General features: G+C 42.5%; 1 protein-coding gene across 2 annotated transcripts; it reads left to right on the top strand.

Moving 5' to 3' along the window:
* Nucleotides 1-3,870: 3,870 nt before the first annotated feature.
* On the top strand, nt 3,871-56,505 carry LOC118965951 (uncharacterized). Of its 2 annotated transcripts, XM_090183250.1 has the most exons (14): nt 3,871-4,171; nt 10,365-10,721; nt 26,311-26,595; nt 26,777-26,884; nt 29,057-29,083; nt 37,665-37,904; nt 38,709-38,744; nt 40,489-40,521; nt 41,282-41,302; nt 41,388-41,408; nt 41,489-41,521; nt 55,019-55,039; nt 55,122-55,196; nt 55,318-56,491. In XM_090183250.1, the coding sequence occupies exons 1-14, from the start codon at nt 4,099-4,101 to the stop codon at nt 56,181-56,183; spliced, it is 2,196 nt and encodes a 731-aa protein (XP_090039376.1). In that variant the 5' UTR covers nt 3,871-4,098; the 3' UTR covers nt 56,184-56,491. The 2 variants fall into 2 exon arrangements, with proteins under 2 accessions (XP_090039376.1, XP_090039377.1); XM_090183251.1 differs by lacking the exons at nt 3,871-4,171; nt 10,365-10,721 and adding an exon at nt 26,140-26,262 and having other exon boundaries at nt 55,318-56,505.
* The last annotated feature ends 1,289 nt before the right edge of the window (nt 56,506-57,794 follow it).

Below are 57,794 nucleotides of genomic sequence, written 5' to 3'. Positions count from 1 at the left end.
AATATCTCTCCAGCATCATGTTGAGGGGTGGGTATAATTTGAGGAACGTAAATATCTCTCCAGCATCATGTTGAGGGGTGGGTATAATTTGAGGAACGTAAATATCTCTCCAGCATCATCTTGATGGATGGGTATAATTTGAGGAACGTAAATATCTCTCCAGCATCATGTTGAGGGGTGGGTATAATTTGAGGAACGTAAATATCTCTCCAGCATCATGTTGAGGGGTGGGTATAATTTGAGGAACGTAAATATCTCTCCAGCATCATGTTGATGGATGGGTATAATTTGAGGAACGTAAATATCTCTCCAGCATCATGTTGAGGGGTGGGTATAATTTGAGGAACGTAAATATCTCTCCAGCATCATGTTGAGGGGTGGGTATAATTTGAGGAACGTAAATATCTCTCCAGCATCATGTTGAGGGGTGGGTTTAAGTTGAGGAACGTTCCAACAGGAATCCAGTCTCCAAATTGACTCTGTACCGGTACCCCCTGTATATAGCCTCCACATTGACTCTGTACCGGTACCCCCTGTATATAGCCTCCACATTGACTCTGTACCGGTACCCCCTGTAAATAGTCTCCACATTGACTCTGTACCGGTACCCCCTGTATATAGCCTCCACATTGACTCTGTACCGTAATACCCTGTATATAGCCTCCACATTGACTCTGTACAGGTACCCCATGTATATAGCCTCCACATTGACTCTGTACAGGTACCCCCTGTATATAGCCTCCACATTGACTCTGTACCTGTACCCCCTGTATATAGCCTCCACATTGACTCTGTACCGGTACCCCCTGTATATAGCCTCCACATTGACTCTGTACCGGTACCCCCTGTAAATAGTCTCCACATTGACTCTGTACCGGTACCCCCTGTATATAGCCTCCACATTGACTCTGTACCGTAATACCCTGTATATAGCCTCCACATTGACTCTGTACAGGTACCCCATGTATATAGCCTCCACATTGACTCTGTACAGGTACCCCCTGTATATAGCCTCCACATTGACTCTGTACCTGTACCCCCTGTATATAGCCTCCACATTGACTCTGTACCGGTACCCCCTGTATATAGCCTCCACATTGACTCTGTACAGGTACCCCATGTATGTAGCCTCCACATTGACTCTGTACCGTAATACCCTGTATATAGCCTCCACATTGACTCTGTACCGTAATACCCTGTATATAGCCTTCACACTAACTCTGTACCATACTACCCCTGTATATAGCCTCCACATTGACTCTGTACCGTAATAACCTGTATATAGCCTCCACATTGACTCTGTACCGTAATAACCTGTATATAGCCTCCACATTGACTTTGTACCGTAACACCCTGTATATAGCCTCCACATTGACTCTGTACCGGTATCCCCTGTATATAGCCTCCACATTGACTTTGTACCGTAACACCCTGTATATAGCCTCCACATTGACTCTGTACCGGTACCCCGTGTATATAGCCTCCACATTGACTGTACCGTAATAACCTGTATATAGCCTCCACATTGTCTCTGTACTGGTACCCCCTGTATATAGCCTCCACATTGACTCTGTACCGTAATAACCTGTATATAGCCTCCACATTGACTCTGTACCGGTACCCCCTGTATATAGCCTCCACATTGACTCTGTACCGTAATAACCTGTATATAGCCTCCACATTGACTCTGTACCGGTACCCCCTGTATATAGCCTCCACATTGACTCTGTACCGGTACCCCCTGTAAATAGTCTCCACATTGACTCTGTACCGGTACCCCCTGTATATAGCCTCCACATTGACTCTGTACCGTAATACCCTGTATATAGCCTCCACATTGACTCTGTACCGGTACCCCATGTATATAGCCTCCACATTGACTCTGTACAGGTACCCCCTGTATATAGCCTCCACATTGACTCTGTACCTGTACCCCCTGTATATAGCCTCCACATTGACTCTGTACCGGTACCCCCTGTATATAGCCTCCACATTGACTCTGTACAGGTACCCCATGTATGTAGCCTCCACATTGACTCTGTACCGTAATACCCTGTATATAGCCTCCACATTGACTCTGTACCGTAATACCCTGTATATAGCCTTCACACTAACTCTGTACCATACTACCCCTGTATATAGCCTCCACATTGACTCTGTACCGTAATAACCTGTATATAGCCTCCACATTGACTCTGTACCGTAATAACCTGTATATAGCCTCCACATTGACTTTGTACCGTAACACCCTGTATATAGCCTCCACATTGACTCTGTACCGGTATCCCCTGTATATAGCCTCCACATTGACTTTGTACCGTAACACCCTGTATATAGCCTCCACATTGACTCTGTACCGGTACCCCGTGTATATAGCCTCCACATTGACTGTACCGTAATAACCTGTATATAGCCTCCACATTGTCTCTGTACTGGTACCCCCTGTATATAGCCTCCACATTGACTCTGTACCGTAATAACCTGTATATAGCCTCCACATTGACTCTGTACCGGTACCCCCTGTATATAGCCTCCACATTGACTCTGTACCGTAATAACCTGTATATAGCCTCCACATTGACTCTGTACCGTAATAACCTGTATATAGCCTCCACATTGACTTTGTACCGTAATAACCTGTATATAGCCTCCACATTGACTCTGTACTGGTACCCCCTGTATATAGCCTCCACATTGACTTTGTACCGTAATAACCTGTATATAGCCTCCACATTGACTCTGTACTGGTACCCCCTGTATATAGCCTCCACATTGACTCTGTACCGTAATAACCTATATATAGCCTCCACATTGACTCTGTACCGTAATACCCTGTATATAGCCTCCACATTGACTTTGTACCGTAATACCCTGTATATAGCCTCCACATTGACTCTGTACCGTAATAACCTGTATATAGCCTCCACATTGACTTTGTACCGTAATACCCTGTATATAGTCTTTTATTTCTTATTATTTTTAGTAATTTATTTAAATGCAGTGAGGTCTCCACCTGTTGGTTAAGGGCTGGTCAATCAGCATTTCACTGTGAGGTCTCCACCTGTTGGTTAAGGGCTGGTCAGTCAGCATTTCACTGTGAGGTCTACACCTGTTGGTTAAGGGCTGGTCAGTCAGCATTTCACTGTGAGGTCTACACCTGTTGGTTAAGGGCTGGTCAGTCAGCATTTCCCTGTGAGGTCTACACCTGTTGGTTAAGGGATGACAACACTACATAAAGAGAGACCTAAGACAACAACATAGCAAGGCAGCATCACATTACAACACAGCATGGTAGCAACACAACATGACAACATCTCTGATAAAAATTAGTGTATTTTCTGCCATATTGCTCACACCAGCTAGACTAGAACTGACAGGGAAAGTCACATTTTAATGATCAACGTTCATGGGAAAATTTCACATCGTAAGTTGTTACTAATTTAAATATGCTCTACAGCCTACTTGTTGTCACATTTATTTCACCATTCCTATTTGTGCACATATCTGTTTTTAGGACATTTGACAAAGTTAATGTCCGTATCAGGGCTCCCTATTAGTCACTATTGTTCCAATATGATGTTCCAATATGTCCCGAGAGGCGCAGCGGTCTAAGGCAGTGCTTGAGGCGTCACTACAGACACAGCCTGGAATCAAACCAGGGTATCACAGCCTGCCGTGATTGGGAGTCCCATAGGGCTGCCTACAATTGGCGTCGTCCGGGTTTGGCCGGAGTAGGTCATCTTAATTGTTATTAACTGACTTGCCTAGTTGAAATAAAGGTTACATTAAAAAAAAAATCTGAACAGAAGACGGAGATGGATATCGCGAGATGACATGAAGTTAATGTCCATATCAGAACACTAGATGGAGCTAGATATCGCGAGATGATATTCAACTAGAAGTACTTCATGTGAAAGTAAAGTGTGAAACTCCACCACCCTTTTTCTCCGTTATTTCTGGAACAGACGCAGTGTTACATTATGTTCGTTGCCAAATTAGTCTTTCAACTGTTTTGGTTTATTTTTCTAAACTCCTAATAGTTTTATTCACCAGTTACAAACAGCTTTACCTTGGAGTCAGACTGGTTTTGTTCGTGAAATGAAGACCTTTCCGACCTCTGCGGTCTGGTGTTTTGGGATTCTGTTCATCAGTGTTTCATTGATAACGACAGGTAGGACACAACATTATTCCTTCATTATTTAGACTGTAGGCTATTTTATTATCTGAACATAATATTAACAAGAAAGAAACGGGGAGAATTCAAGTGCAAGATCAAAACCGAGTGCAGGAATTGTAGATGTCTTTTCGTCTAATCAGACAGGACAGTTTGGGTGTGGTGCTGTAGGGTGGTGGTGCTGTAGGGTAGAAACACTGTTTTCACGATACTTCGATACAACAGTGACTTTTTCGAAGCAGGTTAGGAGAATTTACGATGTAGGTTAGGAGAATTAGTTAAGTTTAGGTAAAGTGTTCGTTACGAAAATCGTAACTTTATATCGAAGTGGCTCATGAAGTAGAGGGTGTTAAATTGTTATACTAAAGGAAGTGTAGCCATGTTTATGACTAAAAAGAGGAGACGTTTTACACCGAAGATGGAGAGAACACATTACACCGGTTTTAACGTCTCTGTACCGGTTGCCAACAGAAGTAAAGACGGATTCAGGTTGGATATTCGCCTGTAGTTTTCCTTCCTCCACCAACAGCAGTTAGGGACCGTCAACATAGTGACAAATCACATTTTTCTAATTTCAACAGCTCTTTAACCATTACTCCTAAAACTTTCAATACTGGTTCTAGCTAACGCGATGGCATAGACACACAATGTAAACACTTTTTGTCGATTTACATATCGCACATTTAAGTTATTTACATTTTTGAATTTCAATAGTTCCTTGTTTGTGACCTACTGACTTCAAACAAGGTTCAGAATGTCCACTCAGTGGGCCTACACATTGCACACCCTTTAGTTTGTCCATTTTCATCTACACAATTTCACATTTTCAATGTTTTTCAAAGTTTCTAAATTCAATAGCACCTTGGTAATGTGACCTACTGACCTCAAACAAGGTTCAGAATGTCTACTGACTACCCTTCTATATTGCACACCCTATATTGCCACCCAGGAGGCCCATAATCACCCCTTTCAATCATTTGCTTGCCCTTGTTTGAAGTCAGTAGGTCACATGACCAAGGAGCTATTGAAATTTCAAAGTATGTCAAAAGTGTGTAAAATCATGTGAGATGAAAATCTGCATCGCAGTGCTAGCTGTGCCACCAGAGATTCTGGGTTCGAGCCCAGGCTCTGTCGCAGCCGGCCGTGACCGCGAGGCTCATTGGGCGGTGCACAATTGGGCCAGTGTCGTCCATGTTAGGATTTTGTCCAATGGGACAAATGAAATTGGGGAGAAAAAAAGGGGTAAAAAAAAAAGAAAAAAGAAAGGGGTTATTATTTTCTGTTGTTGTTCGGACACCCGGTTGATACTACGATTTTTGGTTCTCAAACCTATAAATATTGTGCACTTGATGGTGTAAAAACCAGTTAAAGTCCACTAAAGGTTAGCAGTCTGTAAGACAGAAAAGCCTCTGATGCCACCGGGCGTGACTCAGGGGTTGGGGGCAGCAGGCTGTGGAGGGTTGGGGACTTAGTCTCTGAGCGGATAAAAGCGGGCGGGTTACCAGGTGCACAAGGAGGCCTCCATCAGGCGCCCACTAAGGGCACATTGTTTGAGGTCAGTAGGTCACATGAACAAGGAGCTATTGAAATTAAAATGTAAAAAAAAAAGTTTGTAATTTGTTTTAGGCTCCCTAACTAATTCAACCATGAATACAAAATGCTGCTCACATTTCCACGTTTATTAGCTTTGCAAAGTGAATGTCCAAATCGTGAAAATAAGACCTGTGCAATGTTGTGTGCAATTTTTCCAACAGCATGACACTTATTTTGGAGTCTGTGGCTCAAGTGGTTTAAAAGCGCGAATATCCATCGAAAATCCAACCTGAAACTGATTTTTACCTTGGTGCGTTTTACGATTTGCCTTGAAGAGAGACAAATAATTCAGATGGCAAAATGTTTTCTCTTTGGTCATAAATATGGCTGAATCTAAGGAAGAGTTGACTCACCAGGTTGAAATAATGAAGGTTAGATTTGGGAACAAAGGGTTATGTTATGGTTAATTATAATTTAGTGAGTGTATAGATTAGGGTAATGACTATAGAGATAGGTCTTTATACCAGTATCATTATAGATTAGGGTAATGACTATAGAGGTAGAGGATTCATCTTCATATCAGTACCATTATAGATTAGGGTATTGACTATAGAGATACGTCTTTATACCAGTACCATTATAGATTAGGGTAATGACTATAGAGGTAGAGGATTCATCTTCATATCAGTACCATTATAGATTAGGGTAATGACTATAGAGATAGGTCTTTATATCAGTACCATTATAGATTAGGGTAATGACCAGAGAGATAGGTCTTTATATCAGTACCATTATAGATTAGGGTAATGCCTATAGAGATAGGTCTTTATATCAGTACCATTATAGATGAGGGTAATGACTATAGAGGTAGGTCTTGATATCAGTACCATTATAGATTAGGGTAATGACTATAGAGATAGGTCTTTATATCAGTACCATTATAGATTAGGGTAATGCCTATAGAGATAGGTCTTTATATCAGTACCATTATAGATTAGGGTAATGACTATAGAGGTAGGTCTTTATATCAGTACCATTATAGATTAGGGTAATGACTATAGAGGTAGGTCTTTATATCAGTACCATTATAGATTAGGGTAATGACTATAGAGGTAGGTCTTTATATAAGTACCATTATAGATAGGTCTTTATATCAGTACCATTATAGATTAGGGTAATGACTATAGAGATAGGTCTTTATATCAGTACCATTATAGATTAGGGTAATGACTATAGAGATAGGTCTTTATATCAGTACCATTATAGATTAGGGTAATGACTACAGAGATAGGTCTTTATATCAGTACCATTATAGATTAGGGTAATGACTATAGAGATAGGTCTTTATATCAGTACCATTATAGATTAGGGTAATGACTACAGAGATAGGTCTTTATACATGTGGTGCTGTAGGGTGGTGGTGCTGTAGGGTGGTGGTGCTGTAGGGTGGTGGTGCTGTAGGGTGGTGGTGCTGTAGGGTGGTGGTGCTGTAGGGTGGTGGTGCTGTAGGGTGGTGGTGCTGTAGGGTGGTGGTGCTGTAGGGTGGTGGTGCTGTAGGGTGGTGGTGCTGTAGGGTGGTGGTGCTGTAGGGTGGTGGTGCTGTAGGGTGGTGGTGCTGTAGGGTGGTGGTGTCCGTGAGAGAACAACACTGTTTTCACGATACTTCGATACAACAGTGACTTTTTCGTAGCATGTTAAGAGAATTTACGATGTAGGTGAGGAGAATTAGTTAAGTTTAGGTAAAGTGTTAGCGAAAATGCTCTCCTAACTTGTTACGAAAATCGTAGCTGTATTGACGTGGCGCACAAAGTAGAGGGTGTTAAATTGTTGGGCTGAAGGAAGTGTAGCCATGTTTATGACTAAAAAGAGGAGACGTTTTACACCGAAGATGGAGAGAACACATTACACCGGTTTTAACGTCTCTGTACCGGTTGCCAACAGAAGTAAAGACGGATTCAGGTTGGATATTCGCCTGTAGTTTTCCTTCCTCCACCAACAGCAGTTAGGGACCGTCAACATAGTGACAAATCACATTTTTCTAATTTCAATAGTTAAAGGACACCAGAGGACAAAAATCAGTTAACCACCTAACTGAGGAACTCAATTTAACCTTGCGCAATACTCTAGATGCAGTTGCACCCCTAAAAACTAAAAACATTTCTCATAAGAAACTAGCTCCCTGGTACACAGAAAATACCCGAGCTCTGAAGCAAGCTTCCAGAAAATTGGAACGGATATGGCGCCACACCAAACTGGAAGTCTTCCGACTAGCTTGGAAAGACAGTACCGTGCAGTACCGAAGAGCCCTTACTGCTGCTCGATCATCCTATTTTTCTAGCTTAATTGAGGAAAATAAGAACAATCCGAAATTCCTTTTTGATACTGTCGCAAAGCTAACTAAAAAGCAGCATTCCCCAAGAGAGGATGGCTTTCACTTCAGCAGTGATAAATTCATGAACTTCTTGGAGGAAAAGATCATGATTATTAGAAAGCAAATGACGGACTCCTCTTTAAATCTGCGTATTCCTTCAAAGCTCAGTTGTCCTGAGTATGCACAACTCTGCCAGGACCTAGGATCAAGAGAGACGCTCAAGTGTTTTAGTACTATATCTCTTGACACAATGATGAAAATAATCATGGCCTCTAAACCTTCAAGCTGCATACTGGACCCTATTCCAACTAAACTACTGAAAGAGCTGCTTCCTGTGCTTGGCCCTCCTATGTTGAACACAATAAACGGCTCCCTATCCACCGGATGTGTACCAAACTCACTAAAAGTGGCAGTAATAAAGCCTCTCTTGAAAAAGCCAAACCTTGACCCAGTAAATATAAAAAACTATCGGCCTATATCGAATCTTCCATTCCGCTCAAATTTTTTAGAAAAGGCTGTTGCGAAGCAACTCACTGCCTTCTTGAAGACAAACAATGTATACGAAATGCTTCAGTCTGGTTTTAGACCCCATCATAGCACTGAGATGATATGATACAGCACACTAACTGGCTCTTTCTGGGTCTGAGACAATGTACTGTCTGGGATGAGGGGTCTGGGACAATGTACTGTCTGGGATGAGGTGTCTGAGGCAATTGCTGTCTGGGAGGAGAGGTGTGGGACAATGTGCTGTCTGGGAGGAGAGGTGTGGGACAATGTGCTGTCTGGGAGGAGAGGTGTGGGACAATGTGCTGTCTGGGATGAGGGGTCTGGGACAATGTGCTGTCTGGGATGAGGTGTCTGAGGCAATTGCTGTCTGGGATGAGGAGTCTGGGACAATGTACTGTCTGGTATGAGGGGTCTGGGATGAGGTGTCTGGGATGAGGAGTCTGGGACAATGTACTGTCTGGGATGAGGTGTCTGGGATGAGGAGTCTGGGACAATGTACTCTCTGGGATGAGGAGTCTGGGATGAGGAGTCTGGGATGAGGAGTCTGGGACAATGTACTGTCTGGGATGAGGAGTCTGGGACAATGTACTGTCTGGTATGAGGGGTCTGGGATGAGGAGTCTGGGATGAGGAGTCTGGGACAATGTACTGTCTGGGATGAGGGGTCTGGGACAATGTGCTGTCTGGGATGAGGAGTCTGGGACAATGTACTGTCTGGTATGAGGGGTCTGGTATGAGGGCTCTGGGATGAGGGGTCTGGGATGAGGAGTCTGGGATGAGGAGTCTGGGACAATGTACTGTTTGGGATGAGGAGTCTGGGATGAGGAGTCTGGGATTAGGAGTCTGGGATGAGGGGGCTAGGATGAGGAGTCTGGGATGAGGAGTCTGGGATTAGGAGTCTGGGATGAGGGGTCTGGGATTAGGAGTCTGGGATGAGGGGTCTAGGATGAGGAGTCTGGGATGAGGAGTCTGGGATGAGGAATAATACAGGATAATAAAACAAACACAAAAATAAATGTTATAAAAACAATCACATTCAACTTCATTCCTCAATCAATCATCTAACTGGCATCGGCACATCTTATCTGTTATCCTGAGAATGGGGGGTTGGTAATTTATGATTATTTTCTTAATGAATGAAGTTACATATCGAGGGAGTTTCTGTCATATTGATTTGTAAATAAATAAGAGAATGCATCTCTCTTCTTTCAGACAGAGAGGTCCATCCCACATTAAGTACAGACTACAGTGATGAGTCCTAACATTGTCCCCTGTGATAAAACATATTGGTAGACAGTGGCCAAGGGTTTTTAAACAGAGGTTGCAACAATAAGGGATCATATCTTTCACCTGGATTCACCTGGTCCGTCTGTCATGGAAAGAGCAGGTGTTCATAATGTTTTGTATACTCAGTGTATAGTTGCTGACAGCCTGCAGTACCCCGGTTGGCCTTCCACTTGAGTTCCTTAATGAGAGGGGGGCAGCACTGAGCTAGCCTGCATGTTATGTCTAATGGCAGCCTGCAGTACCCCTGTTGGCCTTCCACTTGAGTTACTTAATGAGAGGGGGCAGCACTGAGCTAGCCTGCAACGTCACTTCCTGGAGTAGCTCAAACTGTCTACATAAATCTCCCACATGAGACGCCATCTTAACCGCCTTCATTTGGCTTCAATGCTGTTGAGTCTTCACATAGGAATGAATGGTGTTGTGATTGGTGGCTTTGTTCATTCATATGGCCAAAGTCCAGTTATCTCTGACTGTGTCGTTTGTTTTTCTCCAGGGTCGTCTGAGGTTCAGGTTGTTGGATCTGCTGACCGAGTCGTTGCCTTAGCTGGTGATGACATCATTCTACCATGTTCCCTGAAACCCAGTGCCAGTGCTGAGGACATGACAGTGCAGTGGACAAGATTGAACCTGAAAGCAGAAAATGTCCACCTTTACAATGAAAGTCGAGACTCCTATGTGGACCAGTTTCCATCCTACAAGGGAAGGACATCAATGTTTCATGAAGAACTGAAGAACGGCAACGTCTCCTTAAAGCTGACCAACGTTACTCTCTCTGATGCTGGAAGCTACAGGTGCTTCATTCCAACACTGACCAGCCAGGTGAAGAACACCACTGTTCAACTCTTTGTTGGTGAGTCATGAATACTGGAGATGTGATCAGAGGTTATATTGGTAAATCTGGCTAAATGATTGGCTGCTAAAATATCAACATGTCTTCCTCCCTCATCATTCCTTCCTCTGTTATAGATCATGTATTCAGCTGGTCTTCCTCCCTCATCATTCCTTCCTCTGTTATAGATCATGTATTCAGCTGGTCTTCCTCCCTCATCATGTATTCAGCTGGTCTTCCTCCCTCATCATGTATTCAGCTGGTCTTCCTCCCTCATCATGTATTCAGCTGGTCTTCCTCCCTCATCATGTATTCAGCTGGTCTTCCTCCCTCATCATGTATTCAGCTGGTCTTCCTCCCTCATCAGTCCTTCCTCTGTTATAGATCATGTATTCAGCTGGTCTTCCTCCCTCATCATTCCTTCCTCTGTTAGAGATCATGTATTCAGCTGGTCTTTGTTAAGGTAATTTTTGTCAATAATGACTAATTATGTATACATTTCAATCAGGACTGACTAATCAGAATACTATTATGTTACTGTATATGTATGAATTTTCTTTTTAATCCTAGTACTGAATATAATGTGTGTAAATATAATCAAGAATTAGAACAATGACTGCCTGTTCCTTGGTAGAAATGAATGAACTATATCGCCAGACTGGGTAGAATGCTAATCTACACTGGCTGACCTTGGCTCTAGGTGAGGAGGGAAGGCTTGAGAGCTATAGAGCCTTTCCACCAGTGTCAAGAAGAGATGTCAGCGTTTTCTAAATGTTCCGTCATTTTCAGTTTATAACCTGTGGTAAAATGTGGAAGGAGCAGTACTCTCGTGAATAAAAGCTGCTGTTTGACTTTAAGACTGGGCTCTGTCCATTTTTATAAAATAAGGGTCATACAAATGCTTATGAATTGACAGAGTGTTTAATTTTAATTGGGTGTTAAAACATAGAGGAATATAATTCCTGCAACAATTGGTCCTTCGAACCGGGATCTAAATATCCGTCCCTGCCATCTGGAGGTCCGCCGAAAAAATCGTGCACAAGCGTGTCTGGTCCCGTCATTTAAGACCTGGCCTCTGAATTGAGGGAAAAGACCAGGCCGATGTACACCCCAGACCGACAGGGACGGTGACTAGATCCAACGAACAGTGCTTTTCCCAGTCGGTGTCAAGGTCAGTAGCCGTTATTCTCAAATTTGGGAGGAATTATTTAGGATATTTTTGATTGAATGTTCTAAAGGAGTTTGGATTTAATCAATGATAGGTGCTTGAACATTCTGAACAAATACAATGGGTTTCTACTTTGTGTTTTAACCAAAATCGATAGGAAGGAAACAGGTCTGAAATTGACCTGTGGTAAGGTGCACTACCATAAATAAACTAGAGCTTAATACATCCTGGTTTTGCAAGCCGGAAGGTTATTAAGGAGAGATATAGTACGTATTGTGTGATAGGACGGTCGTTCTGTACAAATAGGATAGCCATGAATTCAAAAGACAAACCTAAATAAAGTTTTAACCTGAGTAGTCTTATCTGTATATGGGAAGTAGTCTGACTATGAAGAAGTAGCAGATAGATATATTAAAACAGGTGAGGATAAATTAGGCTTGGTGAGAAGGCAGGGTAATTCTAGGCAAACAGAAAAATTGAACCTGTACAATGCTGAAAGAAATTAATATCTAAAGAAGAGGAGAGGGAAACTTAGTCTAGAGTAGTGAGATATGAGATATTAACGTTGAAAGTCCCAAGGAGAATATCCTACGGGTGAAATGTAATGTCTGATCAAAAGTCATCTATAGATGAGGTTTCCAGGAAGGAGAAATACATACTGATTATCATTAAAGAGACACACACATAGTCAGACAGAAAAGCAACTAAGTAACGGCAGATTCATAGAAATACACGCACATAGGTCAAATTAAATATAGAAAGGCATAGATAAGTGATTAAATACCATAGCTACTAGTAACGGTAAGGATTAATCATGGGTGGCAAATCCTCCAAGGAGGTCCCGGAATGGACGGGAGATTACCGTTATATGGAGCAGAAAGACCGAAGGAATATTGATTTCTGTTTAAAATGGGAAAAAAGGTATGGTTTTGATGGGCATCTAGATGTTGAAAAGTTAGAAGTTCTTATAAAACAGATGCATAAGGAATGTGGCTGGGATGGAGGGCAACGAACCCACTGTTCGGGTCTATCGACCCTGGACACAGAGGGACATAGAACAGGCAGTAGAAGGAATCCCACACCCTAAAACAGGAATGGCAGGGTTTGAGAGAGATCTAAACGGACTAGTGTCCAGTTTCAGCCTAAACACAGGGGAGGGGGAAAGAGCAGTTAGAACCATAGTGGGAAAGGATTGGTTTGCTGTGCGCGGAGCCTGGGTGCCAACGGGGAATGATGGGGACATTATACAGTGGAGCCCGGGACCTGGGTGCCAACGGGGAATGATGGGGACATTATACAGTGGAGCCCGGGACCTGGGTGCCAACGGGGAATAATGGGTACATTATACAGTGGAGCCCGGGACCTGGGTGCCAACGGGGAATGATGGGGACATTAAACAGTGGAGCGCGGGACTTGGGGAGCCATTTAGAGCAAAAATGACAGAACTCTGCGCTAACCTAACTGAACATTACCACCGACACGCCGACTTCTCTAAGGTAACTGAATGTAGACAGGGAGAAAATGAGACAGTCAGTCAGTACCTAGAACGTTTAAAATATGTATTTAATGCCAACAGTGGTACGCCAGAACCAGCCCCCGGGGGGGGGTCAAAATACCCCTTATCATCAGCAACTAAAAATAGCCTTATTAACTGGAATGCGCGTTGAAAACAGTAGGGAGGTGAAAAATAACTTAGTGGGGTGGGGGTTGGCAACTCTCGCAGAGGTAAAAAGAACTTAGTGGGGTGGGGGTTGGCAACTCTCGCAGAGGTAAAAATAACTTAGTGGGGTGGGGGTTGGCAACTCTCGCAGAGGTAAAAAGAACTTAGTGGGGTGGGGGTTGGCAACTCTCGCAGAGGTAAAAATAACTTAGTGGGGTGGGGGTTGGCAACTCTCACAGAGGTAAAAAGATATGCGGTCCACCACGAACAGACAGAAGGAAAAAAGAGAATAGGAAAGATGAGTTTTTAATGGCAGTACTAGAAGATAAAGCAACGGGAGGTAAGAACAGAGAGAGCAGGACGGGAGGTAAGAACAGAGAGAGCAGGACGGGAGGTAAGAACAGAGAGAGCAGAACGGGAGGTAACAACAGAGAGAGCAGGACGGGAGGTAAGAACAGAGAGAGCAGGACGGGAGGTAAGAACAGAGAGAGCAGAACGGGAGGTAACAACAGAGAGAGCAGGACGGGAGGTAAGAACAGAGAGAGCAGGACGGGAGGTAAGAACAGAGAGAGCAGGACGGGAGGTAAGAACAGAGAGAGCAGGACGGGAGGTAAGAACAGAGAGAGCAGGACGGGAGGTAAGAACAGAGAGAGCAGGACGGGAGGTAAGAACAGAGAGAGCAGGACGGGAGGTAAGAACAGAGAGAGCAGGACGGGAGGTAAGAACAGAGAGAGCAGGACGGGAGGTAAGAACAGAGAGAGCAGGACGGGAGGTAAGAACAGAGAGAGCAGGACGGGAGGTAAGAACAGAGAGAGCAGGACGGGAGGTAAGAACAGAGAGAGCAGGACGGGAGGTAAGAACAGAGAGAGCAGGACGGGGGCAGATAGAAAGGGAAGGTCAGGTAAAGGGGGAAAAGGGGAGCTAAAATGTTATAATTATAATCAAAACGGACATTTCGCCAGGGAATGCGAGGCTCCATGTGGATATTGTAAAAAAAAAAGGACATCAGAGCTGCTATTGTAAACAAAAACCACAGAGACAGGGGGGCAAAAAGGAAAAGGGAGAGAGACGCCCAAAAACCTGACTCAGATAGCGACGAGGACAAATCCTGACTAGAGACTGATACTGCTAAAATAGTCAGGAAAGAAGTAGTGGACTGGTACGACGAAAAGGACGGCGACTGTAGTAATGGCACTTCAGACCTTAACAATTTAGACGAGATTGACGCAGAGACTGAGGTATTTGAATTGGCAACAGTAGACCTTGCACTTGCTCAGGAAGATAAACCTTTCATGACACTTGCAGTTATGGGAAAGAGAATTACATTTCTGTGTGATACGGGGGCATGCAGGACAGCCATATGCAGTGAGGATGCGCCACAAGGGATTCATCCCTCAGGGGATAAGATAATTGTTCGTTCTGCATCTGGCCACCATTGTGTAGAGACTCTCGACTCCCATCACTCTCAGACATGAAATGACTGAGGGGGAGACGACGGTCCCAGTACTCATATCAAAGTTGTGTCCTGTGAATCTTTTGGGGAGAGACGTCATGAAACTCTTGAATATTACCATAACACCTACAGACAGAGGTATGAAAGCCCAGGTTGTTAAGAATAACATGGTAATCTGTGGGGAAGGAGATCCGCATTATTGGTATAGTCAAGATCTATTGAGGGGAGGTTTAACAGACATACCCAAAGCATTGATGGAACTAACAGATTATGTAATATCAGGACCCACTAAAATGTCTCCAGATGACTTGCACTGTACACTGTGGACAGACACCCTGGCCCCGACCTGGTATATGAGAGGGCACTTCTGAGAACCACTGAGCGAACCATTGGTCTGAAATGGCTTTACTATGATTCAACTCATGCAGCTGTGGAACTGCCTACTCATATCCAGGCCCTGTACAGAGAAAAATGGAGCCCCCATGTGGCCCTAGCTAAAGAAGGATATGGGATATTGGGCGACAAAGTGGCCCTAGGTAAAGAACCCACTGGGCAGTGGAAGGATATGGGATATTGGGTGACAAAGTGGCCCTAGCTAAAGAACCCTCTGTGCAGTGGAAGGATATGGGATATTAGGTGACAGTGGCCCTAGCTAAAGAACCCTCTGGGCAGTGGAAGGATATGGGATATTGGGTGACAAAGTGGCCCTAGCTAAAGAACCCTCTGGGCAGTGGAAGGATATGGGATATTGGGCGACAAAGTGGCCCTAGCTAAAGAACCCTCTGGGCAGTGGAAGGATATGGGATATTGGGCGACAAAGTGGCCCTAGCTAAAGAACCCTCTGGGCAGTGGAAGGATATGGGATATTGGGTGACAAAGTGGCCCTAGCTAAAGAACCCTCTGGGCAGTGGAAGGATATGGGATATTGGGTGACAAAGTGGCCCTAGCTAAAGAACCCTCTGGGCAGTGGAAGGATATGGGATATTGGGTGACAAAGTGGCCCTAGCTAAAGAACCCTCTGGGCAGTGGAAGGATATGGGATATTGGGTGACAAAGTGGCCCTAGCTAAAGAACCCTCTGGGCAGTGGAAGGATATGGGATATTGGGCGACAAAGTGGCCCTAGCTAAAGAACCCTCTGGGCAGTGGAAGGATATGGGATATTGGGTGACAAAGGGGAAAAGTCTAACAGACTGGGTAACGGGAGGGATATGGACAGCGTTAGCATTGAGGCACATGCTAAGGGCATGGATAGCATTAGCATTGAGGCACATACTAAGGGCATGGACAGCGTTAGCATTGAGGCACATACCCCTGGCATGGATAGCATTAGCATTGAGGCACATACTAAGGGCATGGATAGCGTCAGTATTGGGAATAGACGGGCAGATGAGGAAGCGAAGAGAGCGGGGGGGAAACCACACTCACACAGACTCACACTTAAAGGAGGAAGTTTATATCAACACCGAAATACTGAGGGGAAGTCAGCTTGGAGCCCCCATTAAGGACGTTATTAGATGGGTCAAAATGGGAGCCGTAGATAGAGGAGGTATCTGGCACAAAGGGAATCTACAATTTGACCAAAGTCACTGTTTAAATATGCTGCTATATTGTTACATGGGCAAAGCCATGTATCAACAGGGGGTGTGGTAGGGTTATTTAAACAACACTTTGTAGCATATGGAATAACTAACTATTTTTAAAACTTTTGCTCACGGTGCACTATATGCGCACAAAGTAACCACCAAGGTAAAGTGAGGGCACCATCCGGCGGCTAAGTATCCATTCCAACAATTGGAAATTGAATTATTATTATTATTGAATTAACTAAAAGTGAAAATAAGAAATGGTGTTTAACAATTATTGACAAATATACTAAATGGATAGAGGCGTTTCCTACATCTTCAGCAGACGCAGAAACAGTGGCTAGAGCATTATGTCAAGAGATTATCCCGCGATTTGGACTGCCAGAAACTATTTATAGCGACAATGGTTCCCATTTTTCTAATCAAGTAATTGATAATATAGGTCAGAAATTGAATATAAATATGAAGAAACATTGTTCTTATCACCCCCAGAGCGCTGGCCTTATCGAGCGCATGAATCAATCGGTAAAAGGTCGATTAAGGAAAACACACCCAAGCACCGGAATGAACTGGGTAAAATGCCTGCCCATAGTGTTAATGACTATTAGAATAACCCCTGATAGGGAGGGGCTATCTCCATTTGAGAAGGTTTTTGGTAGACCCTATAGAATGCCCCAATTAGGACGATTGGAGGAAGCAGATATAGAAATAGAAAGCAGTATGGTGGAACACATGAGGAGGTTGTTCGTATGTCAAAAGTTTTATGCCCAACAGGAGAACTACAGAAGGAGGTGGCACACGAGATTCAACCAGGAGACTGGGTCTGGAGAGAAGAAACTGGAAGCAGCCACGGTGGGAGGGGCCATTCCAAGTACTCCTGGTGACTGCCTTCGCGGTGAGATTAGCCGAAAGAGCTACCTGGGTGCATATCACACATTGTAAGAGGGTAAGACACCCTGACACTGTCGAACAATCACAGGAGTAGGAGAGGAACCGTGACCCATATGGAACGGGGGTCAAACTCCTTCTGAAGATTCCCTATACCCGACCTTTCCCCAGCTGGGAGCGTTCATAGAAGTGAAGTGATGGCTTGGCCTCTGGCTGTTGATATGTTCTCGGGGAGAGGGTGGGGCTTCACATGTGCGCTGACCGTCCTGAGCTGTTTTATTGTGGGGGCCATATTCCTGATCCACCATGACCCCCCCGGAGAATGCCAAAGAGAGTAACTTGACTCATGTGCTAGATGAGGGAACTTTGATGTTACCAAAGCATCTCAAAAGGTCACTGAAACAAAACAGTAAGGAAGTGAGAGTGGAATTGGGTAAGGATATCTCAGTCGAATTCTATGTAGACCAAATGGGGTCATTCACTCCTTGGTGGTCAAGGACCATGGGTCTCTATGGGAAGTATTTGTGTAAATCACAGTGTAATTCATGGAGCCAGGTCATAGCTCACACTGAAAGGGATGGCTACGTAAACCCATACACCCAATTTGGGACCAGATGGAGTATAGTAAGGGTTGGTGTTTTGGACTGTGTTCCCGAGCAGAGGAAGTATTGTACAAAGGTGCGAATTAACATTAAAGCGGTCAAGACCCAGGATCTCTGGTTATGGTATGTAGGCTTCGACCAGTTTTCAACTGATACTATGGTACCGTTCCAGGTGGCAGAGGTTAGAGTTGATAAGGAGAATGTGATCGGCCGGAGTTCAACCAATCTCTCTAACACAACGGATATTCCTAGTGTAATCATCCAGGGTAAAGGACCAGTACGAATAGTTCAGACCAAAGACCTTAAAGAAGTTATAGAGGTGGAGACTGGGTTTGGGGATTCCAATTTATGGTTGGAATGGATTCAATATACGGACAGATCAGTAGCTAAAGAAGAATGTTATGCCTGTGCCACAGCTAAACCTCAGTTGACAACTATCCCTTTTCCACTTAACAGAGTTAATTCCCCTAAGGGAATGGCCTGTATGGTAAAGCTGTTCATGAAAGCAGGAATGCCAGATAATGACAGTTGTATTGATTTGCACTATTTATATCCCCAGGTTCCCCTTAAATCAAGACTTCCTCCCTTTACAGTGACAAGAGGAGAATATTACTGTTTGGCCCGGTACAGTACACATGGGAAAAATGTGGGGGAAGTTAGTACCTGCAATAGGACAGAGAATATTACCACTGACGGGACCATGTCTGATTTGACAGGCTGGTTGAACTCTGGGGATTTCAATAAGGTAAAGTGGGCCAGGGCTGACATCTGGAGGTTGTGTGGGGGAATGATGTTATGGCCAGTATTACCGGCAGATTGGACAGGATTATGTGCCCTTGTACATTTGGGAATGCCTTTCACACTCATTCAACACCAAGACATGAAGTTAGCCAAACGGGAGAAAAGAGGTACTCCATCTGGGTCTTTTGATGACAGAGTATATATTGATAACATTGGGGTTCCACGGGAGGTGCCAGATGAGTTCAAAGCAAGAAATCCGATCCTAGCAGGATTAGAGTCAAGCATTTTCTGGTGGTCTACTCTCAATAAGAACGTGGACTGGATTAATTATATTTATTATAATCAACAGCGCTTTATCAATTATATCAGAGATGCTATTAAAAGTTTGGCAGAACAGACTGAAGCAACCAGCCTAATGGCTTGGCAGAATAGAATTGCATTAGATATGTTATTGGCTGAAAAGGGAGGAGTATGCGTGACCTTCGGGAACATGTGTTGTACTTTCATCCCAAATAACACAGCTCCGGACAGATCAGTGACCAAAGCCTCAGCTGGTTTGACCACCCTGGCTCACGGTTTGGCAGAAAACTCTGGGGTGGATATCTCTTTGACTAACTGGTTTGATAGTATGTTTGGAAAATGGAAAAATGTTATGATCACTGTGTTATGGGCTACATTAACCTGTGTGACTGTTTTAGTTTTATGTGGCTGTTGTCTAATTTCCTGTGTACGAGACCTTATTTCCAGGACTCTGGAGAAATCGATGACACAACAGATGGTGAGGTACGGGCCGATTCCAGGTTCTGACCCGTAGAGTGCTGAATACTGAACAAGTGGACAAATCTGGATCCTTCATTTGCGGGGAATTTATATTTGATTTAGGGAGGTTAGGTTGTATCTTGTTTCAATACTGTTTTTTTATGAAGATTGTAACGAAAATCCTGATAAGAAGAGTTATGATTCTGATGTAGGCCTAAGAAACAGTCAGTGCGAATGCAAGTAGTGGGTTATGTTTAGGTGATGTTTTGATGACAAGAAATATCTCTAATAAAAATAGAAATAGGCTTTTTAATATTACAATATAACTACATGTGTGATTGGATGTATAATATTTAATCAAATGGTGGATATGTTAAGGGGATTTTTATCAATAATGACTAATTATGTATACATTTCAATCAGGACTGACTAATCAGAATACTATTATGTTACTGTATATGTACTAATCAGAATACTATTATGTTACTGTATATGTACTAATCAGAATACTATTATGTTACTGTATATGTACTAATCAGAATACTATTATGTTACTGTATATGAACTAATCAGAATACTATTATGTTACTGTATATGTACTAATCATAATCATATTATGTTACTGTATATGTACTAATCAGAATACTATTATGTTACTGTATATGTACTAATCAGAATACTATTATGTTACTGTATATGCACTAATCAGAATACTATTATGTTACTGTATATGTACTAATCAGAATACTATTATGTTACTGTATATGCACTAATCAGAATACTATTATGTTACTGTATATGTACTAATCAGAATACTATTATGTTACTGTATATGTACTAATCAGAATACTATTATGTTACTGTATATGTACTAATCAGAATACTATTATGTTACTGTATATGCACTAAGAATACTATTATGTTACTGTATATGCACTAATCAGAATACTATTATGTTACTGTATATGCACTAATCAGAATACTATTATGTTACTGTATATGTACTAATCAGAATACTATTATGTTACTGTATATGTACTAATCAGAATACTATTATGTTACTGTATATGTACTAATCAGAATACTATTATGTTACTGTATATGCACTAATCAGAATACTATTATGTTACTGTATATGTACTAATCAGAATACTATTATGTTACTGTATATGCACTAATCAGAATACTATTATGTTACTGTATATGCACTAATCAGAATACTATTATGTTACTGTATATGTACTAATCAGAATACTATTATGTTACTGTATATGCACTAATCAGAATACTATTATGTTACTGTATATGTACTAATCAGAATACTATTATGTTACTGTATATGTACTAATCAGAATACTATTATGTTACTGTATATGTACTAATCAGAATACTATTATGTTACTGTATATGTACTAATCAGAATACTATTATGTTACTGTATATGTACTAATCAGAATACTATTATGTTACTGTATATGTACTAATCAGAATACTATTATGTTACTGTATATGTATGAATTTTATTTTTAATCCTAGTACTGAATATAATGTGTGTAAATATATTCAAGAATTAGAACTATGACTGTCTGTTCCTTGGTAGAAATGAATGAACTATATCGCCAGACTGCCTAGAATGCTAATCTACACTGGCTGACCTTGGCTCTAGGCGAGGAGGGAAGGCTTGAGAACTATAGAGCCTTTCTACCAGTGTCAAGAAGAGACGGAACATTTATAATCAAGAATTAGAACAATGACTGTCTGTTCCTTGGTAGAAATGAATGAACTATATCGCCAGACTGGCTAGAATGCTAATCTACACTGGCTGACCTTGGCTCTAGGTGAGGAGGGAAGGCTTGAGAACTATAGAGCCTTTCTACCAGTGTCAAGAAGAGACGGAACATTTATAATCAAGAATTAGAACAATGACTGTCTGTTCCTTGGTAGAAATGAATGAACTATATCACCAGACTGGCTAGAATGCTAATCTACACTTGCTGACCTTGGCTCTAGGTGAGGAGGGAAGGCTTGAGAGCTATAGAGCCTTTCCACCAGTGTCAAGAAGAGATGTCAGCGTTTTCTAAATGTTCTGTCATTTTCAGTTTATAACCTGTGGTAAAATGTGGAAGGAGCAGTATTATCGTGAATAAAAGCTGCTGTTTGACTTTAAGACTGGGCTCTGTCCATTTTTATAAAATAAGGGTCATACAAATCCTTATGAATTGACAGAGTGTTTAATTTTAATTGGGTGTTAAAACATAGAGGAATTTAATTACTGCAACAGTCTTCCTCCCTCATCATGTATTCAGCTGGTCTTCCTCCCTCATCATTCCTTCCTCTGTTATAGATCATGTATTCAGCTGGTCTTCCTCCCTCATCATTCCTTCCTCTGTTATAGATCATGTATTCAGCTGGTCTTCCTCCCTCATCATGTATTCAGCTGGTCTTCCTCCCTCATCATTCCTTCCTCTGTTATAGATCATGTATTCTGCTGGTCTGTCACACTGTCTGTGTCCCAATATTCCTTCTACCTACTGTTGACTCACTGGTTGTGTCCCAATATTCCTTCTACCTACTGTTGACTCACTGGTTGTGTCCCAATATTCCTACTGTTGACTCACTGGTTGTGTCCCAATATTCCTACTGTTGACTCACTGTCCGTGTCCCAATATTCCTACTACCTACTGTTGACTCACAGTAGTTACTATGTACTGATAGTAATACATACTATAGAGAATGTATTGTATAGTCAACAGCATTGTGCTGCTTTGCTAATTGATTTGTCCAAGGCTTTTGACACAGTGAATTATTGATGTCATTCAAGTAAAGCTGTTATGGTTTAATGATTATCTCAGTGTTACATCACAATGTATTCAGGTTGATGACATGGTAATGCTGGAGTGCTGCAGGGTTCTGTTAATACTGGAGTGCTGCAGGGTTCTGTTAATACTGGAGTGTTGCAGGGTTCTGTTAATACTGGAGTGCTGTAGGTTCTGTTAATACTGGAGTGCTGTAGGTTCTGTTAATACTGGAGTGCTGTAGGTTCTGTTAATACTGGAGTGCTGTAGGTTCTGTTAATCCTGGAGTGCTGTAGGTTCTGTTAATACTGGAGTGCTGCAGGGTTCTGTTAATACTGGAGTGCTGCAGGGTTCTGTTAATACTGGAGTGCTGCAGGGTTCTGTTAATACTGGAGTGCTGCAGGGTTCTGTTAATACTGGAGTGCTGCAGGGTTCTGTTAATACTGGAGTGCTGCAGGGTTCTGTTAATACTGGAGTGTTGCAGGGTTCTGTTAATACTGGAGTGCTGCAGGGTTCTGTTAATACTGGAGTGTTGCAGGGTTCTGTTAATACTGGAGTGCTGCAGGGTTCTGTTAATACTGGAGTGTTGCAGGGTTCTGTTAATACTGGAGTGTTGCAGGGTTCTGTTAATACTGGAGTGCTGCAGGGTTCTGTTAATACTGGAGTGTTGCAGGGTTCTGTTAATACTGGAGTGCTGCAGGGTTCTGTTAATACTGGAGTGCTGCAGGGTTCTGTTAATACTGGAGTGTTGCAGGGTTCTGTTAATACTGGAGTGCTGCAGGGTTCTGTTAATACTGGAGTGTTGCAGGGTTCTGTTAATACTGGAGTGCTGCAGGGTTCTGTTAATACTGGAGTGCTGCAGTGTTCTGTTAATACTGGAGTGCGGCACGGTTCTGTTATTACTGGAGTGCTGCAGGGTTCTGTTAATACTGGAGTGCTGCAGGGTTCTGTTAATACTGGAGTGCTGCAGGGTTCTGTTAATACTGGAGTGCTGCAGGGTTCTGTTAATTATGGTGTGCTGCAGGGTTCTGTTAATACTGGTGTGCTGCAGGGTTCTGTTAATTATGGAGTGCTGCAGGGTTCTGTTAATACTGGAGTGCTGCAGGGTTCTGTTAATACTGGAGTGCTGCAGGGTTCTGTTAATACTGGAGTGCGGCACGGTTCTGTTAATACTGGAGTGCTGCAGGGTTCTGTTAATACTGGAGTGCTGCAGGGTTCTGTTAATATTGGGGTGCTGCAGGGTTCTGTTAATACTGGAGTACTGCAGGGTTCTGTTCATGACTTCTGACCATCTTTCTGTTAATATTGGAGCGCTGCAGGGTTCTGTTAATACTGCAGTGCTGCAGGGTTCTGTTAATACTGGAGTGCTGCAGGGTTCTGTTAATATTGGAGTGCTGCAGGGTTCTGTTAATACTGGAGTACTGCAGGGTTCTGCTCATGACTTCTGACCATCTTTCTGTTAATATTGAGGTGCTGCAGGGTTCTGTTAATATTGGAGTGCTGCAGGGTTCTGTTAATACTGGGGTGCTGCAGGGTTATGTTAATATTGTTGGGGTGCTGCAGGGTTCTGTTAATATTGGAGTGTTGCAGGGTTCTGTTAATATTGGAGTGCTGCAGGGTTCTGTTAATGTTTAATGTTGTTGATTAGGTATTTCTCAAATAGCAGGAAGTGTTTAATGTTGTTGACTAGGTATTTCTCAAATAGCAGGAAGTGTTTAATGTTGTTGATTAGGTATTTCTCAAATAGCAGGAAGTGTTTAATGTTGTTGACTAGGTATTTCTCAAATAGCAGGAAGTGTTTAATGTTGTTGATTAGGTATGTCTCAGATAGCAGGAAGTGTTTAATGTTGTTGATTAGGTATTTCTCAAATAGCAGGAAGTGTTTAATGATGTTGACTAGGCATTTCTTAAATAGCAGGAAGTGTTTAGTGTTGTTGACTAGGCAATTCCCATATATTCCCGTTAATTCCCACGGAAAGTTTCCACCTCTGAATATTCCCCAAAATGTGCAACCCTACATGGATGTAGTACTGTAGATATGTGGTAGTGGTGGACTAGGGGCCTGAGGGCACACAGTGGGTTGTGAAATCTGTGAATGTATTGTAATGGTTTAAAATTGTGTCAACTGCCTTAATGTTGTTGGACCCCAGGAAGAGTAGCTGCTGCCTTGGCAGGAACTAATGGGGACCCATGATAAACCCCAGGAAGAGTAGCTGCTGCCTTTGCAGGAACTAATGGGGACCCATAATAAACCCCAGGAAGAGTAGCTGCTGCCTTGGCAGGAACTAATGGGGATCCATAATAAACCCCAGGAAGAGTAGCTGCTGCCTTGGCAGGAACTAATGGGGATCCATAATAAACCACAGGAAGAGTAGCTGCTGCCTTGGCAGGAACTAATGGGGATCCATAATAAATACAAATGCAAACTACAAATCTTGTATCTGTGTAGGTGCTGTATCTCAGCCAGTGATCTCTGTTTTATCTTGTATCTGTATCTCAGCCAGTGATCTCTGTTTTATATTGTATCTGTAGGTGCTGTATCCCAGCCAGTGATCTCTGTTTTATCTTGTATCTGTAGGTGCTGTATCTCAGCCAGTGATCTCTGTTTTATCTTGTATCTGTATCTCAGCCAGTGATCTCTGTTTTATATTGTATCTGTAGGTGCTGTATCCCAGCCAGTGATCTCTGTTTTATCTTGTATCTGTAGGTGCTGTATCTCAGCCAGTGATCTCTGTTTTATCTTGTATCTGTATCTCAGCCAGTGATCTCTGTTTTATATTGTATCTGTAGGTGCTGTATCTCAGCCAGTGATCTCTGGTTTATCTTGTATCTGTGTAGGTGCTGTATCTCAGCCAGTGATCTCTGGTTTATCTTGTATCTGTAGGTGTTGTATCTCAGCCAGTGATCTCTGTTTTATATTGTATCTGTAGGTGCTGTATCTCAGCCAGTGATCTCTGTTGTATCTTGTATCTGTGTAGGTGCTGTATCTCAGCCAGTGATCTCTGTTTTATCTTGTATCTGTAGGTGCTGTATCTCAGCCAGTGATCTCTGTTTTATCTTGTATCTGTGTAGGTGCTGTATCTCAGCCAGTGATCTCTGTTTTATCTTGTATCTCAGCCAGTGATCTCTGTTTTATCTTGTATCTGTAGGTTCTGTATCTCAGCCAGTGATCTCTGTTTTATCTTGTATCTGTGTAGGTGCTGTATCTCAGCCAGTGATCTCTGTTTTATCTTGTATCTCAGCCAGTGATCTCTGTTTTATCTTGTATCTGTAGGTGCTGTATCTCAGCCAGTGATCTCTGTTGTATCTTGTATCTGTGTAGGTGCTGTATCTCAGCCAGTGATCTCTGTTTTATCTTGTATCTGTGTAGGTGCTGTTTCTCAGTCAGTGATCTCTGTTTTATCTTGTATCTGTAGGTGCTGTATCTCAGCCAGTGATCTCTGTTGTATCTTGTATCTGTAGGTGCTGTATCTCAGCCAGTGATCTCTGTTTTATCTTGTATCTGTATCTCAGCCAGTGATCTCTGTTTTATCTTGTATCTGTAGGTGCTGTATCTCAACCAGTGATCTCTGTTTTATCTTGTATCTGTAGGTGCTGTATCTCAGCCAGTGATCTCTGTTTTATCTTGTATCTGTGTAGGTGCTGTATCTCAGCCAGTGATCTCTGTTTTATCTTGTATCTGTGTAGGTGTTGTATCTCAGCCAGTGATCTCTGTTTTATCTTGTATCTGTGTAGGTGCTGTATCTCAGCCAGTGATCTCTGTTTTATCTTGTAACTGTGTAGGTGCTGAATCCCAGCCAGTGATCTCTGTTTTATCTTGTATCTGTATCTCAGCCAGTGATCTCTGTTTTATCTTGTATCTGTAGGTGCTGTATCTCAGCCAGTGATCTCTGTTTTATCTTGTATCTGTAGGTGCTGTATCTCAGCCAGTGATCTCTGTTTTATCTTGTATCTGTGTAGGTGCTGTATCTCAGCCAGTGATCTCTATTGTTGGAACTAAAGACTGGGGGGTGGTCCTGAAGTGTGAGTCTGGAGGCAGGTTTCCTGAACCTGAGATTGAGTTTCTGGACAGTTCTGGAACCATCCTACCTGCTGATGGACCTCCAGAGAGACACAGGGACTCAGAGGGCCGCTACACTGTGAGACGACATGTCACCGTGAACCAGACTGACACCAACAGGTTCACCTGTAGAGTTCAACAGCCGGAGATCAACCACCTGAAGGAGACAGAGATTCATGTCCCAGGTGAGGTCTTCATTGGTTAACCCAAATACCTGAAACCCCTAGTTAGTTAGACTAGTTAGGAGGACGGTTTCCTAGGGTGTGACCTTATTGGTCTGTTCAGTAGTATGTATAAATGATGCTTTACTTCCTGTACAGTATATATGTAGTGTTGTAATGGTTTGACATGACTTCTCTGTTTCAGATGACGTGTTTCCTAAATCACAAGTGGCGTTGATTGTTGGTCCAATAGCAGCAGCTGTTGTCGTTTTTCTTGCAGCTTGTGTCTACATGTGTTGGAGAAAACATACAGGTGAGTTTAACCTTGACCTCTGACTGGTCCTTGACCTCTGACTGGTCCTTGATCTCTGACTGGTCCTTGACCTCTGACTGGTCCTTGATCTCTGACTGGTCCTTGATCTCTGACTGGTCCTTGACCTCTAGGAATGACCCATATACTGTCCATTAGACTCTATTCATTTATACCAGGTTACCTTCAGACCAGTCCTGTATTAGGTCAGGATATAACTAGGATTGACCCATATACTGTCCATTAGACTCTATTCATTTATACCAGGTTACCTTCAGACCAGTCCTGTATTAGATCAGGATATAACTAGGAATGACCCATATACTGTCCATTAGACTCTATTCATTTATACCAGGTTACCTTCAGACCAGTCCTGTATTAGATCAGGATATAACTAGGAATGACCCATATACTGTCCATTAGACTCTATTCATTTATACCAGGTTACCTTCAGACCAGTTCTGTATTAGATCAGGATATAACTAGGAATGACCCATATACTGTCCATTAGACTCTATTAATTTATACCAGTTTACCTTCAGACCAGTCCTGTATTAGATCAGGATATAACTAGGAATGACCCATATACTGTCCATTAGACTCTATTCATGTATACCAGGTTACCTTCAGACCAGTCTGTATTAGATCAGGATATAACTAGGATTGACCCATATACTGTCCATTAGACTCTATTCATTTATACCAGGTTACCTTCAGACCAGTCCTGTATTAGTTCAGGATATAACTAGGATTGACCCATATACTGTCCATTAGACTCTATTCATTTATACCAGGTTACCTTCAGACCAGTCCTGTATTAGATCAGGATATAACTAGGAATGACCCATATACTGTCCATTAGACTCTATTCATTTATACCAGGTTACCTTCAGACCAGTCCTGTATTAGATCAGGATATAACTAGGAATGACCCATATACTGTCCATTAGACTCTATTCATTTATATCAGGTTACCTTCAGACCAGTCCTGTATTAGATCAGGATATAACTAGGAATGACCCATATACTGTCCATTAGACTCTATTCATTTATACCAGGTTACCTTCAGACCAGTCCTGTATTAGATCAGGATATGACTAGGAATGACCCATATACTGTCCATTAGACTCTATTCATTTATATCAGGTTACCTTCAGACCAGTCCTGTATTAGATCAGGATATAACTAGGAATGACCCATATACTGTCCATTAGACTCTATTCATTTATACCAGGTTACCGTCAGACCAGTCCTGTATTAGATCAGGATATAACTAGGAATGACCCATATACTGTCCATTAGACTCTATTCATTTATACCAGGTTACCTTCAGACCAGTCCTGTATTAGATCAGGATATGACTAGGAATGACCCATATACTGTCCATTAGACTCTATTTATTTATACCAGGTTACCTTCAGACCAGTCCTGTATTAGATCAGGATATAACTAGGAATGACCCATATACTGTCCATTAGACTCTATTCATTTATACCAGGTTACCTTCAGACCAGTCCTCTATTAGATCAGGATCTAACTAGGAATGACCCATATACTGTCCATTAGACTCTATTCATTTATACCAGGTTACCTTCAGACCAGTCCTGTATTAGATCAGGATATAACTAGGAATGACCCATATACTGTCCATTAGACTCTATTCATTTATATCAGGTTACCTTCAGACCAGTCCTGTATTATATCAGGATATAACTAGGAATTACCTATATACTGTCCATTAGACTCTATTCATTTATACCAGGTTACCTTCAGACCAGTCCTGTATTAGATCAGGATATGACTAGGAATGACCCATATACTGTCCATTAGACTCTATTCATTTATACCAGGTTACCTTCAGACCAGTCCTGTATTAGATCAGGATATAACTAGGAATGACCCATATACTGTCCATTAGACTCTATTTATTTATACCAGGTTACCTTCAGACCAGTCCTGTATTAGATCAGGATATAACTAGGAATGACCCATATACTGTCCATTAGACTCTATTCATTTATACCAGGTTACCTTCTATAACACTGATGGGTCAACTGTTTCTCACAGACCTCATGGTTTTAATGGTTATACTGTATATTAATTTGTGTTTTAAAAGACTGTGTTTAAGCTTTTTAATGATTATTTTTGTATTTTATACATTTGTTTTGTCTACAGAGTGTAGAGAACTACTGGAAGAACAAGGTAAGTTGTTGTCTTGTTGGTTTCACATATAGAGATTATGATTATTACTAGAATACTGATGGGTCAACTGTTAATCACAGACCTCATGGTTTATTACTATAATACTGAGAGGAACCAGGCTCTGAGGGGTGACCAGTCCTCTACTGTCTGTATTGGGTAGACCAGAGGAACCAGGCTCTGAGGGGTGACCAGTCCTCTACTGGCTGTACTGGGTAGACCAGAGGAACCAGGCTCTGAGGGGTGACCAGTCCTCTACTGGCTGTACTGGGTAGACCAGAGGAACCAGGCTCTGAGGGGTGACCAGTCCTCTACTGGCTGTACTGAGTAGACCAGAGGAACCAGGCTCTGAGGGGTGACCAGTCCTCTACTGGCTGTACTGGGGTGAGGAGCCAGGCTCTGAGGGGTGACCAGTCCTCTACTGGCTGTACTGGGTAGACCAGGGGAACCAGGCTCTGAGGGGTGACCAGTCCTCTACTGGCTGTTCTGGATAAACCAGAGGAACCAGGCTCTGAGGGGTGACCAGTCCTCTACTGGCTGTACTGGGGTGAGGAGCCAGGCTCTGAGGGGTGACCAGTCCTCTACTGGCTGTACTGGGTAGACCAGAGGAACCAAGCTCTGAGGGGTGGCCAGTCCTCAACTGGCTGTACTGGGTAGAGAGGTTCCAGGCTCCGAGGGGTGGCCAGTCCTCTACTGGCTGTATACCTTATATATATATATCTCAGCAAAAAAAATACAAAACATCATCACTGTCAACTGTGTTTATATCCAGTAATCTTAACATGTGTAAGTATTTGTATGAACATAACAAGATTCAACAACTGAGACATAAACTGAACAAGTTCCACAGACATGTGGCTAACAGAATAATGTGTCCCTGAACAAAGGGGGGGTTCAAAATCAAAAGTAACAGTCAGTATCTGGTGTGGCCACCAGTTGCATTAAACTTTTGCGACTAGCAATCCCGAATCCGGGAGCGGAATCATAGCCTCAAACGAATTAGCATAACGGAGCGGACAGAAACGTTTCATGAAAATCGCAAATAAATAATAAATTTATTCAAACACAAGCTTAGCCTTTTGTTAATCACACTGTCATCTCAGATTTTCAAAATATGCGTTACAGCCAACGCTAGACAAGCATTTGTGTAAGTTTATCATGGCATAATGCTATGCTAGGCTCTGCTGGCAGCAGGCAACATTTTCACGAAAATAAAAAAAGCAACCAAATTAAATAATTTACCTTTGAAGAACTTCGGATGCTTTCACTCAGTTAGATAGAAAATTTTCCTTTTTTCCAAAAATATTAGTTTTGTAGGCGAAACAGCTTCCGTTTGTTCATAATATAATATCGACAGAAACACGGCAAACGTTGTTTAGGATCCATCCTCAAGGTGTTTTTAACATATGTATTCGATAATATATCCGTCGAGGCAATTGGTTTCTCATAAGAAGCGATTGGAAAAATGGCTACCTCAGTATTTTACGCAAGATTTTCTGCGAGAGACACCATGTGACCACTTGCTATCTATGGTCCCTTACGGCTATTCTTCAATGGAAATGCGTAAAAAGACGTCACAATGCTGTAGACACCTTGGGGAATACGTGGAAAACGTAAGCTCATTCGTAGCTCATTCACAGCCATATAAGGAGTCATTGGCATGAGGCGGTTTCAAAAAATGCGGCACTTCCTGGTTGGATTTTTATCTGGGTTTTGCCTGTAACATCAGTTCTGTGGCACTCACAGACAATATCTTTGCAGTTTTGGAAACGTCAGAGTGTTTTCTTTCCAAAGCTGTCAATTATATGCATAGTCGAGCATCTTTTCTTGACAAAATATCTTGTTTAAAAGGGAATGTTTTTCATCCAAAAATTAAAATATCGCCCCCTAGTCGCAAGAAGTTTGTACTGCAGTGCATCTCCTCCTCATGGACTGTACCAGTTCTTGCTGTGAGATGTTACCCCACTCTTCACCAAGGCACCCGCCGTGGGTTTGTGCTCATAGGCGACATTGTTGCAGGTGATGTCTGGTAAGGACCTGCCTACAGGCCTACAAGCCCTCAGTCCAGCCTCTCTGTCTATTGCGGACAGTCTGAGCACTGATGGAGGGATTGTGCGTTCCTGGTGTAACTTGGGCAGTTGTTGTTGCCATCCTGTACCTGTCCCACAGGTGTGATGTTTGGATGTACCGATCCTGTGCTGGTGTTGTTACACGTGGTCTGCCACTGCGAGGACAATCAGCTGTCCGTCCTGTATCCCTGTAGTGCTGTCTTAGGCGTCTCACAGTACGGACATTGCAATTTATTGCCCTGGCCAAATCTGCAGTCCTCATGCCTTCTTGCAACATGTCTAAGGCACGTTCACGCAGATGAGCAGGGACCCCGGGCATCTTTATTTTGGTGTTTTTCAGAATCAGTAGAAAGGTCTCTTTGGTGTCCTAAGTTTTCATAACTGTGACCTTAATTGCCTACTGTCTGTAAGCTGTTAGTGTCTTACCGACCGTTCCTCAGGTGCATATTCATTAATTGTTTATGGTTCATTGAACAATGCATGAGAAACAGTGTTTAAACCCTTTACAATGAAGATCTGTGTTAGGTATGAACAGGTATGGGTTAGGGATGAACAGGTATGGGTTAGGGATGAGCAGGTATGGGTTAGGGGTGAACAGGTATGGGTTAGGGAGGGATGAACAGGTATGGGTTAGGCGTGAACAGGTATGGGTTAGGGAGGGGTGAACAGGTATGGGTTAGGGAGGGATGAACAGGTATGGGTTAGGGAGGGATGAACAGGTATGGGTTAGGGATGAACAGGTATGGGTTAGGGAGGGATGCACAGGTATTGGTTATGGAGGGATGAACAAGTATGGGTTAGGGAGGGATGAACAGGTATGGGTTAGGGAGGGATGAACAGGTATGGGTTAGGGAGGGATGAACAGGTATGGGTTACGGAGGGATGAACAGGTATGGTTTAGGGAGGGATAAACAGGTGTGGGTTAGGGAGGGATGAACAGGTATGGGTTAGGGAGGGATGAACAGGTATGGGTTAGGGAGGGATGAACAGGTATGGGTTAGGGAGGGATGAACAGGTATGGGTTAGAGAGGGATGAACAGGTATGGGTTAGGGATGAACAGGTATGGGTTAGGGTGGGATGAACAGGTATGGGTTAGGGGTTAACAGGTATGGGTTAGGGAGGGATGAATAGGTATGGGTTAGGGAGGGATGAACAGGTATGGGTTAGGGAGGGATGAACAGGTATGGGTTAGGGAGTGATGAACCGGTATGGGTTAGGGGTGAACAGGTATGGGTTAGGGAGGGATGAACAGGTATGGGTTAGGGATGAACAGGTATGGGTTAGGGGTGAACAGGTATGGGTTAGGGATCGATGAACAGGTATGGGGTAGGGAGGGATGAACAGGTATTGGTTTAGGGAGGGATGAACAGGTATGGGTTAGGGGTGAACAGGTATGGGTTAGGGAGGGATGAACAGGTATGGGTTAGGGATGAACAGGTATGGGTTAGGGATGAACAGGTATGGGTTAGGGTGGGATGAACAGGTATGGGTTAGGGGTTAACAGGTATGGGTTAGGGAGGGATGAACAGGTATGGGTTAGGGAGGGATGAACAGGTATGGGTTATGGAGGGATGAACAGGTATGGGTTAGGGAGGGATTAACAGGTATGGGTTAGGGAGGGATGAACAGGTATGGGTTAGGGAGGGATGAACCGGTATGGGTTAGGGGTGAACTGGTATGGGTTAGGGAGGGATGAACAGGTATGGGTTAGGCGTGAACAGGTATGGGTTAGGGAGGGGTGAACAGGTATGGGTTAGGGAGGGATGAACAGGTATGGGTTAGGGATGAACAGGTATGGGTTAGGGAGGGATGAACAGGTATGGGTTAGGGAGGGATGAACAGGTATGGGTTAGAGAGGGATGAACAGGTATGGGTTAGGGATGAACAGGTATGGGTTAGGGTGGGATGAACAGGTATGGGTTAGGGGTTAACAGGTATGGGTTAGGGAGGGATGTACAGGTATGGGTTAGGGAGGGATGAACAGGTATGGGTTAGGGAGGGATGAACCGGTATGGGTTAGGGGTGAACAGGTATGGGTTAGGGAGGGATGAACAGGTATGGGTTAGGGAGGGATGAACAGGTATGGGTTAGGGAGGGATGAACCGGTATGGGTTAGGGGTGAACAGGTATGGGTTAGGGAGGGATGAACAGGTATGGGTTAGGGATGAACAGGTATGGGTTAGGGAGGGATGAACAGGTATGGGTTAGGGGTTAACAGGTATGGGTTAGGGAGGGATGTACAGGTATGGGTTAGAGAGGGATGAACAGGTATGGGTTAGGGAGGGATGAACAGGTTTGGGTTAGGGAGGGATGAACAGGTATGGGTTATGGAGGGATGAAAAGGTATGGGTTAGGGAGGGATGAACAGGTATGGGTTAGAGAGGGATGAACAGGTATGGGTTAGGCGTGAACAGGTATGGGTTAGGGAGGGGTGAACAGGTATGGGTTAGGGAGGGATGAACAGGTATGGGTTATCGAGGGATGAACAGGTATGGGTTAGGGATGAACAGGTATGGGTTAGGGAGGGATGCACAGGTATTGGTTAGGGAGGAATGAACAAGTATGGGTTAGGGAGGGATGAACAGGTATGGGTTAGGGAGGGATGAACATGTATGGGTTAGGGAGGGATGAACAGGTATGGGTTAGGGAGGGATGAACAGGTATGGGTTAGAGAGGGGTGAACAGGTATGGGTTAGAGAGGGATGAACAGGTGTAGGTTAGGGATGAACAGGTATGGGTTAGGGATGAACAGGTATGGGTTAGGGGTGAACAGGTATGGGTTAGGGAGGGATGAACAGGTATGGGTTAGGGATGAACAGGTATGGGTTAGGGGTGAACAGGTATGGGTTACGGAGGGATGAACAGGTATGGGTTAGGGAGGGATGAACAGGTATGCGTTAGGGAGGGATGAACAGGTATGGGTTAGGGAGGGATGAACAGGTATGGGTTAGGGAGGGATGAACAGGTATGGGTTAGGGAGGGATGAACAGGTATGGGTTAGGGAGGGATGAACAGGTATGGGTTAGGGAGGGATGAACAGGTATGTGTTAGGGAGGGATGAACAGGTATGGGTTAGGGAGGGATGAACAGGTATGGGTTAGGGAGGGATGAACAGGTATGGGTTAGGGAGGGATGAACAGGTATGGGTTAGGGAGGGATGAACAGGTATGGGTTAGGGGTGAACAGGTATGGGTTAGGGAGGGATGAACAGGTGTGGGTTAGGGAGGGATGAACAGGTATAGGTTAGGGGTGGACAGGTATGGGTTAGGGATGAACAGATATGGGTTAGGGATGAACATACATGTCCCAAATCCCTGTGATTCGCATTAACATGACTAGTAATGTCCTCTTGTTCTACAGTATATAACTCTACATCTAACCTGACTAGTAATGTTCTCTACATCTAATCTGACTAGTAATGTCCTCTTGTTCTACAGTATATAACTCTACATCTAACCTGACTAGTAATGTCCTCTACATCTAACCTGACTAGTAATGTCCTCTTGTTCTACAGTATATAACTCTACATCTGACCTGACTAGTAATGTCCTCTACATCTAACCTGACTAGTAATGTCCTCTACATCTAACCTGACTAGTAATGTCCTCTTGTTCTACAGTATATAACTCTACATCTAACCTGACTAGTAATGTCCTCTTGTTCTACAGTATATAACTCTACATCTAACCTGACTAGTAATGTCCTCTACATCTAACCTGACTACTAATGTCCTCTTGTTCTACAGTATATAACTCTACATCTAACCTGACTAGTAATGTCCTCTACATCTAACCTGACTAGTAATGTCCTCTACATCTAACCTGACTAGTAATGTCCTCTTGTTCTACAGTATATAACTCTACATCTAACCTGACTAGTAATGTCCTCTACATCTAACCTGACTAGTAATGTCCTCTTGTTCTACAGTATATAACTCTACATCTAACCTGACTAGTAATGTCCTCTTGTTCTACAGTATATAACTCTACAGCTAACCTGACTAGTAATGTCCTCTACATCTAACCTGACTAGTAATGTCCTCTTGTTCTACAGTATATAACTCTACATCTAACCTGACTAGTAATGTCCTCTACATCTAACCTGACTAGTAATGTCCTCTACATCTAACCTGACTAGTAATGTCCTCTTGTTCTACAGTATATAACTCTACAGCTAACCTGACTAGTAATGTCCTCTACATCTAACCTGACTAGTAATGTCCTCTTGTTCTACAGTATATAACTCTACATCTAACCTGACTAGTAATGTCCTCTACATCTAACCTGACTAGTAATGTCCTCTTGTTCTACAGTATATAACTCTACATCTAACCTGACTAGTAATGTCCTCTACATCTAACCTGACTAGTAATGTCCTCTTGTTCTACAGTATATAACTCTACATCTAACCTGACTAGTAATGTCCTCTACATCTAACCTGACTAGTAATGTCCTCTTGTTCTACAGTATATAACTCTACATCTAACCTGACTAGTAATGTCCTCTACATCTAACCTGACTAGTAATGTCCTCTACATCTAACCTGACTAGTAATGTCCTCTAGTTCTACAGTATATAACTCTACATCTAACCTGACTAGTAATGTCCTCTACATCTAACCTGACTAGTAATGTCCTCTACATCTAACCTGACTAGTAATGTCCTCTTGTTCTAAAATATATAACTCTACATCTAACCTGACTAGTAATGTCCTCTTGTTCTACAGTATATAACTCTACATCTGACCTGACTAGTAATGTCCTCTACATCTAACCTGACTAGTAATGTCCTCTACATCTAACCTGACTAGTAATGTCCTCTTGTTCTACAGTATATAACTCTACATCTAACCTGACTAGTAATGTCCTCTTGTTCTACAGTATATAACTCTACATCTAACCTGACTAGTAATGTCCTCTACATCTAACCTGACTACTAATGTCCTCTTGTTCTACAGTATATAACTCTACATCTAACCTGACTAGTAATGTCCTCTACATCTAACCTGACTAGTAATGTCCTCTACATCTAACCTGACTAGTAATGTCCTCTTGTTCTACAGTATATAACTCTACATCTAACCTGACTAGTAATGTCCTCTACATCTAACCTGACTAGTAATATCCTCTTGTTCTACAGTATATAACTCTACATCTAACCTGACTAGTAATGTCCTCTTGTTCTACAGTATATAACTCTACAGCTAACCTGACTAGTAATGTCCTCTACATCTAACCTGACTAGTAATGTCCTCTTGTTCTACAGTATATAACTCTACATCTAACCTGACTAGTAATGTCCTCTTGTTCTACAGTATATAACTCTACATCTAACCTGACTAGTAATGTCCTCTACATCTAACCTGACTAGTAATGTCCTCTACATCTAACCTGACTAGTAATGTCCTCTTGTTCTACAGTATATAACTCTACAGCTAACCTGACTAGTAATGTCCTCTACATCTAACCTGACTAGTAATGTCCTCTTGTTCTACAGTATATAACTCTACATCTAACCTGACTAGTAATGTCCTCTACATCTAACCTGACTAGTAATGTCCTCTTGTTCTACAGTATATAACTCTACATCTAACCTGACTAGTAATGTCCTCTACATCTAACCTGACTAGTAATGTCCTCTTGTTCTACAGTATATAACTCTACATCTAACCTGACTAGTAATGTCCTCTACATCTAACCTGACTAGTAATGTCCTCTTGTTCTACAGTATATAACTCTACATCTAACCTGACTAGTAATGTCCTCTACATCTAACCTGACTAGTAATGTCCTCTACATCTAACCTGACTAGTAATGTCCTCTAGTTCTACAGTATATAACTCTACATCTAACCTGACTAGTAATGTCCTCTACATCTAACCTGACTAGTAATGTCCTCTACATCTAACCTGACTAGTAATGTCCTCTTGTTCTAAAATATATAACTCTACATCTAACCTGACTAGTAATGTCCTCTTGTTCTACAGTATATAACTCTACATCTAACCTGACTAGTAATGTCCTCTACATCTAACCTGACTAGTAATGTCCTCTTGTTCTACAGTATATAACTCTACATCTAACCTGACTAGTAATGTCCTCTTGTTCTACAGTATATAACTCTACATCTAACCTGACTAGTAATGTCCTCTACATCTAACCTGACTAGTAATGTCCTCTAGTTCTACAGTATATAACTCTACATCTAACCTGACTAGTAATGTCCTCTTGTTCTACAGTATATAACTCTACATCTAACCTGTCTAGTAATGTCCTCTACATCTAACCTGACTAGTAATGTCCTCTACATCTAACCTGACTAGTAATGTCCTCTAGTTCTACAGTATATAACTCTACATCTAACCTGACTAGTAATGTCCTCTAGTTCTACAGTATATAACTCTACATCTAACCTGACTAGTAATGTCCTCTTCTTCTACAGTATATAACTCTACATCTAACCTGACTAGTAATGTCCTCTTGTTCTACAGTATATAACTCTACATCTCTTTTCAGGTGCCATATTTGTGGACGACCATAAGGATCAAGTCATTCAGAGGGTTACCAAGGTGATGCCCATCATGTATGAGCTGTTCTATGAGTTGTACTGTAACACCAGGATCAACCAGATGACCAGACAGGACCAGATGAGACAGTTGTACAAGGCCCTAGAAGAAGCAGAAGACACAAGAAGGGTGAAATCAGACTTTTACAGGATTCTACTGGATCTGGAACCTGACATTGTCAAAGACCTGGGTAAGAATCTCTCTACCTTTGGTTACATATCACTGGAATATAAACCTTATCTAGTCTATCACCTGGGTAAGAACCTCTCTACCTCTGTTTACATATCATGGAATATAAACCTTATCTAGTCTATCACCTGGGTAAGAACCTCTCTACCTCTGGTTACATATCACTGAAATATAAACCTTATCTAGTCTATCACCTGGGTAAGAACCACTCTACCTCTGGTTACATATCACTGGAATATAAACCTTATCTAGTCTATCACCTGGATAAGAACCTCTCTACCTCTGGTTACATATCACTGGAATATAAACCTTATCTAGTCTATCACCTGGGTAAGAACCTCTCTAACTCTGGTTACATATCACTGGAATATAAACCTTATCTAGTCTATCACCTGGGTAAGAACCTCTCTACCTCTGGTTACATATCACTGGAATATAAACCTTATCTAGTCTATCACCTGGGTAAGAACCTCTCTACCTCTGGTTACATATCACTGGAATATAAACCTTATCTAGTCTATCACCTGGGTAAGAACCTCTCTACCTCTGGTTACATATCACTGGAATATAAACCTCATCTAGTCTATCACCTGGGTAAGAACCTCTCTACCTCTGGTTACATATCACTGGAATATAAACCTTATCTAGTCTATCACCTGGGTAAGAACCTCTACTGGGTAGACCAGAGGAACCAGGCTCTGAGGGGTGACCAGTCCTCTACTGGCTGTACTGGGTAGAGAGGAATCAGGCTCTGAGGTACCAGCAGGGTCTGATAATAACATGATGGTTCTGTTCTGTTTTTTAGGACCAGATTCAAATGAGACGGAATTCCTTGACCTTTGTAAGTGTGTGTCTGTGTTCCTGTCTGTCTGTCTATGTACCCGTCTGTCTCTCTCCGTGTTCCTGTCTGTCTGTTCCTGTATGTCTCTCTGTGTTCCTGTCTGTCTGTGTTCCTGTCTGTCTGTCTATGTTCCTGTTTGTCTGTCTTTGTCCCTGTCAGTCTATGTCTGTCTGTCTGTCTATGTCCCTGTCTATGTCCCTGTCTATGTCCCTGTCTATGTCCCTGTCTATGTCCCTGTCTGTCTGTCTGTCAGTCTGTCTATGTTCCTGTCTGTCTGTCTATGTTCCTGTCTGTCTGTCTATGTTCCTGTCTGTCTGTCTGTCTGTCTGTCTGTCTGTCTGTCTGTCTGTCTGTCTGTCTGTCTGTCTATGTCCCTGTCTGTCTGTCTGTCTGTCTGTCTGTCTGTCTGTCTGTCTGTCTGTCTGTCTGTCTGTCTGTCTGTCTGTCTGTCTGTCTGTCTGTCTATGTCCCTGTCTGTCTATGTCCCTGTCTGTCTGTCTCTCTGTCTATGTTCCTGTCTCTCTGTCTATGTTTCTGTCTGTCTTTCTATGTTCCTGTCGTTCTATGTTCCTGTCTGTCTATGTTCCTGTCTGTCTGTGTTCCTGTCTGTCTGTCTGTGTTCCTGTCTGTCTGTCTGTGTTCCTGTCTGTCTGTCTGTCTATGTTCCTGTCTGTCTGTCTGTCTGTCTGTCTGTCTGTCTGTCTGTGTCCCTGTCTGTATGTCAGTCTGTCTATGTTCCTGTCTCTCTGTCTATGTTTATGTCTGTCTTTCTATGTTCCTGTCTGTCTATGTTCCTGTCTGTCTGTGTTCCTGTCTGTCTGTGTTCCTGTCTGTCTGTCTGTCTTTCTATGTTCCTGTCTGTCTATGTTCCTGTCTGTCTGTGTTCCTGTCTGTCTGTGTTCCTGTCTGTCTATGTTCCTGTCTGTCTGTCTATGTTCTGTCCTGCTTGTTCAGCTCGATAACATCCACATCTGCTTTCCGTTAAATTATAATGGTGACAAGACCCTTGCTTTGACCTAAAGATAATATACGTCCCTCTATCCTATATGCTTTGACCCTGTAATTAACTCCATGTGTTCCTTTGTATGTGTGTCTTTTATCTCGGATCAGCAGACTGTGTGTCTCCTCTAGTTTTAGTGTGTCCAGCTGTCCTGGTGCTGTGTCGCCTTCTCTTCATGTGGTTGTCTAATATCAGCAGACTATGTGTCTACAGTTTTAGTGTTTGTCAGTGTCTGTCTGTCTGTCTGTCTGTCTGTCTGTCTGTCTGTCTGTCTGTCTGTCTGTCTGTCTGTCTGTCTCTGTCTGTCTGTCTCTGTCTGTCTGTGTTCCTGTCTGTCTGTGTTCCTGTCTGTCTGTGTTCCTGTCTGTCTGTGTTTCTGTCTGTGTTTCTGTCTGTGTTTCTGTCTGTCTGTCTGTCTGTCTGTCTGTCTGTCTGTCTGTCTGTCTGTCTGTCTGTCTGTCTGTCTGTCTGTCTGTCTGTCTGTCTGTCTGTGTTCCTGTCTGTCTGTCTGTGTTCCTGTCTGTCTGTCTGTGTTCCTATCTGTCTGTCTGTCTGTGTTCCTGTCTGTGTTCCTGTCTGTGTTTCTGTCTGTCTGTCTGTCTGTCTGTCTGTCTGTCTGTCTGTCTGTCTGTCTTTCTGTGTTCCTGTCTGTCTATGTTCCTGTCTTTCTGTCTATGTATCTTTCTGTGTTCCTGTCTGTCTGTTTTGGTGGCAAGATGAGTGAATATGTTCCCCTCCCCCCAGGTCGACTCAATAAAAACCTGTGTGTACTGCTGGGTAAGTGTCTCTGTGTTTACTACAAAAACAGTAAGTAAGTAGTGTTATCCACATGATCAACATCATCAAAGGAATTAGTCATAATATATCATGTTTTATCTTCTGTCTACAGAGGAGCTCAGAATAGAGAGGATGTAGTCTGTCTTCATGTTCTAGTACCCATAATACATCATGTTTTATCTACTGTCTACAGAGGAGGTCAGAATAGAGAGGATGTAGTCTGTCTTCATGTTCTAGTACCCATAATACATCATGTTTTATCTACTGTCTACAGAGGAGGTCAGAATAGAGAGGATGTAGTCTGTCTTCATGTTCTAGTACCCATAATACATCATGTTTTATCTACTGTCTACAGAGGAGGTCAGAATAGAGAGGATGTAGTCTGTCTTCATGTTCTATTACCCATAATGCATCATGTTTTATCTACTGTCTACAGAGGAGGTCAGAATAGAGAGGATGTAGTCTGTCTTCATGTTCTATTACCCATAATACATCATGTTTTATCTACTGTCTACAGAGGAGGTCAGAATAGAGAGGATGTAGTCTGTCTTCATGTTCTAGTACCCATAATACATCATGTTTTATCTACTGTCTACAGAGGAGGTCAGAATAGAGAGGATGTAGTCTGTCTTCATGTTCTAGTACCCATAATGCATCATGTTTTATCTTCTGTCTACAGAGGAGGTCAGAATAGAGAGGATGTAGTCTGTCTTCATGTTCTAGTACCCATAATACATAATGTTTTATCTTCTGTCTACAGACAAGGTCACAAGAGAGAGGGGTGAGTTGCACAACTGCATGTATTTCATTGATTTAAGTGAAAACACACATCTGATGTTTTTATCTTCTCTCTCTTTTGTCTACAGAGAAGGTTAGAAAACAGAGGGGTGAGTTGTGTGTCTTTCTCCAACTTCATGTTCTAGTACCCATAATACACATCTGATGTTTTTATCTTCTCCGTCTACAGATGATGCCTTAAGAGAGGTCAGAATAGAGAGGGGTGAGTTGCACAACTGATTCATTGATTTAAGTGAAGACACTTTCCTTAAAAAACGTATACACTGATTAACTAGACTATATATATTACACTGATTAACTATACTATATATTAACTACACTATATATTACACTGGTTAACTACACTATATATTACACTGATTAACTACACTATATATTACACTGGTTAACTACACTATATATTACACTGACTAACTACACTATATATTACACTGGTTAACTACACTATATATTACACTGGTTAACTACACTATATATTACACTGACTAACTACACTATATATTACACTGGTTAACTACACTATATATTACACTGATTAACTACACTATATATTACACTGGTTAACTACACTATATATTACACTGATTAACTACACTATATATTACACTGGTTAACTACACTATATATTACACTGACTAACTACACTATATATTACACTGATTAACTACACTATATATTACACTGATTAACTACACTATATATTACACTGGTTAACTACACTATATATTACACTGATTAACTACACTATATATTACACTGGTTAACTACACTATATATTACACTGATTAACTATACTATATATTAACTACACTATATATTACACTGACTAACTACACTATATATTACACTGATTAACTACACTATATATTACACTGATTAACTACACTATATATTACAATGATTAACTACACTATATATTACACTGATTAACTACACTATATATTACACTGATTAACTACACTATACATTACACTGATTAACTACACTATATATTACACTGGTTAACTACACTATATATTACACTGATTAACTACACTATATATTACACTGGTTAACTACACTATATATTACATTGGTTAACTACACTATATATTACACTGATTAACTACACTATATATTACACTATATATTACACTGGTTAACTACACTATATATTACACTGATTAACTACACTATATATTACACTGGTTAACTACACTATATTACACTATATATTACACTGACCTACTACACTATATATTACACTGATTAACTACACTATATATTACACTGATTAACTACACTATATATTACACTGGTTAACTACACTATATAATACACTGGTTAACTACACTATATATTACACTGGTTAACTACACTATATATTACACTGGTTAACTACACTATATAATACACTGGTTAACTGCACTATATATTACACTGGTTACCTACACTATATATTACACTGATTAACTACACTATATATTACACTGATTAACTACACTATATATTACACTGATTAACTACACTATATATTACACTGGTTAACTACACTATATAATACACTGGTTAACTACACTATATATTACACTGATTAACTACACTATATATTACACTGATTAACTACACTATATATTACACTGATTAACTACACTATATATTACACTATATATTACACTGGTTAACTACACTATATAATAACTGCACTATATATTACACTGATTAACTACACTATATAATAACTACACTATATATTACACTGATTAACTACACTATATATTATACTATATATTACACTGGTTAACTACTGTTACGGTTTTCTTCCGTCGAAGGAGAGGCGAACCAAAATGCAGCGTGGTTATTTAGATTCATGTTTAATGAATAAGAACACGAACAGTACAAAAACAATAAACGTAACGCGGAACAATCACCCACGAAACAAAGAATATGGCTGCCTAAATATGGTTCCCAATCAGAGACAACGATAAACACCTGCCTCTGATTGAGAACCAATTCAGACAGCCATAGACTTTGCTAGAGAACCCCACTAAGCCACAATCAAAATACCTACAAAAAAACCAAGACAAAACACACCACATAAATAAACCCATGTCACACCCTGGCCTGACCAAAATAATAAAGAAAACACAAAATACTAAGACCAGGGCGTGACAACTACACTATATATTAACTACACTATATATTACACTGATTAACTACACTATATATTACACTGATTAACTACACTATATATTACACTGATTAACTACACTATATATTACACTGGTTAACTACACTATATATTACAATGATTAACTACACTATATATTACACAGGTTAACTACACTATATATTACACTGATTAACTACACTATATATTACACTGATTAACTACACTATATATTACACTGGTTAACTACACTATATATTACACTGATTAACTACACTATATATTACACTGATTAACTACACTATATATTACACTGGTTAACTACACTATATATTACACTGGTTAACTACACTATATATTACACTGGTTAACTACACTATATATTACACTATATATTACACTGATTAACTACACTATATATTACACTGATTAACTACACTATATATTACACTGATTAACTACACTATATATTACACTGGTTAACTACACTATATATTACAATGATTAACTACACTATATATTACACAGGTTAACTACACTATATATTACACTGATTAACTACACTATATATTACACTGGTTAACTATACTATATATTACACTGGTTAACTACACTATATATTAACTACACTATATATTAACTACACTATATATTAACTACACTATATATTACACTGGTTAACTACACTATATAATAACTGCACTATATATTATACTGATTAACTACACTATATATTACACTGATTAACTACACTATATATTACACTGATTAACTACACTATATATTACACTGATTAACTACACTATATATTACACTGATTAACTACACTATATATTACACTATATATTACACTGGTTAACTACACTATATAATAACTACACTATATATTACACTGGTACACTACACTATATATTACACTGATTAACTACACTATATATTACACTGATTAACTACACTATATATTACACTGATTAACTACACTATATATTACACTGGTTAACTACACTATATATTACAATGATTAACTACACTATATATTACACAGGTTAACTACACTATATATTACACTGATTAACTACACTATATATTACACTGGTTAACTATACTATATATTACACTGGTTAACTACACTATATATTAACTACACTATATATTAACTACACTATATATTACACTGGTTAACTACACTATATAATAACTGCACTATATATTATACTGATTAACTACACTATATATTACACTGGTTAACTACACTATATATTACACTGATTAACTACACTATATATTACACTGATTAACTACACTATATATTACACTATATATTACACTGGTTAACTACACTATATATTACACTGGTTAACTACACTATATATTACACTGATTAACTACACTATATATTACACTGATTAACTACACTATATATTACACTGATTAACTACACTATATATTACACTATATATTACACTGGTTAACTACACTATATAATAACTGCACTATATATTACACTGGTTAACTACACTATATATTACACTGATTAACTACACTATATATTACAATGGTTAACTACACTATATATTAACTACAGTATATATTACACTGGTTAACTACACTATATATTACACTGGTTAACTACACTATATATTAACTACACTATATATTAACTACACTATATATTACACTGGTTAACTACACTATATAATAACTGCACTATATATTACACTGATTAACTACACTATATATTACACTGATTAACTACACTATATATTACACTGATTAACTACACTATATATTACACTGATTAACTACACTATATATTACACTGGTTAACTACACTATATATTACACTGATTAACTACACTATATATTACACTGGTTAACTACACTATATATTACACTGATTAACTACACGATATATTACACTGATTAACTACACTATATATTACACTGGTTAACTACACTATATATTACACTGATTAACTACACTATACATTACACGGATTAACTACACTATATATTACACTGATTAACTACACGATATATTAAACTGGTTAACAACACTGGTTAACTACACTATATACCCTGCTCAAAAAAATAAAGGGAACACTTAAACAACATAATGTAACTCCAAGTCAATCACACTTCTGTGAAATCAAACTGTCCACTTAGGAAGCAACACTGATTGACAATAAATTTCACATGCTGTTGTGCCAATGGAATAGACAACAGGTGGAAATTATAGGCAATTAGCAAGACACCCCCAATAAAGGAGTGGTTCTGCAGGTGGGGACCACAGACCACTTCTCAGTTCCTATGCTTCCTGGCTGATGTTTTGGTCACTTTTGAATGCTGGCGGTGCTTTCACTCTAGTGGTAGGATGAGACGGAGTCTTCAACCCACACAATTGGCTCAGGTAGTGCAGCTCATCCAGGATGGCACATCAATGCGAGCTGTGGCAAGAAGGTTTGCTGTGTCTGTCAGCGTAGTGTCCAGAGCATGGAGGCGCTACCAGGAGACAGGCCAGTACATCAGGAGATGTGGAGGAGGCCGTAGGAGGGCAACAACCCAGCAGCAGGACCGCTACTTCCGCCTTTGTGCAAGGAGGAGCAGGAGGAGCACTGCCAGAGCCCTGCAAAATGACCTCCAGCAGGCCACATGTGCATGTGTCTGCTCAAACAGTCAGAAACAGACTCCATGAGGGTGGTATGAGGGCCCGACGTCCACAGGTGTGGGTTGTGCTTACAGCCCAACACCGTGCAGGACGTTTGGCATTTGCCAGAGAACACCAAGATTTGCAAATTCGCCACTGGCGCCCTGTGCTCTTCACAGATGAAAGCAGGATCACACTGAGCACGTGACAGACGTGACAGAGTCTGGAGACGCCGTGGAGAACGTTCTGCTGCCTGCAACATCCTCCAGCATGATCGGTTTGGCGTTGGGTCAGTCATGGTGTGGGGTGGCATTTCTTTGGGGGGCCGCACAGGCCTCCATGTGCTCGCCAGAGGTAGCCTGACTGCCATTAGGTACCGAGATGAGATCATCAGACCCCTTGTGAGACCATATGCTGGTGCGGTTGGCCCTGGGTTCCTCCTAATGCAAGACAATGCTAGACCTCATGTGGTTGGAGTGTGTCAGCAGTTCCTGCAAGAGGAAGGCATTGATGCTATGGACTGGCGCGCCCGTTCCCCAGACCTGAATCCAATTGAGCACATCTGAGACATCATGTCTCGCTCCATCCACCAACAGTTGCACCACAGACTGTCCAGGAGTTGGCGGATGCTTTAGTCCAGGTCTGGGAGGAGATCCCTCAGGAGACCATCCACTACCTCATCAGGAGCATGCCCAGGCATTGTAGGGAGGTCACACAGGCACGTGGAGGCCACACACACTACTGAGCCTCATTTTGACTTGTTTTAAGGACATTACATCAAAGTTGGATCAGCTTGTAGTGTGGTTTTCCACTTTAATTTTGAGTGTGACTCCAAATCCAGACCTCCATGGGTTGATAAATTTGATTTCCATTGATAATTTTTGTGTGATTTTGTTGTCAGCACTTTCAACTATGTAAAGAAAAAAGTATTTAATAAGAATATTTCATTCATTCAGATCTAGGATGTCTTAATTTTTTTGAGCAGTGTATATAGTGCCAACTGATCAAGAACTTGACTGGCCTGCACCCCATCGAACACCTTTGGGATGAATTGGAACACGAGATCGGTATGGAAGAACTGAGCCCTGACCTCAGGCCTAATCACCCAGCATCAATCGATCAATCTAAAACCCCAAACAGCAAGCAATGCAGATGTAGAAGCACGGTGGCTAGGAAAAACTCCCTAGAAAGGCAGGAACCTATGATAAAACCTAGAGAGGAACCAGGCTATGAGGGGTGGCCAGTCCTCTACTGGCTGGACTGGGTAGACCAGAGGAACCAGGCTCTGAGGGGTGATCAGTCCTCTACTGGCTGTACTGGGTAGAGAGGAACCAGGCTCTGAGGGGTGACCAGTCCTCTACTGGCTGTATTGGGTAGACCAGAGGAACCAGGCTCTGAGGGGTGACCAGTCCTCTACTGGCTGTACTGGGTAGACCAGAGGAACCAGGCTCTGAGGGGTGATCAGTCCTCTGCTGGCTATACTGGGTAGAGAGGAACCAGGCTCTCTCTGGCTGTACTGGATGGAGATTATAACAGAACATGGCCAAGATGCTCAAATGTTCATAGATGACCAGCAGGGTCAAATAATAATAATCACAGTGGTTGTCGAGGGTGCAACAGGTCAGCTGGCTTTTCATGGCTTTTCATAGCCGATCATTCAGAGTATCTCTACCGCTCCTGCTGTCTCTAGAGAGTTGAAACCAGCAGGTCTGGGACAGGTAGTTTAACTTTCCACCTTCTCCACTACTGTCCCGTCAATGTGGATAGCGGGGTGCACCCTCTGCTGTTACCTGAAGTCCACGATCACCTCCTTTGTTTTGTTGACGTTGAGTGTGAGGTTATTTTCCTGACACCACACTCCGAGTGCCCTCATCTTCTCCCTGTAGGCCGTCTCGTCGTTGTTGGTAATCAAGCCTACCAATGTAGTGTCGTCTGCAAACTTGATGATTGAGTTGGAAGCAAATTGTAGGTCTAGGTGATACAATCCTTGACTAGTCTCTCAAAGCACTTCATGATGAAGTGCTACGCGGCGATAGTAATTTAGCTCAGTTACCTTAGCTTTCTTGGGAACAGGAACAATGGTGGCCCTCTTGAAGCATGTGTGAACAGCAGACTGGGATAGGGATTGATTGAATATGTCCGTAAACACACCAGCCAGCTGGTCTGCGCATGCTCTGAGGGCGCGGCTGGGGATGCCGTCTGGGCCTGCAGCCTTGCGAGGGTTGAGAGAGAGAGAGAGAGAGAGAGAGAGAGAGAGAGAGAGAGAGAGAGAGAGAGAGAGAGAGAGAGAGAGAGAGAGAGAGAGAGAGAGAGAGAGAGAGAGAGAGAGAGAGAGAGAGAGAGAGAGAGAGAGAGAGAGAGAGAGAGAGAGAGAGAGAGAGAGAGAGAGAGAGAGAGAGAGAGAGAGAGAGAGAGAGAGAGAGAGAGAGAGAGAGAGAGAGAGAGAGAGAGAGAGAGAGAGAGAGAGAGAGAGAGAGAGAGAGAGAGAGAGAGAGAGAGAGAGAGAGAGAGAGAGAGAGACTGAGACTTTTTTGACTTTTGGTCTTTCTTTATTGAAACATTCTCAATTCATTTAAAACTCACCCCCCCCCCCCCCCCTCCCCAAAAATAAAAATATATCCTCTACCACATGATACAAATCACCATACACAAAAACCCTCTCCGTATATCCAAAACATCTTCCCCAGCAATACAGACAGCCCCCCCAACACACCATATCTCCTCAAACATCTCCACACATTTGATCATTTTATAGAACTCAAACTCAACCCTAAGGCGCGCAGAGACCATCCCATTAAACAGTAGTAAAGGGTCTGTTATACCCCCACCTTTAACCCTGTTCCTCCTTGTTAGCCAAATAGCTAACTTTGCCTGAGCAAACAGAAAATTCAACAAAACACATTTTTCTTTCTCCTTACTCGAATACCTGTATCCCATTATAAACATCCCAACAGCAAAAACCACCCCCAACCTGTCACACAGACATTCCAACAGAGACATTAATGGCATTAACCTGGTGCACACAGAAAACACATGAATTACAGTTTCTTTCATTTGACAGAAAGGACACCCCTGCCCAATTCCCGGATCAACCCGTGCCAACCAGCTGTTAGTGGCCAGGGCTCCATGAAGAACCCTCCACTGGAGGTCCCATGACCTCTTTGGCACTGGGGGTTTGTAGAGCGCCCTCCATCGAAAACCCACCATACTCTCCGCCCCACATACCCCCTGCCACTGATGTGCCTTCACTCCTGTTAGGCTTCTAATGCTCCTAACCTTAACGCAGAGGTTGTAGAGGGCTTTACCTCCCACCCCCTCAAACTCCCCCAGGCTCGGAGTGTTAAAATCTAACAAGTCCTCCAGACCCCCTTGCCAGTCTCCAGTCTCTGCCGTCACCTGCAGTGGCGGGAACATTGGTGGCCCCTCTCCCTTTGGCCTCTCAAACACCCCCCTTACCGGCTCAGACAGTGCCTCCTGGACCTCCTCCAGGAATCTTTCCAGCAGCCTAAGAGACGTTATTCCTGTTTGTTGCGCCAAGACCTCCGGGGTTTTCCACCCCTCCTCTCCCAGCAGTCTCAGGTCACCCAGCCTTTGTAAACCTCCTGCCATCAGTTGCCTCTGCAGGGTGGCCGACTGAACCGATCTCAAAGGGATGGCTGGGTTGTGGAAGATAGGCTCCTCCCACACCCACTGCCCAGGCTCCACACCCCCTTCTCGTGTGGGCCTTAGCAGCTGCCAGGCCCTCAGCACCGCAGAGTAAAACTCTGAGAGACCTGCTGTACTCAGCCTCTCCAGCTTCATGAGGAACAGCTGCCGGTCCAACCCTAATCCGCCAGCTCTCCTCAGCAGCGCGCATGCTGGTTCCCTCCAGCCAACATCAGTGTGGTACAGCAGTCTCTGCACCGCCTTTAGTCGGAAAGCAGCCATCCTGCTCTCCAGTTCCACCAAGCCCTGTCCTCCTTCGTGGACGGTCATGTACAAAACTGCTGCCTTCAGCCAGTGATGTCCCGACCAAAAGAAGTCCACCAGCTTGCGTTGCAGGTCTGCAAGCAGACCGGCGGGGGGGTTGAGGACAGCCAGTTTATGCCACAAGGAAGATGCCACCAGGTTGTTGATTATCAGCACCCTCCCTCTATATGACACTTGGGACAGGAGCCACCTCCACCTGGCCAGTCTTGACACCACTGCCTGTGACAGCCCCTCCCAGTTCTTGCTGACCCACCTCTCCGAGCCCAGGTACACCCCCAACACTTTAAGCCCTTCACAACCCCACTGCAAACCCCCTGGAAGCAGAGGAGGAGCCCTATCCCCCCATGCCCCACATAACAGAGCTTTGCTCTTGCCCCAGTTTACCTTAGCTGATGAAGCTCCCTCGTACACCTTCAGACTAGTCTCTAGTTCCTGCATATCTTGCCCATCCCTGACCATCACAGAAACATCATCTGCATATGCTGAGACTGCTATTCCTGTCACCACATCCATGCCTATCCAGCACACTCCCCGCAGTCTCCTGCGTAGCAGTCCTAAAAAAGGCTCAATGGCTAGTGTGTACAGCTGCCCAGATAGAGGGCATCCTTGTCTAATACCCCGTCTCACCCAGACTGGCCTACTGAGCCCCCCTCCCACCTTAACCATACATGACGCCCCAGCATACAACAGCTTCACACAGGTCACAAAACTCTTCCCAAACCCAAACACAGACATCACATTAAACAGATACTCATGATCCACTCTATCAAAAGCCTTCTCTTGATCTAAAGAGACCAGTCCAAAGTTCACATTAGAACCTCTCGACAAATCCAACATGTCCCTAATCAAGAACAAGTTGTCCGTGATTGAGCGTCCCGGTACACAATATGTCTGGTCCTTGTGTATTATAGAGTCCAGATGGGACTTCAGTCTGTTAGAGAGGACCTTGGCAAAAATCTTGTAGTCCGCACAGAGTAATGCCACAGGCCTCCAGTTCTTAAGTTCACACAAGTCCCCTTTTTTGGGCAGGAGAGTCAGAGCCGCCCGACGGCAGCTCATCGGCAACTCTCCTACCCTGACGCATTCACGCAACACGCAAAATAAATCCTGTCCAATTGTTCCCCAGAATTTTTTGTAAAATTCCACTGGAAGTCCATCGACCCCAGGTGCACGACCGGGGGACATCTGGGTTACTGCCTCTGCCAGTTCATGTGACAACAGAGGAATGTCCATTTCATCCCTCTGTGCCCGAGAGAGCTTAGGGAGTCCTGCGAACAAGACCTGAGCACACATAGGATCACACATTTCTGCCCTATACAATTCAGTATAAAACTCCACAGTCCGCTCCCGCATCTCCCCCACCACAGAGGTCACCCGCCCATCAGACAGCCGTAGACAATGCATACCCTTGGATTCACTGCTCTGTCTTTCCAAACCAAAGAAGAAGGAGCTGGGAGCATCCATCTCCTTGAGCATGGAGAACCTAGCTCTTACAAGTGCTCCCTTTGCTTTAACCTGGAAAAAACTGCCCAGGTCCCTACGTAATTCGGCTAAGTTAGCCTGGAGGCCTACATTGCCTTGCCCCACCATCTCTACCTCCATCTCACTAATACACCGCTCTAGTTCCCCAAATACTCTCCTAGCCTCTGAGGATGAGAGAGCAGTATACTGTTGACAGAAAAGCCGAATTTGCACTTTCCCCACATCCCACCATTGACTCAGAGACTCATACTCCTCTCTTCGCTGCCCCCATCTTTCCCAAAAAGTCTGGAAACCTGAGCAAAAAGTGGCATCTTGTAAGAGCTTTACATTGAACTTCCAATAAGATGCCTGCCGGGGCCCTGGTGAAATAGACAGCCGAGCCATGGTTATGTGGTGATCCGAAAACCCCACTGGGAGAATGGTAGCACCCAGCAGCCTATTGCTCTGATTCCTGGACATGTAAAAGCGATCAAGTCGAGCTGCACTCACCCTAGCCCCAAAAACCTTCACCCACGTATACTGTCTTGTGTTTGGATGTTTAGTTCTCCAAACATCCACTAGGTCAAACTGATTAAAGATATCCCTTAACACTCCCACTGACACTGAATGAGGCTCTTCCCCATTTCTGTCTTTTGTAAAATCCATTGTACAGTTCCAGTCACCTCCGATCACCAGCGTCTCCTCAGGCGCTACTTGTGAGAGTTCCTGTCTAAGACTCCCAAATAGAACCCCTCTTTCTCTCCCTGTGTTAGGCGCATACACATTTATAAAGACAAAACACATGTTGTTAATTTCTGCTTTAACAACAAGCAACCTACCCCTACACACCTCCTTTGAGGAGCAAATTTTTACAGCCAGACCAGGTGCAAAAAGGACTGCCACCCCTGCACTAAGATTTGTCCCATGGCTCAACACACTTGCCCCTTTCCACCAGAGCCCCCAATCAACTTCATTCACCACATCACTATGCGTCTCCTGCAGAAACAACACCTGTACTTTTTTTTGTTTTACATATTCACCCAACACACTCCTCTTTCCCGCATCTCTGGCGCCATTTATATTGAGCGAGCCTACCCGAAGAGTCTCCATAAGAAGTGGGAGAAAAGCCAGCAGAGAAATAGACCAATAGCAAAGCTCAAAAAGCCCCAGTGTCAGTAAGAAATTAAACATCTAAACAGTGTCTGAAGGTAAACCTTTACGCACTGTTGTGACCCACTTCCTCAACCTAAACCGTTTCCTGGGTGAGAGGACACCATGCCCCTCATTTCTCATAGCATGTTGTACTGATCTTACAAACTTCCTAGGATCAGGAAAAAAAGCCTCAAGATTAACTTTTTTCCCCTTAGTCTCATTCAGGAACCTTGTCAGTTCTCTCAACGTGTACTTAGACCCCTCGGGTTGACTGGATGTCAGCTCCGGGCCAATTGAAGAGGAGTCTGAAAAAAATAACTCCTCATCCTCTTCCTCAGACTCACTTTCCTCCTCTTCTCTATCTCCCACCCTGACCACCTGCCCTTTCTCTCTGGTTAGGGCCTCACCCACAGCAACAGGCAACATTTCCATGGTGCCTTTGTCCACACCCTTTTTCTTTTTCCTCTTGACACCCTCCTCCTCCCCCCCTAATCTCTTACACTTCCCCACTATACTCTCCTCATCCACTAGAATTACCTGACTAGACGCAGTATCATCTGCACCACCCTCCATAGCATGACTAGGGCCAGCCTCAGCTACACCACCCTCCATAGCATGACTAGGGCCAGCCTCAGCTACACCACCCTCCATAGCATGACTCGGCCCAGCATTATCTGCACCACCCTCCATAGCATGACTCGGCCCAGCATCATCTGCACCACCCTCCATAGCATGTCTAGGCCCAGCCTCAGCTACCCCACCATCTCTAGCCTGACTAGACCCAGCCTCTGCTTCTCCACCATCTCTAGCCTGACTAGACCCAGCCTCCACTACCCTACCATCTCTAGCCTGACTAGACCCAGCCTCTGCTTCTCCACCATCTCTAGCCTGACTAGACCCAGCCTCCACTACCCTACCATCTCTAGCCTGACTAGGCCCAGCCTCATCTACACCACCATCTCTAGACTGACTAGGCCCAGCCTCTGCTATCTGCATCTCCTTACCCCCTGCATTTTGACCTCGATTTCCCCCACCTGCCGTTGTACCCTCACCTTGTCTATGGCCTTTATGTGGGCACGCAAAACTCTTGTGCCCCAAATCCCCACATTCAAAACACCGTAGACTATCTGTGCTGGCAAAACCGGCATAGAGCCCCTCCCCATGCCTCACTTTAAAATGCACATTTAGCTGTTGCTCATTATTGTTCAGAAACATAAACACTTGCCTCCTGAACGAAACAACGTGCTTAACGGCATCTGCCTGAAAACCTGCTGACAGTACACGGAAACCGCTAGCAAACTTACCAAAACGACTCAGCTCTTTCCTAATTTGATCATCCGTAATAAACGGAGGCAAATTTGCCACTACAACTCTTGTTGAAGGGGTAGAGAGAGGTGAAATTGACACCAACACATCCCTTACAAATATTCCGCTAGCAATTAGCCTACCGACCAAATTAGCCCTTTTCATGAACACAACCACAGCTTTGTTCATTCTAGAAGCAGAATGTATAAACTCAGCTCCTACCTGTTCACCGACCGCGAGCAGAACCTCCTCCACCTTAACTCCGTTCTCAGGAACACACCTGAATCCATGCTGTATCGACAGCGTCTCCTCCGCGCTAGGCTGAGAAGCCATTGCGCACACTACACCTTCCAACCCCCAGGAAAGTTACTCTGTCCTCTTCCACCCTAACTTTGAAAAAAAAACTTTGGATACCGCTAAAACAAATATTTAATTAACCCTCCACCATCGAAAATAACATGTAGAGAGAGAGAGAGAGAGAGAAGAGAGAGAGAGAGAGAGAGAGAGAGAGAGAGAGAGAGAGAGAGAGAGAGAGAGAGAGAGAGAGAGAGAGAGAGAGAGAGAGAGAGAGAGAGAGAGAGAGAGAGAGAGAGAGAGAGAGAGAGAGAGAGAGAGAGAGAGAGAGAGAGAGAGAGAGAGAGAGAGAGAGAGAGAGAGAGAGAGAGAGAGAGAGAGAGAGAGAGAGAGAGAGAGAGAGAGAGAGAGAGAGAGAGAGAGAGAGAGAGAGAGAGAGAGAGAGAGAGAGAGAGAGAGAGAGAGAGAGCTCTCACTAATGCTCTTGTGGCTGAATGGAAGCAAGTCCCCACAGCAATGTTCCAACATCTAGTGGAAAGCCCTCCCAGAAGAGTGGAGGCTGCTATAGCACCAAAGGGGGACCAACGCCATATTAATGCCCATGATTTTGGAATGAGATGTTCAATGAGAAGCTGTCCACATACTTTTGGTCATGTAGTGTATACATCTCATCATTCAATGATTATTTAATTATCACTATCTTTGTTTTATTTTTACACCAGATGGACTCAAAGAAGAACTGAGTAAGTTGTTTGTCTGTCTGCATTGTCATGTTAAGGTTTACTCACCAACATGTGTGTTCTGACTATCTGTTCTTGTCCTCAGGGAAAGCTAAAGAGACCATCCAATCCCTCTCCACCTCTCCAGGAGGTCAACAGGAAACACAGAATCCTTCCCAAAGTAATCGCAGTCTTTATGATTCTAATGTTTCCTACAATTACTGGTCAGGTTATTATATCTATCTTTCTCTCTCTCTGTCTGGTCAGTTTATTCTGATGTTGTTCCTTTCTATCTTTAATAGAGTCTGAGAGGATTGAAGGGATGGAGTCTTTACCTGGTTCAGGGAGGAAGTCTGCTCCTGAGAAGGAGATGGAGTCTTTACCTGGTTCAGGGAGGAAGTCTGCTCCTGAGATGGAGATGGAGTCTTTACCTGGTTCAGGGAGGAAGTCTGTTCCTGAGAAGGAGATGGAGTCTTTACCTGGTTCAGGGAGGAAGTCTGCTCCTGAGATGGAGATGGAGTCTTTACCTGGTTCAGGGAGGAAGTCTGTTCCTGAGAAGGAGATGGAGTCTTTACCTGGTTCAGGGAGGAAGTCTGCTCCTGAGATGGAGATGGAGTCTTTACCTGGTTCAGGGAGGAAGTCTGCTCCTGAGATGGAGATGGAGTCTTTACCTGGTTCAGGGAGGAAATCTGCTCCTGGTTCAGGGAGGAAGTCTGCTCCTGAGATGGAGATGGAGTCTTTACCTGGTTCAGGGAGGAAATCTGCTCCTGGTTCAGGGAGGAAGTCTGCTCCTGAGATGGAGATGGAGTCTTTACCTGGTTCAGGGAGGAAGTCTGCTCCTGGTTCAGGGAGGAAGTCTGCTCCTGAGATGGAGATGGAGTCTTTACCTGGTCCAGGGAGGAAGTCTGCTCCTGGTTCAGGGAGGAAGTCTTCTCCTGGTTCAGGGAGGAAGTCTGCTCTTGGTTCAGGGAGGAAGTCTGCTCCTGGTTCAGGGAGGAAGTCTGCTCCTGGTTCAGGGAGGAAGTCTGCTCCTGAGATGGAGTCTTTACCTGGTTCAGGGTCTTTACCTGAGAAGAAGCCTTTACTGGGTCCTCGACCACAGAATGATAATCTGGATGAGCTGGAGAGGGGAGGAAGAGTTACTATAGACAATAACTATATGCTATAGGGTTACTATAGAGAGACTATAACTATAGAGAGACTATAACTATAGAGAGACTATAACTATAGAGCTGAGTTACTATAGAGAGACTATAACTATAGAGAGACTATAACTATAGAGCTGAGTTACTATAGAGAGACTATAACTATAGAGCTGAGTTACTATAGAGAGACTATAACTATAGAGAGACTAACTATAGAGCTGAGTTACTATAGAGAGACTATAACTATAGAGCTGAGTTACTATAGAGAGACTATAACTATAGAGAGACTATAACTATAGAGCTGAGTTACTATAGAGAGACTATAACTATAGAGAGACTATAACTATATAGAGACTATAACTATAGAGAGATTATAACTATAGAAAGACTACAACTATATAGAGACTATAACTATAGAGAGACTATAACTATAGAGCTGAGTTACTATAGAGAGACTATAACTATAGAGAGACTATAACTATAGAGCTGGGTTACTATAGAGAGACTATACCTATAGAGCTGAGTTACTATAGAGAGACTATAACTATAGAGCTGAGTTACTATAGAGAGACTATAACTATAGAGAGACTATAACTATAGAGCTGAGTTACTATAGAGAGACTATAACTATAGAGCTGGGTTACTATAGAGAGACTATAACTATAGAGCTGAGTTACTATAGAGAGACTATAACTATAGAGCTGAGTTACTATAGAGAGATTAACTAGAGCTGAGTTACTATAGAGAGACTATAACTATAGAGAGACTACAACTATAGAGAGACTATAACTATAGAGAGACTATAACTATAGAGCTGAGTTACTATAGAGAGACTATAACTATAGAGCTGAGTTACTATAGAGAGACTATAACTATAGAGCTGAGTTACTATAGAGAGACTATAACTATAGAGAGACTAACTATAGAGCTGAGTTACTATAGAGAGACTATAACTATAGAGCTGAGTTACTATAGAGAGACTATAACTATAGAGAGACTATAACTATAGAGCTGAGTTACTATAGAGAGACTATAACTATATAGAGACTATAACTATAGAGAGATTATAACTATAGAAAGACTACAACTATATAGAGACTATAACTATAGAGAGACTATAACTATAGAGCTGAGTTACTATAGAGAGACTATAACTATAGAGAGACTATAACTATAGAGCTGGGTTACTATAGAGAGACTATACCTATAGAGCTGAGTTACTATAGAGAGACTATAACTATAGAGCTGAGTTACTATAGAGAGACTATAACTATAGAGAGACTATAACTATAGAGCTGAGTTACTATAGAGAGACTATAACTATAGAGCTGGGTTACTATAGAGAGACTATAACTATAGAGAGACTATAACTATAGAGAGACTAACTATAGAGCTGAGTTACTATAGAGAGACTAACTATAGAGAGACTATAACTATAGAGCTGAGTTACTATAGAGATACTATATAACTATAGAGAGACTATAACTATAGAGAGACTATAACTATAGAGCTGAGTTACTATAGAGACTATATAACTATTTAGAGACTATAACTATAGAGAGACTATAACTATAGAGAGACTATAACTATAGAGCTGAGTTACTATAGAGAGACTATAACTATAGAGAGACTAT

This window comes from Oncorhynchus mykiss, chromosome 9 (assembly GCF_057628025.1).
Source record: "Oncorhynchus mykiss isolate SJ-2025 chromosome 9, ASM5762802v1, whole genome shotgun sequence".
NCBI lineage: Eukaryota > Metazoa > Chordata > Actinopteri > Salmoniformes > Salmonidae > Oncorhynchus > Oncorhynchus mykiss.
Note: the sequence above shows the minus strand (reverse complement) of the source record. Positions and strands in the feature narration are given on the sequence as shown.

Bases quoted from the DNA above. Each gene is read 5' to 3' on its own strand.
- LOC118965951 (XM_090183250.1), top strand. From the start codon at position 4,099: ATGAAGACCTTTCCGACCTCTGCGGTCTGGTGTTTTGGGATTCTGTTC. The intron at 4,172-10,364 runs GTAGGACACAAC...GTTTTTCTCCAG, and splicing joins TGTTTCATTGATAACGACAG to GGTCGTCTGAGGTTCAGGTT. The intron at 41,522-55,018 runs GTGAGTTGCACA...TTTTTACACCAG, and splicing joins AGAGGTCAGAATAGAGAGGG to ATGGACTCAAAGAAGAACTG.